Genomic DNA, 71,458 nt, shown 5'->3' on the forward strand with positions numbered 1-71,458 from the left:
TGAGAAAGGTTGAAAAAGAGTTGTGAAAAATATTTTTTATCCTTTTGGTAGGGAAGTCATTTTCCTCCAAATAAATTCATAAGAAAAGTAACAATCAACAACATAACAAGTATTATCCCACATCGTGGGGTTTGGGGAGGGTAGTGTGTACGCAGACCTTGCCCCTACCTTTGTGAAGGTAGAGAGGCCGTTTCCAATAGACCTTCGGCTCAGGAAAACATAAGCACCACATTAATTAAAAGATAGACAAGGAGGGATAACACCAAAAAGCCATGTAAAAGTAGCATAGAAATAACATGATAATAAGATGATCAAAATGAAAGAAAACAACGAGTAGTCAAAGAAACCTACTACCAACAGAATGCGAGCGTGCGTACTAATACTACCGGTATGAACAATCCAGGCCACCTACCCTAATACCCTAATCCTTGACCTCCACATGTTCCTATCAAGGGTCATGTCCTCAGTTAGTTGAAGCTACGCCATGTCTTGCTTAATCACCTCTCCCCACTTCTTCTTCGGCCTACCTCTACCTTTGTCAACATCTCATACCTCCTCACCGGGCATATGTGCTCCTCCTCCTCCCATGTCCAAAACACCTAAGTCTCGTTTCCCGCATCTTATCCTCAATAGGGGCTGCACCCACATTGTCGTGAATAACCTCATTCCTAATCCTATCTAACCTGGTATGCCCACACATCTATTTTAACATCCATCTCTGTTACCTTTATCTTTTGGATATGGGCGATCTTCACATGCCAACACGCAGCTCCATACAATATAATCGGTCTGACCATCATTCTCTAGAAATTTATAAGAAAAATATTTTTTAAAATATTTAATCCAACAAAATATGAAAGTTTAAAAAGATATTTTTCATTAGACCAACTCACTCTTACATAACACTGTTTCCATAATCTCAATAGAGTAGGAAAAAGAAGAACAGAAAAGAAAAGAGCACATATCACACATGGGGCCATGGTAACGCCGCATTTTAGCGGGAAGCAGCTCAATATATTACACTCTCGCCATGGGCGCCATTTCATTTTGCAAATACAAATCCGTGACATTTCAAAAACCTTGGCGATCTGATAACACACACTCTCTCCCCCAAAATCTCACCGTAATCAGGACATGCGAACTCGATTTCTCTGCACAGATTACTTCAATTCCACTCCAATTTCAGCTCGCGATTTCCTCCGCCTCCCCCTTTCGCCTCTCCTCACTGATCCGAACACCTCCAAATTCGAAGACCTTAATTTTTCTGACGGAGTTTCTACTCTCAGTATCGATGTCGAAATCGAGAAATTTCCGATCGAGGCAGCTCTCTCCAGCTTCTTCGCCGATGTCCTTCCGCACAACATCGATATTGAACTCTCCGAGTTCGCAGATCCTCAACCTTTCGCTAGTTGCAGTTCCGAGGTGCAAACAAGCGAAACTACGAACTCAGAGGTAAGTGCTGAGCATAATTCGAACTCGTTTAGGGTTTAAATATTACTACATACGTTACAATTTATGTGACGTGTTTGACTCGGAGTTTAAGAAGAAGAAAAAAAAGAAAAGAAAACTCTGAAACTTGTGGTATAAAATGAGTCATAAATATTTGTGTGGCTATAAATTATCTCATTAAAGGTAAAATGAGCATTTTAAAGTAAAAACTGCTACTAAATATAAGAAGATGTCATTCTGTTTGGCACTGACTAAAAAGAAAAGAATGTCACATAAATGGAGGAGTACTATTCGTTACTTCATCATGAAATTTCCACCTATCTGATACATCTGGTAATGGTTCCCGTGTAACATTTTAATTGGAAGTGTTGTGTGAATTAAAATGCATGCTTATGTTAATTGATGATCTCTCCAATTTGCATCGAGTTATCTGTCAATATAAGCTTCCCTTGAGATTTGTTCAAGGATTTGTCACTTCCAAAGGGAGCTTCAGTGCACTGGACTTGTCACTTTTAGTTTGACAAAAATTCTACAAGATACTGCATATTAGCACATTTTGATGTGATTATATTAAATTTTAAAAGATGTTTCTTCTTCATTTATTGTAATTTAGAAAATTTCTAATGGAGAGTTTATGGTGCAGATGTGATGATAATAAGAGAATTATTTTCGTGTTGCGTGTTTTGGAACTAAGATTCCCCATTTGGAACTCATATTCATCAGTACAACCTTCCAATTTTGTTAAACATACAACCAAAGATTAAGGTATCCTATTAAATCTTTAGAGATTTGAGATTCCTGGTAGACTTTCTAGTGATGGCTCCATGTGCTTCACTGATACAGTAATACCTGAGTTTGTATTGTGATACTGGTAACTATTTGCTATTTATAAGGTAGTGTTATGTTAAAGTCTAATACATAAAAAAGTACATGTGCTGCACATGTCTTTAAGAATATTAATGAGGCTTAGGCAACGAAAAGAAATTTAATCTCAAGTGAGAAAGAATACAAGTTGGTTTCAAGAAACAACTCCAGTCTTCACCTTATCTCAACATTACGTCTGGCTTAGGCTGCTCATTTTCTTTTTTGTTGCAGGGGACTATTGTTTCCTACAGCAAGGGGAAGGAAAATCTTGAAATGGTCCAACTTGAAATTCGGGTGCTGGATACATCCTGGCTTCCATTGGTAAACCATCATGGCAATCAAGCAGATACGATTTATATACTACTAGCTAAATTCTTATGTGGAATTTCTGGATTTATTTGTTTTCCTGTTGTCAGCTTGAAGACATCCCTTATTTTGGAAAGGAGAATATGTCGATTCCCTCTCATTCGGATGGTGAAGATAAGCTGGTAATATTTTGATGAATTACATATCTCTTTAGGCATTCAAGTTTCTATGACCGCAGTGAAGTGCTTTGGTTTATCTTGCTACCTTTTACAATGACAGTGAACTACCTAGGATAGGAATTCTATGACCGCAGTGAAGTGTGTTTGGTTTGTCTTGCCACCTTTTACGATGACAGTGCATTACCTAAGATAGGAATTACCAACTCCCTCCTTCTGTTAAGAAGAAGCCTTTTGTCAAAAATGAAAAATGGGTCGTTCATATTGATAGAAGAAGCTTAGCGATTTTCGATATGATATAACTTTGTAGTTACATGTCTTCTATATGTTTGTGCAGCTGGGGACTATGATTCTGAAGACAATGTCCTCTAGCACTTTTCCTCAATCATCATTTGTGAAACTGGATTACTATCTTTCTTCTTTTGTATTTTCTGATGCTCTTAACTTGACTACTGAAATCTAAGAATCACCTAATAAGGTTCTTAAATACAATTTGCTGGGATATTGTCCCAAACCGAGCTTACACAGTTATGCGACCGAGACCTTTCACTTCTCAATCTGCGCCGTCCTTCAGTTTCAAACATCTTTTCTTTATATATTGAGCTAAAGTATAGTGATGCTCAAAGACACAGTGACCTCTTATGAAGTAATGAAGTTTGTTCATTGTAGAGGACATGAAGAAATTGTACTCCATGCCATCATGGTAATTTACTTCTCTGAGACTGCGTAGACAGAAGGGAAAGACCTAACCAAATAAAGCGCTACTTTCACTTTTTAAGTGCTCCACTTACTGGTTTGGCACATCATTGTTCACTTTTTGCAGGATATGCCCGGTCTTGAAGTTTGGCTGCCAGATTCCCCTGAGATCCTGCAATCAATTTGTTCAGTGGATGACATCTCTTCTGTGGCTTTACTGGAGAAAAGTGCTGATTTGATGGAAGATGGTGCTTTCTGTCAGGGGCAATATCATTCTAGTACATCTGTCTTTCCTCATCTTGAAGTGGATGAGGCAGGTTTGGTTATTGTCAGTGACAAATCTGTAAAGGAGAAAGTTGCAAGTATTGAAAATATTGAGCTTCACTGTGAGACGCCAGGAAGTGAAGGAATGGGTAGAAGCAATGAACTTTTGGGTTCCATAAAGTTTGACACAATGCAATACCTATCAGATGGTAGTTTCGCAATGGGCTGTTGTGAAGTTGAGGTTCCGTGCTTGAATTTCTCTGCGGAGATGGATTTGATAAGTATTATTGAACTTGAGAAAAACTTGGTGATCCATGAAAGCATAGAAAATGATGGTCTAATATGGGTAGCAAGCCCAATCATTTTTGATGAATTGCAGTTCTTTGATTCAGACCTTTTTTCTTTTCATGAATTCCAGTCTGAAGCAAAAGTAGATATTGATAAAGATACATGTGACCTGATGTTGAGAGAAGCCGAGAATTTCAGGAACTTTGACGAATTGCTTGTTTCCCATGAGCTCATCCCTGTGGATAATTCTTTCAGATCATTGCCTGTGCCACCAGTTCCTGAGAATGGAAATATAAAGTCACTGTACTTGTGTATTAAGGAAATCCTAGCTGAGTTGGAGCTGCAGTCTCCCTCCATGTCCGATGGGTTATACTTAGATTGGCCTTTTCTGGAAGAAGAGAAATGCGAGTATCGAGAAGACTGCTTCAATTTGTTGAGGGATATAGATGCTAACGACATTGCCTTTTGCTTGAACTTCAGTGACAATGAGATGCTTGTATCGGACTATTTTTTCTCAAGTGATAGTCCACAAGAACCAAACAGAGCGGAGAGCAAGGAAATGCTGAGTATACCTTCTAATGGCAATCCTATATCTCCCATCCCTTATAACATAGAAGTGTCAACTAAGTTGCTGAATGATGGGAAGTTCCCAACTGAAGGAGTATCATCCCAATGTATTGCTAGAAAAGCATCTTCATTTGGTGACTCCAGGTCAAAGTTTAATGATCTTGATTTTTTCTTAAATCGAAAGGAGTATAGTAGAGGCAAAGATTATAAACCAGCTGACAGTTCAATTGATACTAGTGCCACGGACCAGATCAGTTTCCTCTCTTCTTCTGCTACCACATTATTGCAACCTCAATGGAATATCAAGGTGCATCAAATATTGTTATCTACTGATATTCTACTTCTAATTGATTATCTTAAGAAAATCTTTCTAGCTATCTTTGAAAGACAGAGAGAGTTAGTTGAGATTCAGGATCCATCTCAAGCTGTGGACGATGATGCTATTCTTCGCCTTCCAAAGAAAAAGCTCATCAATTTAATTAAAAAAAGAGGCATGTGCAGGTCATCTTTGTTCCAGGATGGTGAGAAAACCATGTCATTAGTCACATTGTCTGCAATCAAACAGATGGTTTGGTACCTGTGCTACTATGATCTGCATTCAACCTATCTATACATAGAAAAGTTATCCAGGAGCTTGCAGGGATTGGAATCTAAACTTGATTTCATCTACAACATCGTAAAAGATGTGCATCAAAAGGGTGAAAACGATATACATAAGTTCCATCCATCGCTATCCGTTATCAAGGATATACTGGAGACATTTAAGAGCAAGGATAGTTCAAAGATATTAATTGTGGCTGAGCCAGTGTTCTGGTGGTCATTGAAAAAACTCTTGACGTCCATGAATATTGCATTTTTTCAACAACAGAATGGACAGAAGGATGATTTTTACAAATTAGAAGATGCCAGCATGCAAATGATTCACGAATCAGATTGCTGTTTAGTAACCCATGAGTAAGTGGTAGTTCCTACAGAAAGTATGCTGGGATTGGGATATTAGCCTGCTTAATAGTATGGTTGATCAAACTTACAGTTTCCGATTTCTTGTCTGTATCCTTGTATTTAGATGTAGTCTTTGCTATTCTTTCCAATTCATTGTTCAGGACAAAACACTAGCATTTTGACAGCTGGCCTGCTTAGTCTTCAGTGATTCAAATAGCAGAAGATATCTGTTTTTGATCAGGCTGGAAAATAGTTAATTTTTGACCTTTTGAGACTCCAGCTTGATGTTTTGCTAGTCTATTGTAATTGCTGTTCCATTCCTGATAAAGATTCAGGTTTTAGTTGTGTGATCTGTACAAACTTCACTGACGTTAAGGTGCCTCTAGGAGAAAAGTATTCTAAACTTAAAGATAGCTAGTCATTTTTAGCTGCAAAACTACTGATTATAAGAACTAAGATATTAATTTTGTCTGAGGAGAAAGGCAGAGGTAGGCCGAATAAGTATTGGGGGTGAGGTGATTAGGCAGGACATGGCACATCTTTAGCTCAACGAGGACATGGCCCTTGATAGGCGGATGTGGAGGGCGAAGATTAGGGTAGAAGGCTAGTAGGTAGTTGCACGTTTTCCCTTTCCTTCCGGTAGTAGTAGCGTTTTTTAGTATTTCCATATGCTTAAAATTCTATTACTACATGATATTGCTTGTGTTTTGATTGTTCTACTTCCTTGTTGTTGTACTGCTTCCCTGACTTTTACATTATTGTATTTCTTCTCTGTACTGTTGTGATTTGCATGCTTGCTTGGAGCCGAGGGTCTACTGGAAACAACCTCTCTACCTGCACAAGGTAGGGGTAAGGCTGCGTACACACTACCCTCTCCAGACCCCTATTTGTGGGATTTTGTTGTGGTTTGTTGTTGATAGATTGGCTGTGTGAACGGTATTAATCATTCACTCAATAACCTATAGATGTCATATTAATGGTCTTATCCTTCTCTGGCATATGCATTTCTGATTTTTGCCATTAATATGTATTTATGCAGCAAAAGGGTGTCAAAGTAGTTCCAAATTTGATTAGTTAGTGATAGATAGTAATTCCATATTGGAAAAAGAAAAATATCTACAGAAGTCTGGGAAAATTTGAATGAATTTACTTTTCTTGAATTTGAATGGGTCCTTAAGAATCATATTTTTTTCTAGATAAATTGCCCTGGAATGCTGAGGTATTACCACCAAAACAGAATGTTGATGTTACATTCAAATCCTTGAGTTTGAAATGTTGTGATCCTTATTGAATCCATGGCCTTGGTTGATGAATTTTAATTTCTTTTTCCTATTATCTCTTTTCTATCAGATCCTTGCTCTCTACCATGCTTGAATGAAGCTACTTATTTGCTTTAGTTTTAACTTAAAATCTACAGTTTACCATTTAGTAAGTATCATGGCAGACAACGTATGGTTTGGGTACATTGAGGCAGTTCAAATTTTATTTGTTCTTAATATTGTTTACCACAATGCTGTTCACAAGTTCCCTTAATTTAGATTGAGATTTAACGAAATGAACTGATATTCCCACTTTTTTTCTCCAGGCATCTGTTTGCCTCATTTCCATTTGAGAAATTTGAGATTATCTTGGAATATGGAGGTTCACAAGAATCATCTAAAGTATCTTCCATCTTGCCAAAGTCAGATAGAGTTCCTCCCCTTCATTTCCTTAAGGTGGAGCTGGAGGACCCCAGTGTTGCAAAAGCTCTTTGTGATGGTGTTGACATGCCCAACATTAATGAAGCTAGTGTGGCAAGTCTCTTTCCTTCACTCGACTACGATCTATTCACTATCAGTTTGACAAGTAGCACATAGTTCTGTGTTTCCTTTCCGGGAACGCATGACACCACATTGTCCTTGTAAACGGAATGAAAAGTTTAAATATTGTCAAATTTTTAAAATTTTAATTGTTTTGCTGTTTTGTTTGAGTCACAACATATAGTTCAATTTGCATTAAAGTGTTAACTTCTATGGTATTTTTACTCCAAGAGACGTGATGGTTGTTAATTTTCTGAGTTAGAATATGGTCCGTAATTAATCTTATACTTATGAGTTTGTACTTTTGACTACTTAGGTTTGATCCCTTCCTCATTCTTTTGGTACTCTGTCTGCCTTTTCTTGCTTGGCTGAAATTTTCAACATGGCCAAGTTGATTCCCTGTTTGACCTCCCCTTGTGGTGGATTAATCTCACTGTGGCCTGATATATTTCCGTTTTTGCATGGTAGTGAGGTTTTCTCCATCCAAGTCATATTTTGTGGCTGGTAAATTATGAACAGTTGGGGGATGAGCTTATCATTTCTGATAAAAGCACCAGATTTTTTACAAAAAGAGAATCATTTAGTGTTGAATACTTTATGCTGTCGATCAGACTAGAAATATTTAATTCAAATCTTCAAGAACGGATTCCTATAGTTCATTCCGAGGGGCTTCTAAATTTGGATCTTCAGCTGACATACTCTTTTTCTAGGAAGGAGGTCCTCACTTTTGCTCTACTCTCAATGAGATGGACGTTACCTTTGAAGAACTGCTAAATTACCTTCCAGTGGAAAAGAACTTGAAGGGTGGGAGCATGGAGGCATTACTGGGAAATGAAGCTTGCTCTACTGCAGCTGAAGATGCAGTATTCAGTTCAAAATCTAAGCAAAATTGCAGAAGCATAGATGGCTGTCCTGAGACTATCGTTATAGTTAACACACACAATTTTGACACGGAAATGGTAATTTCAAGGAGAAGTACATACCAAAAGATTCTTGCATTTGAGAAGAAAGGAGTTCAGGTCATAGAGCGTGATTTACGTCAGCCTGTCGATATTATAGTTAGTGCATCAGCTTGCCTTGCTTGGTATGACTGCAAAAACATTGCAAAGAAAGCTACTGCCTCCGACGAGGCTTTCTCTTGCTTGCCTCAGTGTGTCGAGAATCTTGCAGCAAATATTTTGACGTCACTCAGTTTTGCTTTCAGTGGCTGCACTCTGGTAATTAGCTTGTTTTTGTTTTTTCTTGTTTTCAAACTGTTCCACCCAGATAGTTTTCTGCTGGATCTAAGGTATGCAATACAATTATTTCCGCAAGAGAACCCCAGCCCCCCCCCCCCCACACACACACACACAAAAAAAAAACGGACTTAGTCAGTTTCTGAATATTTTCCACCCTGTAAGATAGGAAATATACAGGCTAACAGCTGAAAACCCAAGTGTTTGATATCAGAAAAGGAACGTTCATAAATTATGATGGAGATTGTTCTGTCAAATTAGTTCCCTATGAGGTAAGTGTGGATTCATGAATATGAGACAGGGAAACATCAAGTCGTTTTCTCCTATTAGAAAAACCGTGTCCTTAATATATTTGGAGAACTATGCAGACCAGTTATATGAGATGATTTGATGCTTGAGATGTTTTTTCTTTTTCAACTTTCTCATTTTATTTGGGAAAAGAAAATATTCATGCTTTTATAAGTTCATTCTATGTGTATTTCCAGGGTCTTAAAATGTTTGCACTTCCACTTAGAGAAAAGTCTAGATAACATTTTTATGCCCTGCGCTGTGTTCATTTAATTGCAGTTGCAGCAATTGTTAGATCATGACTAAAATGTTAATAATGAGAGACGGACATAGTTGACAATACTAATTTGAAAAGTGGAAGGCTATTCCTAAATTTTTTAACATTCCACTTACACACACTTCACTGAGTTACATTCCCTGATTGCTTGTAGTGTCTTACTGTCATTGTCCTTCCACCATTGCTACTTGTTACAATATGCCGAGTACCAGAGAGTCCGATTCCAGCTACTGTCATTACTGATCTTTACTTTGCTTTGTCTTGACACCCTCAACCATCATTTCATAATAGTGCTCTTCTATCTCTAGCTTACCTTTAACTCCTTCTAAGTTCAAATATTGAATATTCTTCAAGATGGTCATTTGGTAATACTCAGTAGAATTGATAGCAAGTAAATATGCAATTACTGGAAGCAACATCATTGAAGGAGTAAGAAAAGTTATGACAATCTGATGATATAGAGAAGACATCGGGGTATCAATTTGGTATTAAAATTTGCAAGAGTTATGTTTCTATGCGTAAGTCTTTCTTCTGGTGGACCTATTTCAGAACTTCCTGGAGATTGAAAATCTATCATGAACTTATTAGCTAAAAGAGGAATTCAAAAGTTACTTCTCAGACTTGTCTTGTTTCTTTACGCTTCCAATCTCACAATTGTTCCTCGTTCCTTAGCTCCAGTTGGTCACAGTTGCATTGCAGATGTAATGCCAATGATCAACTTGAGATAAGCCTTCTTTTTGGCCTCGGTGAACATGTTGATAATTGACTACTATCACCATGTGCACGTAATATCTCCCAACTTCAAGTTACCTTGTTTACATTATGATATAAGCACAAGAGGATGATCTTAATTACATGGTTATTCTTGAATATGCTAGATCACCTGAATGAAGTAACTGTGACTGGAAATGGAAATAAGAGGACTTATTTCTCATAGTTTAGAATGGACCAAGATAGTCTAGCACGAGCACAGCTTACGCATAATGTTTTGTTGATAATATTTAGTATTTCTTGGCCATTCTTTAGGTCTTTGAGGGAGAAAGCGACTTTATAGCAGGAATAATGGAGTCATCTGATGAGCTCTATGCTGCTGCTGCTAGCTTGGGCATGGATATACGGATCTTTTATTCATATTCTTCTGAGATGACTGATGAGATCATATTATCGTGCATTGAACTTTCATTGAGGACAAGCAGAGGACTTTTTCCTAAGATGCATGAGACACAAACGCTGGCAGAATCATTCCTTTCTGCATTTCCTTCAATCAATCCACTCTCAGCTCATGCAATATTGTCTTCAGCGGGCTTGCTTGTTGAGTTTCTGGAATGGACACATGAACGCAGAATTCATGCAGTCCAGAAATATCAGGTTCCTGATGAAAGCATCACATTACTGAGTGCTTTGAGCAGATTTGGGGAGCGGGAGGATTCTAAATCGGGAATGACAGATTGCTCCTCTTCAGTTTCTTCTGCTCCAGGCTCTGAAAGTCTTCATTTTAAAAGCAATTCTGTGGGGACGAAAAGAAAAACCACCTGGAATACTGAAAATCTTAATATGCCTACAAATGAGTTGTTTGATTTTGATCCACCACTAACATTTTCTAAAGACAGACCGAATCATCCCAGAGCATCTGGCCTGTGCGATTCTCGGATTTCAGAAGATATCGACTTTTTTGATGAATTTGGGAATTCTAGCTTATCATTTGACACAGAATTGTGTGTTCAAAGACAATCATTAGACACCTATGGGACAGAAGATCTTTTTAAGGTAACTGAGCTCTGCGATTATCAGATGAGAAAAGATCCACAGATGGGAAATGAGTTAAATAAACTTGAGGCTCCACAATGTTTGCGTCCAAGAGAGAGAGTTTACGTGCGTATGATGAACAAATTGGATAGAAAAAATAACTATTCAGGAAATTTTAAAGAGGATATCACAGATGAGGTTATTGATATTGACGATACTCCTGCAACTAGAAAAGCTTTTCGTAATGCAAAATACAAGTCCTTTTCTACCCTGGAGCATGCAATGGAAAGGTCCAAAACAGGGGTTCCTAAAGCTGCTAAAAAACTCTTTTTTGGAGCAAGTGGTCTCCAAGAATTCCCAACCACTGTGGATATTGACTCTAGCCCAGATGCCTGCACTTCTGTGAGAAACCACGGGCAAGGATCAGGGCAAGGAATGGGACAACATTTAAATGCAGGTTTCTATCATAAGAAGAGTCAAATTAAGCACAAGAAAGGTGTCACAGAAGAGGGTGTATCTGAGAAAGTAAATTGTTTGAGTGACCTGACAGTGCAAGACAATAATACAGCTTGTTATGGCGAGACACCACTCTCAAGCGCACGTCAATCCACTCGATTGCAGCAAGGTTCACCCTGGACAATTGAATTTCTGAACAAAATGAGGGAAAAGAGTCGGTCACGTCAGCAGTTTCTCCCACGTGACCTATCAGCCCCTTGGCATGGATACCCCGGCAAATCATCAGAAGTCACAAATAGAAAGAGTCCATCTACTATTGAATTTTACAAGTATCAAGGAAACAGTTGCCAAGAGGCAGGGACCAGGAGAAAGAGGCCTATGAAATGCATACAGCTACCAGCATCCACTACTGAGAAGGCTTCAGATCGTTTCATTCCAACGTGGACACCCATTGATAAGAGGGCAAAACGGGTATGCCTGCTGAAATGATATTTTGGTTTTTAACTGAATTTAAACTGTTTTTCTTTTCAAATAATTTGATATATCCTCATTGGATAATTCTTCACAGTTTGACTAACTGCAGGTGCTATCATTTGCAACAAATGGAAATGGAGGGCAAACTAACCTGGTATGGAGTGATAAGAACTCTCATACATTGGGTAGACCATATTAACTCTCTTTTATGAGGTATATTGGGCCAATACAACTGAGCTCAAGTAAGTGTCAGCTCATAGCGTTTTTTTAAACCTTACATTCCCGGGACATTAAATATTATCAAATTACATGATCTTTTACAACTCATATTGCATAATTCTGCAATTGCTGGTGTCGGAAAAATGTCGTTCACCATGTACCGAACATCTTATTTTTAATATAGTGATATACTTCTATGATGTAAACATGTTATGACTAGAGAAGCTAATGTCGATACTTGTAAACGGAGTACTGAAAGCTAAAGAATATACTGATAATGTTATAAAAGGGGGCACACAAGGCTTCTGACTTTCATCTGAGACTTTTTGGTTTATCTAAGGTAAAGTTGCGCCGATGATATTTAAGGAAGCCTGCACTTAAAACAAACAAAAAATGACCTTATTATGAATAATTTCCCCCTTCTTTGCCTTTTATTTTTGTGTGGGTGGGTGGGTTACCACGCTTGCATGGATTCTGTGCAGCCTGATCTGCATAAATTGACCAGCTGTGTGGGTAGTATCTGAAAAAAAGCACCATGCATGATCATGGTAAAGGACTACATACAAGTTTGAATGACTAGCTTGTAGAGTCATACTAGTTCTTCCTTGTCTATCCCAAAATGATCTCTTTTATGTACTGAAAAGTTGACATACTTTAAAATTTATTCACATTTCTATGATGTGAATAATTTGTGAACATTACCAACTGATCTATAGATATTATGTAAAATCTTACAAAAGGAAGGGAAACCTGGATATACTGCTTGCAAGTAATCTAGTAAGTAGACAAATTGTGTTAGACAAAAATGGATAGAAGATAATGATAACAACAGATTCTAACAGGTGCATGACCCTCGTTACCACGACAAGATTGCTTGTCTATGACATGGAAGTTGATAATTTGAGGAATGGAAGCAACTTATAATTGCCAGGGAATCCGCATATTCAGACCTTATTCATGGCTGCTTCATTATCTTCTACAGAGGGTTGCTTTTGTGCAAATCTAATGATTCAATCATTTATTTACCAGTGGACAAACTGCTACCTCTTTCCATTTTTCAAATTGCGCAACGCCATGACAAGTTGTTGCCTTTCACCTTCTACTTCTGCAAATTTGAGACTTATTTCTGAATATCTCTCTTCCATTTCCTTCAATTCATGCTCCATGTGGTTGTTTTTCTCTTTCAATAAAGCTACTTCACTTAGTAATTCTGGATCAAGTATATTTTGAGTATGGCCATTGATCGTTTCTGACGCTCTCCCTGGATCAACTTCTCCACTGCAGAAGGAGCATAAAATTAAGATTCGTGTCTGCTTTATCCTTCCACAGAACTGCATTTCTTGTTGATAAATTTATATGAATAGATGCATAGCAATGGTTCAGTAGTCCTATTAGTTTACCTTGTTATATTTGCAATTTTTCTGGGTCCATTCTGCACAAATGTTTCTTCTGTAAAGGCATCCTGTTGGTGGTGAATGTTCTCCCTAATACAATTTCTTCCTCCAGCAACAATAATGTCCGGAGTTGCCTCCTCAGGTGGTTCATCCTCCTGTATGTCAAGACCAGCAGTTCCTTTAGAATTGTAGTGATGTTTCGTGAAGACTTCTGTGAATCTTTTTCTAAGCAGAGTTAAAAACTTGAATGAGAATACAAGATTCTAAGGTGTAGGAAAACTGACACAAAATGTCAACAAGTTGGTTTTCAGTGGAAGCGACTCATTTTATGTCTGTGCATATGTACTTAAAATCTAGGTCAATGGTTTAATATATACTCTCTTTGTTCCATATAATTTGACAATTTGTCTTGCATGAAGATGATAGTTGTAGAAGAAAATATTAAAGTACTAGGAGTTGTGAAGTATGTGCTGAAGCTCCAGGAACCGTGACGTCATACTGGAAAACGAACCTGTTCCATGAATTTGGATTCTTGGAGCATGCAGAACTTGTATAGATTGTCATTATTTATAGAAGCATCAAATACCGAGTGTCTAAAAAGGAAATATATTATAGAAAATGGGATTAAATTTCCCATCAACCTGATGAATGCTTAATTGCTTATACTTACCTTGAAAAGAACCTGTTTGTGAATGACATCACTATTATTCTTTATAATATTCTCTGAATTTAATTCACTTGTAGGCATTCAATATTATTTTTGAAGAAAGGGATAGACCTAAAACATTAAGTGGACCAGTTTCTTCTCTTCTCAAGGCTTGAATATTGAAATGAGTAATATCATACGTTTTAGGTGTGTAACTTATTTCTAATGCAAAGTACCTGTTCCTTCTCTTGGCGGTGTCCCTGTAATTTGAACACCAACTTCATCAAGTTCTCATTTTCCAACTTTAGTTGATCTGTACTGCATCTCATTTCGTCATTCTGAAGTTGTAGCTTCTCTACTTCTGATTGTAAGGTCTCTTCTATGTTCTTCTTTTGATCCACTTCAGTCCTCAGGGGAATTAATTCCTCCAGGAACATTTCTGCGTCCCTCCTCACTGAAGCTAGCTCTCTCTCCAATTCCTTTTCCTTGGTCAACTTTTGTTCTATCTCCATTTCAGCAGTTGATTTTTCCATTTGTGGCGCATCATATCTGACTTCTCCTCTACGCTCCATTTCTTTGCAGTGCTCTGACCCCGCTATTTTTGGTCTTCCAACCTCCATTGATGAAGCTTTCAGCTCAAGAACTTCTCTTTCATAATGATCTTTTGCTGATTTAAGTTCTTCTTCGGATTTCTGCAGCAATTCCTCTAAAATTTTGTTCTTCTCACGCAGAATATTTGCTTCTATCACCGCATCACTGGCCAGTTTTTCTCTCTCATCAATCTTCAATGTCATTTCATCTGATAGCCTTTTTAATTCTTCTTGAAGCTTCTGAGCTGCCTTAGCATTACTCCACCTTGCCCTTCTCAATGCTTCCTCTGCTTTTATGGCCCTCTGTTCCTGCTTAACTTTGGCTTGGGTGACTTCTTCCAGATGTTCTTCAAATTCCTGTGCCTGCGTTTCCAGTTCTTTCTCCAGCGTTGAAACATTTGTTTCAAGTTCGTTTATCGTATCCAATGATTTTGAGTACTGTAATGTTTGTCTTTTCATTTCTTCCTCTAGCCGCTCCACCTGGAGTTTAAAGTGCTTAACAGCGGCTAAAGATTCTGAGTGTTCTTGTTGAGTTTTCACCTTTTGCTGCTCACATTGCTCTAGGTTATGATTAATATCGTCATTTTCCTCTTTTAACAATTGACAATGGCTTTCAAGCTGATCCATCTGTGCTTTCAGCTCTTCGTTGTCTTTCTTGTAGACCTCTATTTCATTCTGTAGTTTTTCAATGGTCTGCTTCATTGCTTGAGATACATCGGCAATTTTAAGCTCCTTAGCTTTTCTATCTTCATTCTGACCAATCTTGAGATGGTTTGCCTCTGCAACAGCCTCTAGCAAATCCTTACTGGACCTAACTTTTTCGGAAAGATACAAAATGTCCTTATCTTTCTGGTCCAACATTTTGTTGAGGTCTCTTACTGTAAGAATCAGTTCAGAATTTGAGTCTTCTGTCTTTTGCAGCTTCTGCATCAATTTGTTATTTAAGTTCTTCTCATTCTGAAGTTTATGCCTAATTTCTTCCAATAGAGCTGTCAAACTTTTGTCGTCCAATTCTATATTATCTGAAACTACTGCATCCACCTTATCTGTGCATCTCAGGCTAAGTTTCTCACATTCGGTTTTAAGGACATCTCTCTCCTCTTTTAGGTTGGCAATTTTTCTTGACTGTTCCTGTGCCTTTTTGGTCTCTTTCACAGTTTGCTTTCTGAGTGTCTGTAGTTCTATTTCTGACAGTTCTGCCTGCCTCTCAAGCATTATGATCTTATTTTTCATTGACTCAAAACTGTTACTTGAAGATTCTTGGGCGGTGTCTCTCAGAAGGTCCTCCTCTGATTTGTATGTAGTATCAATTAGACTCCCATCTAAATCAGATCCAAGCGAGCAATCTGTGGACGACCTCTGATGCAGATGTCTTTCGAGGGGATTAGCTGCATTTTGGGGTGTGAACCGTTTCACAAGACTGTTTTTTGGTTGAGGATCCCGTGGGACACTATTTTTCTTGTAATAATGAGATGTTTCATTCAAATCCTCACCCTGGGGAAGATGAAACAAAAAGTTCAGTTGCAATTTGCAGCTATGAGATATAAATAGCTTCTATGAAGCCTGGACATTTTAAAAGTGTCAGTCTATCAGTCTAGGACAACATGGGCAAGATGTATTTGGAGCCCAGGGAATACTTGCCACATGACTCTATCTGAATTGCTGTATTTGATTGCTTTTGTCATCTGGACTTTAGCTTCTCTCAAATGTTTCATGAAATTTTCTATTTGGGAAAATGTAAAAGTTCAATTAAATATAAGTATAGGAGACTTAAAAAGGATTCTAGCTGATGAAAACATACAAGGCAAGAGAATAACATAGAAATTTATCCTTGAAGTAAGATAATACAGGTGTAACAATAATGATATTGTTGATAGAGATTTAAAATGTTACTATATTTGTTGTATAAGTTTTTCCAAGTGTTTATAATGGCTTTGGCAAACACCTATCGCATAAGGCTTTATTCAGATTCTTTTACATGTATGTGAAAACCTTAAACCCGTCCTCTTTCTTGTAAGTCGGATGTTCAATCCACAAGTGAACTATAGAATAGTCACACATGTTGGAGGACGTAAGGGATGTAAAATGTTTCACAGCAGTTTGTATAAAGGTGTCCAATTGGATTTGTATTGCCTCTAGATCAATTTATAAAGAGCAAAAGTTAAGAATTATGTCAGAGATTGTGTCACTGTTATTTGAGAAATGAATCTGTACGTCGATAGCCATGCCAAAAGGTTTTAATCCAAATAATTATTGTTCTTCCAAACTCTAAGGGCTTGATTTAATCATTCATTTTATATAGAGAAGCTGAATTCCCAAACTTCTCTGTTCCATGTTTGTCTTCTTCCCAGTCCTTCACTAAAGTATTTAAGAAGTAATTGTTTCAAACTCTTTTCATTTTCCTCCCCACTCCAAACTATTTGAGTATGCCTTTCCTCCAGACTCAAATTTTAAGCTGGACTAGTTAAGTCAAAATGGGGGATACCTTAGTAATACTGCAGGCAGTAAAATGAAATGCATGTTAGTGTCCCACATCAGCTATGGGTGGTTGTTTGATCTTTTTATATGGTTTTGGGCAATCCTCACCTCTTGATCTAGCTTTTAGAGTTGAGTTAGGCCCAAAGTCCATTTCTTTATCATGGTATCAAAGATAGGTTCACCGTATTGTTTCACCTGATGTTGGGCCCCCATCTTATTTTTTCACGCTAGCCCTAGGCGTGAGGGCGGGTGTTAGTGTCTCGCATCGGCTATGGGTGGGTGTTTGGTCTCTTTATATGGTCTTGGACATTCCTCACCTCTTGAGCTAGCTTTTGGGGTTGAGTTAGGCTCAAGGTCCTTTGTTTATCGATGCAAAAGTATATAAATGTGAGATCTTACTTCAGTAGATGTACACTGTCCATTTCCATAATGACCATCGCTTCCTAGTTCTGTTTCAAAACTCTGATCTAGAGATTCTGTCCTTGAAATTTCACTATTTTCACTGCACCTGTTTTTGGTTAAAACTCAACTTTAGTACTCAAACTTGTAGATAATTGAAGCCGGGGTGATAACATGTTTATTGTGGTGTGAAATGCTTAATCACCTGGTCCCCTGAGCTCCTTGCATATTCTGTACTGCGACCTGTTTCATATGTATATCTTTAGAACAGCATAGTTTAATGTAAAGGCTTTTGTTTGCTTTGTTAGCAAACATTATGACAAAGTTCCCATTCTAAGACAATCTATTTTCTGTTTCCTTTCCCATTTGAGGTGCAGAGTTTGCATGTCTCTGTGTGTGCGTGTTAGGGAGAGGAGATAGAGGACATACATGTAAAATTGCGCCAGTCTCCAATGGCATCAGGGGTAGAGATACTACTAAGGTTTCAGTTGCCTCTACCAAATCTGCAAAATCAAGTCCAACTTCTCCCAGGAAACCTGATTTTGATGATCCCTGAGATAACATCATGTCTACGAGTAGTGAGCAAATATTCAAACAGAAAATGGTCAGAGTGCACATGGAGATTGCAATTCTGTAACTTACAGATGCCACAGCAAAGTAGTAAATATTTTGTTTAATTTGTCCTGTTTTTGGATCCCTGACTAATTTCACCGTCTCGTAGATGGGATTCTCCCATGAACAGGTTCCTTCGACAATTGCTGCTTTTCCTAGTCTCACTGTTGGCTTTCCGGCATCTGCTGGAACTAGTGAAATCATTAGTTTTTTGGCTTTTAGCTGAGGCACCTGAAATCATCATAATGTGTGAGATTCGTAAGCTCAGTGGGATCAAATTCCAAAAGTATAGCTTAGATTGAATCAAGCTTGTAGAGACTGCAATCACCCTGAATATGCTGTATTGGTTACTAGATGCAGTTAACAGCATTTGAGAAGAAACTGACCCTTATGAAATGGAAGGGGAAAAGAAAACAACTTTCCACCATCCTGTTATCATACCTGTGTTACTTGAAACTGCATTCTGAATACAGCTTTGATTTTCTCCTTTTTCCATTTCGATGATTTGAACATGATTGTTAAATCAAGAAATGAATCTGCTTGACCTTTCTTTGGAATTTGAGAAAAGTTGACTGCTTCACTTTACTCTGTATTTGGCATTTTTTGGTTTCAGACTTCAGAGTAGAGATAAAGCTGTCCTCCAGGCTCTAGTTGAAGGTTGCAGATGCTTTGCTTGGTATAAAAGTTGAAAGAAGAAAGAAGAAAGAAGAAAGAAGAAAGAAGAAAAGAAAATGAATATAATAAAATATGCAATGTGAGTATCAGATAACAACAGCTAAATGTGTCGTACTATTTTTAGTACATAATGGAAGGAATACCTTTATTTTAGTTGAAGTAAAGAGATCATGAGTAAGTGCCCTGCTATGACACAGCAATTCTTTTATGGCACAAGCTTGTCTTCCTTTTCTTTATGTGGGACTCACTGATCCGAATCCAGACTGTCATTTGAGTAGAATAATTTTTTTTCCATGAAAGGTCAAACTGTTTTCTGTCTCCACCTTCAGTATTAAGAAGTTAGCTAACTTTTTAACCAAGTAATTCAAAGTTTTAGTTGTAAAGAGACTTGGACTTGGACTTATAGAAGTTGAGATCTTTACTCAATAATGACTTCCGCTTTTTAGTAGACATTTGCCTTTGTTATGCTGTCATTAGTAAGTTGAGAATTGAGATACCGAGCTTTGTTTCTGAAATGGAAGGTATTTTTCATTCTATTTTAATCTTTCTCTTGTTTAAGCTGCAAAGTTCAGATCTGCAACAATTGATAGTTTATTGTTATTGGGTTTCTTTCTGACACTTACAGTCTGATTTGAGTTACAGATGACCAGAAAAAAGTGTAGGTTTGGTAAAATATGATGCTACCACTGAACTGATTTGGGTTTTTCCAGATGTGCCCCCAAGACCCAACAGAGACGTTGTTAAGACTATAACACTGTTGACTTCTTAGTCTATACCATTCTTGTGTAATTTTGCATATTACAACGGTACTCTTTTTGTTGGTTCTTCCATTGTGATCTGTAAATGCGGGTTTTCACGTGATGTAACATGGCATCCCTACCTCCACCATACCTGTCTTTCTTTCCCCAACTGCAACAAGAGAAATCATCTTTTTTTTTTCTCCACAATGGTGAAAACCAGGCTAAAATTTTAGAATTTGATTTATATTCTCAATAATGTAAAGAATTTTCGTTTGTTCATTGTAAATTTGATTTAAATTGCTGATTGCTTCTTTGATTGATTGATTCTTAAAGATAAGCATTCAGACAGTAGTATAGGCAATGATATATATCAATTTTCTGCTAGTTTGATTGCACGAGTCCTTGTATATCACAAGTGACCTAAGAAAAAGAATCCTAAATCAAAATGTTTAAAGAGTCGTGTGATGGGTGAAGATCCAGCACAATACGTAGAGCACTTTTATTCTGCCGTGGAAGCTCCATATCCAGGAAGAAGGAAGATGGCGGACACTGTCATGTGTTATCTATTTTCTACTTCCAATTATCCATTTACACGTTTATTCTACACAATTAATTAGCTGCTAAAAAATGTGTGGATGTTGGTAGATGTAAACGTTGCCAATTAAATGGCAAGCTTTAATTGCGGAATGATGGATATTAATGTCCAGCACGTGCTGAGACAGTCCCTACACAGCTATTCATGTGAGTTGCATTATTAATTGAACTCACCGAGAAAACCGATCATTTGGGTCCTGTTTTTTCCATATGAAAATAGCACATCTTGGCCTTTTCGTTATTCTCCCCACTTCGTCTGTCTTTTCAGAATTTGAAAGGAAAATACATGAGTTAAGCAAGACTTTGCCTTGTTAATCAACCATCTTTTGCTCGACCTCAATCAATATTCATGGTAGTTTGACTCCGCGCAATATTTAACAAAAATAAATAAATTTAAAACTCATAATCTTAAACAAGTCATAATACTTGTATAGTTATTATTAGATATTTGAAACTTGCGTCTTAAATGTTCCACGTGGCTATGAAATTTCTAAAGGTAAAATGAGTAAATACAAAGTTAAATTGCTTCAAAAAAATAAAAATGTGTCATTTTTATAAGACTGACTAATATGAAAAATTTATCACATACATGAAACATGAGAACTGAGTGAGTAATAATTTAAATTGCAACTGTCATTTTAAGTTAAGTTAATTTTTCACTTAAAAATTTACAAGCATTCTTGAGAAAATAAGCGAGTGACTGCAACTTTAGTTGAGATGATTTTAATACCAATCAATTACTAGCTTCAATTCTAAATTATTCGACGTTAACTACGTGAATCCTTTATATACGTTCATCGTATATGCTAAAATGATAAATATATCATTTATTCTGTTATAAAGAATGTAAGAACTGTATGTTACCTCACATTGATAAAGAGAACTAGTAAATATGCCGCGCTTTCCGCGGTTATGGAATGAAATCAGGATATGATCAAATAGTTAATATCATTAGTTTTGCTAAGCAAAATCATGCCTTGCTAATCAATTAAGTGTGTTACTAAATGAAATGGAGAAGAACAATTTTTCCTCTTGACTTCGCTTGATCAATGATTAAATATGTACTCTAAAAAAGGGTATTATCACTTTTAGCCCGCGACAAAAACTATTTACATTCGGTAACCGAAAAAGTGTATAAAAATTTGTATATAACATACAATATATATATATATATAAAAAGTTTATACATTTTTTCGGCTATTATTTTTACAACGGCTATATAGTGTCATTTTCTCAAAAATAAATAAATAAAAAAAATACAAGTTATAGGGTCATGGCCTTGAGATAAGTCAATAAAATTGCAATAGGAACATCTTGAAGATGCAATGTGAACTTGAAATCCATGACACACCGTTTATACTAAATTTAAAATGTATATCTTCCATAACATTGGAAGCTACTTAATTGAGTTTCTTTCGGTAAAGAAGATACAATACATAGAATCTTACATTATGATGTTAAATTTGAAGCACCAACTAAAACAGATCACAAAATGAAAGTCATTTTAGATGATCCAAAATTATTCATGATAAGAATTGAAGGCCTAAAAATAAAGTTATTTATGGCACTCTTGAACAACAAAAGAGGTAAAACATCTATCAAAAAATAGAAGGCATACCATACATATAGTTCATGAGAAAGGAGTTGGATAACTTTTAGTGTTCAACAACCTCAAAACTCCATCCCGCTCCCAGAAATAAAGCTGTGGCAGAAACTTTATGAGAGGATAGCAATATTTTGTCCAATGTTTTAATAAACGAATAGAGAATAATGATAGAAAATGAACATAACCTGCTTTGACAACTTAAACTTTGTTGCTTGACTCGATCTTGAAAATCAAGAAAAACTTGTAAATTGGAGCCGACTTCACCGTACCATTCCAATGAACTAGCATCCTTATGTGAGTTACACTAAAATTAGATCATGTATGAAGGTTAGATCCTAACATAAAAAAAATGTACTAACATAAAAAAATGTACTAAAATAAAAAGTAAATGCAAATTTGACCTAGCCTGGAGCAACACCACCGGAAAAAACAAAGCCTAATTCTCGTCCTATATATATATATATATATATATATATATATATATATATATGGTGTATTCTATTCTGAAAATAATATTATATGTACAAAATAAAAGTTATATTTAGTCTTACAAAAATAGGAGGAAAAGGAAATAAAAGCTACAATATAATTGACCAAATAGCACCATTTCATGCATAGCTTCCTTAAAAACTATCTATTTATGCCACTCAACATCAGTGCTCATCCACCTTTTTACAAACTGTAAGACCTCATTTAAAAAAACTATAAGAACTACATCTTTACAGACATATACCATGCCCTCCTTAATGGATTTATCTTTTAGATGACCATCATCATCCATTAAGAACAGGATTGAAACCATCAAACTGCTAACAAATATCCTAGCTTTATATATATATATATATATATTATTTGCACGGGACAAAGCATGTACAAGCTTCACTTTATAATATAAATTTGGGTAACACTAAAATTCAGTGGAAACTGAATTGCATTATTCTCTGAAAAATGCAGCTATTTAATCAAGTTGCAAGAAGTCCTTGAAAGCAGATTACCGGAACAAAATAAAATAGTACTTTAGTAGATTAGAACTTCTATTTCCAAGAGGAGAGTAGTTGCCAAGTTAATATCTTCTTGTGGAGGAAGAAACATTCACAACCCTTAGAGATTTAGATAATTGGAAGATTGGAATAAATGTTCAATCATCCTCTTCACACCATAATAGTTTGTTTGCACCCACTACTCTGCTAACTCATATGTCTGAGAGAATATGTTATTCCAATTGAGTTGAGATCATCCTTATTTGAGCAAATAAATGCTAAATTAATTAGTAATAAATTAGCAGGATGAATCTCAGTTGAACTTAATAATCTCCAGATCAAACGGAGCGAAGCTCTTATACGATGAGAGGTTAATTTACAAGCAAAAATAGGACTTAATATGCAATGATTGGCAAGATGTGCAATATCATAATAGTGTAATAAATATAAGGAATAACAAGGAATATAGCATAAAAAGAATAATCACCCAATGATTATATGATTGGGTATTTCCCTTCTTTGCCGATATGGAATGAAAAGTAGTTGATATCTCTATGGGACTTTAAGATTATAGTTAAATGATGGACAATATGTATATTGATGAAATGAATGAGACAATTTTGTCGTATCTTCTTTCTTTCCAATTTTATAACCTCTTTTAATTCTCAAAAAGGGCAGGCTCCTCCTTGTTTACTATCCCCTCCTATTTATAAGGGATATTCCCCAAAAAATCCTAAAAAATACAACACAAAGAATATTCCAAAAGTATATTCTTTCTGTATCTTTCGGAGTTGACACTACCGACCCTACTTTACTTCGGCTGCTCGTCTCTGGCCGTCATCCTTTGCCACAACGCCGTCAGTCGTCATATTGTAACGACTCCGCTCTCTGGCCTCGCTTACCCGTCGTTGTGGTGGTCAAATTTGGACCAATACAGTTAGTCCCTCCGCTTGTTGAGGTCGTGGCCTTAAACGTCCTCGATGAGCGGATATCACTTGTTCCCGTTGCTGAATTTGGTTGTTGTCATGCTGGTTTGGCCAAAGTTGAGAGGTTGACACGTCGATATAGTTATCAGGATGTGACGTCACTCCCACGTGCGTCATCATTATGCACCTTCTCGAGACAATGTCTGATTTGCATGTCGTTTTGGTTTTAGCACCACTGACGGTTTTTCGCTTCGATTCCCGCGCCATCCAACCCTATAAATAGGTGAAGGTTTTGTTTCTTCAGAAACTTTTAGCCACTTCTTTGTGTGTCCATTTCCAACACTGATCATCTTCATCAATTCTTCAGCTTAGTTTTCGTAGTTTCACTTCTCTTTTTTTGTTTAACCACCGTTCCTCATTTTAAGTTTCACCAACACACCTTCTATTACCACGATGCCCTGAACACATGAAGAGGTTTCCGACGCCACTCCGTTATCCATGACCCCTCCTTCCGGTGGAGAAGATATAGCGGCTGAGGAGGGGGGGATAGTTTTCCCACCGTAGAGGAGATACTACCAAGAAATCCTATGTCCAAGCATGATTTCCACAAGAAACCTGCCCCTTCTCTTGTTCCGGTGGTCTTCAAAACTGGGCTGGCTCATATAAATAAACTCCGGTCTTCGTACAATATTTCCCCTCATGTCGAGATGGTTTCAGTTGAGAGGGACCTCGTGGAGGTCCATAGACCGAGATATTGTGCTTTCTACGTGTACCCTTTTGTGATTGGTCACACTCTCCCTCTTCTTCCATTGGTGGAGGAATTTTGTCGGTTCTATGAGGTCTGTCCGACACAACTATCTCCGTATATGTATAAAATCTTTCTAGTTTTGACGAAGTATGCGGAGTTAGCTGGGTGTAAAGTTAGCCTTCATCACCTTTTATATTTATTTTCCCCGAGTTTTCATAGGGGCACCATGATACACCTGCGGCATCGCGGGACCAAGGGGTTGGTGATCGGAATGGATGACCGAGCGAGCTGCAAATTCGTGTACGAGTACCTCTTCATCAAAACTGAGTACCTGGTGTCGGGCCCTGCTGGATTTCCAGAACGATGGAATCACAACCATAGGTGTTGGCGCTACTTATTTACTTTCATTCTTTCTCATTTATATTTACTTGTGACTTTTCTGTACAGCTAAGAGACGTGCACCTCTTCCTATCATCGATATCGAGGATTGGGTAGCTCGCATACTACCTTATGCGGCGGAGACTCGAGATTGGCCTGTCTTCCTCAAACGCTTTGGGCTGAAAGTTTCATCTAGTAAGTATTTCCTTTGCTTTGGCCTTTGACTGTTTGCTGTCGTTTGCTGACACGACCTCTTTGTGGTGATAGGTCGTAGGGCTTCTAAGAAGAAGGCCCTAGTCCCGGGATTTCGCTAGGTTGTTGCATTGGCGGGGGTGCAATTTGTCTTAGCTGAGTTTGTCCGAAAAGGTCGTCCTCAGACTGTACCGGTCACAGACTCTCTCTATGACATCATCATACAGGATGAGATCTCCTCTAGACCCATCTACCACCCCATGGACAAGCCCTCAAATGGGTATGAGTCACCGTCGAGGAAAATGAGGAGGGTTGAGCTTGGGAAGGTCGTCGCCACTGAAATTAGAAAGAACAGAATTGGTGCTTCGAAAGCGGCGTCTTTTCCTGGATCAGGCATAGGTCCCGTTCTTATGGCGGATGCTATTTTGGCGGGAAGGTTCCCTAGGGCCGAAGGAATATATCAAGGCGCGGGGGGTCGGTACCATCCGCCAAGGGTGGTGCGTCCTCTGCTGTCGGAGGAGGTGGAGTTGTACATGCCGATGGTGATGATTTAGGTTCGAACATCGATCCCAAAGATGTACTAGCTTACTTGGAGCGACATACCCGCGTGGAGGTGATGACGGAGGGTCCTGATCGACACATAGTCATCCCTGTAAATACAACTTGTTGGCGAACTGCGAGCAGGCAACATCAGAGTTTGCCTCTTTGTGAGCTACTTCTGAGAACGCGGTGCTTAGGGCGATGAGTGACGTGAAGCTGTTGCGGAGCATTTCCGGCATGTATTTGCGAGTAAGTGCTTTCCTCTTTTCTTTTCGTTTTTGGATTTATTTTGCATACCTATTCCAAACCTTGTTTCGAATTTGCTTTGCATGCTAGACCCTCATCATGGAGATTGAGCGCGATCGGAGGGATAAGCGGAAGACGACCATTTTTGGGAAAATGGCCTCCAAATACAAGGAGTACCACATGAAGCATCATGCATTGGCCGACCTCTTTACTCAGGATAGCAATTTTTAGCTTTTCCGTGATGGGCTCAAGCAGAAGGAGGAAAAATTGGTACAAAAGGTCGAAAATCCGAAAGAACGGGACGAGGACCTGATGAAGGCCATTGCCTGATGCAGTGAACTTGAGGTGGATCTTAAGGCCAAGGAAGATAAGCTTGAAATGAGCAAGGGGGTGATGGCTGAGAATGCCGACCTTCAAGCGCGAATGCCACCTTAACTTCTGAGCTTGACAGGAAGGCGACAGAGGCTGCCGACCTAAGGGGTAAACTGAGTGTGAAGACTGATGAATTGGCTCGTGCTGAAAGATAGGGTGACTGCCATCTCTGAGGTAGCGTCTTTGGAAGACGCCCTTTACATTTGTAGGTCTGAATAGGACAATGAGGTGGAGACATCCGCGCTCAAGGTAGCGCGATCTGAGGAACGTATCTAAGATCTGGAGGCGAAATTGTCCGTGTTAAATGAACAAGTTATTGCTTTGAAGGCGGAGGGTGCGTGACGGAAATCCCAACCCTCTACATCTCATGCTTTGGCTGATCCCGTCGTGCCACGGGACTTATATGAGATGTGGGTTCATGTCGAAACTTAACTTGACGTATACAAGTCCCTTCGTGCCGGTGGGAAGGTGTCTGAGGCTGAACATCAGGATGTACATATCAAAGCACGTGCAACTCGTGAGGCATATGGTTACGACCCCAGCACACCTGGCGGGGACGATATTGATTATGATGATACGTATAAGCTCGCCTCTGATTCCTGGTATAATGAGGAGTATGCCACGGGGGATGATGTAGAGTAGGACTTTATTGTATTCATTTTTGCTTTGCTATTTTTGTGAGGGCATCCTTGAGCCCTTTGTAAAACACTTTTGTAATATATCAGTCGTAATGGAACAATTACTTTTTGTTGCGTGCCTCTGAGTTGTTATTTTTGTTTGTTTGGGGAGCAGGCCTCGAGCTTTCTGGTCTCGTGTGACGTTTTGTTAAAGTTATAAAGTGATTCAAGCAACATCGGATGTCGAGTAAACTGTGCGACGTCGAGTATTAAATGATTTGAAAGAGGTTGAATTCTCCTTTTTTGGCGATGGCCCTAGGCCGTAGGGGTGTTATTTTGAGCTATTCGAAATGTTAACCCATCGTGATTCAAATGAGGTCGAACCCTTTTTCTTTGGCGATGGCCCTTGGTCGTAGGGGTGTTATTTCGAGCTGGTCGAAATGTTAACCCGTTGTGGTTCGAACGAGGTTGAATTCCTCTTTTTGGCGATGGCCCTTGGCCGTAGGGGTGTTATTTCGAGCTAGTCAAAATGTTAATCTGTTGTGGTTCGAACGAGGTCGAACTCCTCTTTTTGGCGATGGCCCTTGGCCGTAGAGGTATTATTTAGAGCTAGTCAAAATGTTAACCCGTTGTGGTTCGAATGAGGTCGAACTTTTCTTTTTGGCGATGGCCCTTGTCTGTAGGGGTATTATTTCGAGCTGGTCGAAATATTAACCCATTGTGGTTCGAACAAGGTTGAACTTCTCTTTTTGCCGATGGCCCTTGGCCGTAGGGGTGCTATTTCGAGCTGGTCAAAATGTTAACCCGATGTGGTTCGAACGAGGTTGAACTCCTCTTTTTGGCTATGGCCCTTGGCCGTATGAGTGTTATTTCAAGCCGGTCGAAATGTTAACCTATTGTGGTTCGAACGAGGTCGAACTCCTCTTTTTGGTGATGGCCCTTGGCCGTAGGGGTGATATTTCGAGCTGGTCGAAATATTAACCCGTTGTGGTTCGAACGAGGTCGAACTCTTCTTTTTGAACGGAGATCGATGGAGAGTGAAATGATTGAGTAAAATGTTGCTTTATTTCATTTATTAGAGTATTGTACATGTCAGTTTCATACACACTGGAGAAGTTTCCTTGTATCTAGTCCTTTCATTGTTTGTCCTGGAGATATCATCGACATGCTGGGTGATGAATTATACTTTTAATGTTGATAAGTCCCCTTCGTCGCCTCATTAAAAACCAATTGGGACAAAACCCGGGTGAGGGAAAAAGAGTACGACTCGGGAGACGTCCTTTTTCAGAAGTGTAAGTATTTGAGGTGGGCGACATTCCAGTTATTCTGTAGCAGTTTTTCCTCCATTGTTTCTAGTTGGAATGCCCATTTTCTTGTCGCCGCTGTAATTTATATAGCCCGTCCCAGTTGGTTCCCAATTTTCCTTATTTTGGGTCTTTGGTCGCTTGTGTTTTGGCCTTGAGGAAGTAGTCCCCGACTTTGAGCGGACGTATTTTGGCCTTTTTGTTGTAGTACCTTTCTGTTTGTTATTTTTGGGCTACCATCCTTACATGAGCCATATCTCCCCGTTCTTCTACTTTGTCGAGGTCCTGCATTCTGTTCTCGTTATTGTTTGGTCCACTTGCATTGGAGTATCTTAGGCTAGGTTCTCCTAATTCAACGGGTATAATGGCATCAGTCCCGTAGACTAATGAATATGGCATTTTGCCTGTGCTGGTTTTTGGAGCGGTGCGGTAGGCTCATAATACCTCCGGTAGCAGTTCTAGACACAACCCTTTAGCGTCCCCGAGCTTCTTCTTTAGTATATTCAATATTGTTTTGTTAGAGGATTTTGCTTGACCACTGCTAGCTGGATGATATGACGTGGAGAGTATTTGCTTGATGCACCATTTGTCGAAGAACTTGGTCGTCTTTTTTCCGATGAACTGAGGTCCATTATCGTAGCTGATTTCTTTGGGGATGACGAAGCGACATATGATGTTTTTACATATGAAGGTGATGACTTCCTGTTCGTGTATTTGGGCAAATGCACCTGCTTCCACCCATTTGGAAAAGTAGTCAGTTAAAACTATAATGAAGCGTGTCTTACCTCGACCTGTCGGGAGGGGTCTGACGATGTCCATTCCCCACTTGATGAACAGCCATGGTGAAGTGACAGAGTGCAGGAGTTTGCCCGCTTGGTGTATCATTTGTGCATACTTTTGGCATTGCTCACACTTCTTGACGTAATCCACTGCTTCCCTTTTCATAATGGGCTAGTAGTATCCTGTCTGAATGAGGCATCTGATGAGGGCCCGATTGCCTGTATGGGAGCCACAGTGACCTTCGTGAACTTTTTCGAGCACACGCCTTGTTTAATTTGGTCCTAGACATTTAGCCAAAGGGCCACCAAATGTCCTTTTGTAAAGATCATTGTTTATAAGGGTGTACCTGGCTGCCTGTATTAGAAACTTTTTGGCTTCCATTTTGTCTTGCAGGAGTGTTCCTTCCTGCAAATATGTCGTGATACGGTTGTGCCAATCCCAAGTTAAATTTATAGAATGTACCTCTACTTGGTCTATTGACAAGTGGAGGAGGGTGACCACGTTCTCCTTGGTGCTATTTTTGGTCGCTGCTGCTAGTTTGGCAAGGCCATCTGCTTCGATGTTTTGCACTCGTGGTATCTAATAGAGTCGACATTCATTGAATTCTAGAAGTAGCTTATAGATTTCTGTACGGTATTTATGTAGCCTTTGTTCCTTGATTTGGAAAGTCCCAGTAACTTGGTTGACAACGAGTTGTGAGTCGCACCTGAGGACGACTCGTCGTGCACCATATTTGAGGGCTCATTTAAATCCTGCAATTACGACCTCATACTCGGCCTTATTGTTAGTCATATCGGGGCACCGTATGGACTGACGAATTACTTCGCCTGTTGGGACTTCGAGTACGAGTCCTAGTCCAGATCCCGATGCATTAGATGCGGCATCGGTGTAAAGGACCCAGAGGTCGGGTTGCCCAGGGGAGGTGTGAAGCGTTTCCTGCTCGACCTTGGGCAATATTTCGGCACTGAAGTCGGTGACGAAGTTAGCGAGTACCTGCGACTTTATCGCTGTTCGCGGTTGATAGGTGATATCATGCTCGCTTAATTCTATGGCCCATTTGGCCAATCTTCCCGGAAACTCGGGTTTATGTAAGATGCTTCTGAGGGGAAAAGTCATCACCACTGATATGGGGTAACATTGGAAATATGGTCTAAGCTTTCGTGAAGCTATGACCAATACTAGAGCCAGTTTCTCGAGGTAGGGATACCTCGTTTCGACGTCAATCAAGGTTTTGCTAATATAATAAATTGGGGATTGCGTACCTTTATTTTCTCGGACCAGAACTGCGCTCACCGCTACCTCTGAGACGGCCAGGTAGATTAGGAGGCATTCGCTGGGACCGCTTTAACGAGTAGTGGCAGTGAGGACAAGTACGCTTTTAGTTTTCTCAGGGACTCGATGCAATCTGAATTCCACTGGAGCCCGTTGTCTTTCCTCAACACGTTAAAGAATTTGTGGCATCTGTCGGACGACCGCAAGATAAATCTCGACAGGGCGACTATCCGGCCCATCAGTTTTTGTACCTATTTTTTTCTGGTTAGTATTTCGGGTATTCCTTCGATGGCTTTGATCTGGTCTGGATTGATCACGATGCCTCTTTATGATACCTAGAAATCGAGGAATTTTCCTGAGGTTATACTGAAGGCGCATTTTTCGGTATTTAGCTTCATTCCATACCGCCTTAATATGCTGAAGGCCTCTATAAGGTGGTCAATATGGTCCTCTTTCCTTTTGGATTTGACCAACATGTCGTCGATGTAAACCTCCATTGTCTTGCCGAGTTGGTCTTTAAAAATTTTAGTGACCAACCTTTGGTATGTTTCTCCCGTATTCTTTAATCCGAACGGCATGACTCTGTAGTAGTATGTTCCCTGGTGGGTGATAAAAGTGATTTTTTCCTGGTCTTCCTACTCCATGAGGATTTGGTTGTAATCTGAGTTCACATCCAAAAAGCTTAGCAGTTCGTGCCCTGTTGTTGCATCGATGAGTTGGTCGATATGGGGTAGTGGAAATGAGTCTTTCGGGCAGGCCTTTTTTTAGGTCTGTGAAATCAACGCACATCCGCCATTTCCCATTTTTCCTTTTTACCATGACCACATTCGTGACCCAATGGGGATATTTTGATTCTCAGAGAAAACCATTGACGAGTAGCTTATCGACTTTAATGCTGGCCGCTTCATTTATTGTAGTATTAAACTTTCTCCTCATCTATCGTACCGGCGGATATAGTCGGTCGACGTTCAGTCTATGCATAGCTATGTCTTTCGGAATGCCTGACATATCTAAATGGGAGAAGGCAAACAGGTCGACATTGTTAGTTAAGAATTTATGAAATATACCTGGTTATGAAATTGTGTCCGATATAGGCCTTTTTATGCTATCGTTGCTATATAGTTGGACGGGGTTGAGATCTTCTATGGTCGACTCGGCGGCCTCTACGACGTCAGGATCTTTGATAATGTCTATTTGTGCATCGGGTTTGGTTCCCAATGTTATTAATTGCTATGCATCCGCGTTTGCTCCCTTTAGTTGTTAGGTGTGTGCGCAATCCTGGGCAATACGATAACATTCTTGTGCGGTGCGTTGTTCGCCCCGTATTCTGAATATTCCCTATGGAGTAGGGAACTTAATTACTTGATATAGACTTGACAGGATGGCTCACATGGCATGTATCCATGGTCGCCCTATGATGGCGTTGTAGGTTGTGTCTTGGTCCGTGATGTGAAACATTGTTTCTAGGGTGACTCCTCCGGCTAGAACGGGTAGCACTATTCTCCAGAAGTTCTCTCGACTACATTATTAAAAGCCGTTAGTGTTATGCAATGCGATATTATTTTATCTTCGAGCCTCATCTGTATGAGGACCCGAGGATGGATAATACACGTGCCAGTTCCGTCATCCACCATTATTCTTTTCACATCAGTATCCGCAACACGTAAAGTAATAACTAGAGCATCGTAGTGAGTGTGAGCACGTGATTTTTGCCCTATATGAATTACTCCCATAAATTCAAAACAAAATAATTTCTTTCAGTGTTTGCAATTTTGTGGATTTTCATGGCATTTTATGTTAAATGTTTACATTTGTCTGTGCATATTTATTTTATTTAATTAATAAAAAATACAAAAATAAGTTGCATTTGAATTTAGGATTTAATTCTACATTTTAGGATTAATTAAAAAATTAGTTGTTTTATAAAAAATGGGAAAATCACAAAAAAATAGCTTATTTTGCACTTTTTAATTTTAATTTCGAATTTTGGTAATTTTTTCCTTGAATTTAGTTTTTAATTAATTGGGGTAAATATTATTTCGAGTAATTAGTTTAATTTGGTGAAATATTTAGTTTAAAGAGTACTTTAAGATTTAATTTAATTTGAAAAGAGAAAAAAAGAGTAGAAAAAGAATTGATTAAAAGAAATGGGAGGAGTCAATTAAAAGTGGGCTGTAATTTGGACCATTTTTTAATCAAAATCCGCCCAGAACACTCCCCAGCCTAGGCCCAAACCTGGTTTCCACCCGATCCGTCTCCACACCCTACTAAACGATGTCGTTTCACCTTTTGATCTGGACCGTTGATCTCAGTTGATCAAACGGACCAGAACTGACTTCATCATGATATATAAATGTCGGAATCCCCCCTCTTACCCCCTCGTCATCTCACTTACCCTCATCTCTCCAGAAATACCCCCGAAACCCTAATTCGCCGCCCTAACTCCCACCGCCTCAGCCCAGCGGCGCCACCTCTGTTCACCACCAAAATTACACCCTGGAACCTCCACGACCCCCTCCTCCCAAATCCCAAGTCAGTTTCCCTCGAATGTTGCCCGATCTTCTTGAATATTAGATCAGAAATTGAAACCTAAAATCCCAAGATTTCCGAATCAAGATTTCATTGAAGATTTTAGGTCCCTTTTGAATTTATTCGTGTGTTTTTGATAAAGAACACACGATTAATCTCAAACTGAGCCGAAAATCTGAAAACTTGAAGATTCGTCACCATTCTTTACTGGTTCGAGTTGTTTTTATGTATTTTGTTCTTCTTTACCTTTCGTTATTTAACTTATGTTTCTTTGTTCTCTTCTTACCTTCTTCTACTCTTTCTTTTTGTTTTCTGATTTTGATTTCTCATTTTTTTTATTTTTTTTATTTTTTCACACTGTCTGTATCTGCATGTTAAATTCAAGTTATGGTTGATTATCAGTTGGGTCTTGTCTTCAAGTACGTATAGTTTGAATTTTCATTCTTGTTTTGGGCTCAATTTTGTTCCGAGTCATTAGGTTTCTGAATTTGAACGTTTGGGTTTTTTGGGTTTTTCTTCATATTAATTGGGTTCATAAGGATTAAATAGCCCAAGAAGGATCTGAATTGGGTCTAGTTCAAACCCATTCACTTGGGTCATTTGGACCCGGGTTTTGCTAGGCTGTGAGGGTAAATAATCAGGGTTCGAGGGGTAGATTAGGAAAGGGAATATTTCTGTAACAGAAAAGGAAGCTTCTAGGAAGCTGGGGTGGGGGATAATTTGAAAATCTGATTTTTAGACTAAGGTTTCCTAAGCAAAAATGAGAATTTCAAAAGGGGTAAGGTGCAAAAACTGAATACTTGGAGGCTGCCCTAATGCCTTGCCTTTAAAGGCACCTTTGCTTGGCATTGAAGGCAGATTTTTTGGAGGAGAAAAATTCAGAAAAAGAACGGCTAAAAATTTTCACTGTTCTATTGAACTTTTATTTTTCTTTGATATTTGAAGTTTTCAAGTTCCGAAATACTTTCTGATTCATCTGGGATTTAGAATGGATTGAATTTGGGTTTGTAAAAGCTTGATTTTAAGGTTGTGGGGTACTGTTCGATTGAAATTGGGTTCTAGTTTGTTGTGCCTGTTGGTTCAAAGTTGATTTTGCTGGTTATTTTACTGTTGCTGAGGTTCTGATCTATTACTGCTTTGCAACTGACTCCACACTTCTTGGTTTCCCTTTTTAATCTTCAGGTACTTCCCGGATCCCATTAGCCTATGATTTGCCCATCAGAGCTGTGTAAACCCTTGGATTTGCATATAAATGATAATGAGTTTTGGAACAGAGCATGCGTTCTTTAGAAATCAGTCATGTGTGCTGTTGATGCGTCAAACTTGTTATTCAAATCCTCTTTTGTACAAATCTTAGCTTGTCATTCTGAATCCTAATGTTGTTTAAGTTTCCTATGCATCTAATATGTACAAGGTATGGACCCTGTTAGTCAGGTGTAGAGGCAGTTTATTCAGCCCGAATGGCTTCTTTGATTACTGAAATCACAAGGATTTTACTGCTGCTGTAGATGCATATTTGGTATGCACTTTTAGTGTTTTGTTAGAAACATAGGTTGAATTTTAGTTGTAGTAGTGGAATTCTTATTATTCTTGAACCATAGAAATTATTAAGGACTAATTGTAGGTTATATGGTAGCATAGTGTTGATTTTCAAGTGTTGATGAGACTTACTATCATGTTTGATCACATAAGGGAAAGCAGGTTCTAATAATTGTCTAATCTGGAAATGTTAGTTTTAAATTTTGGGTTTGATGTTGGTTGGTATGTTATTATTTCAAATGTTGGTATGAAATTGGCATTGGTTCATGTTAGGCCATAGATTTGAGCAATTCGAACGATGGAATCGTGGGCATTACTTACTCGTTGTGGGTTTGAGTTTTGGATTTTCATGCTTCACTAAGACTTGGGCTCATTAAGGCCCAAGCTTGAAGGATTTATGTTTGATTTACTTTATCGGTAATCAGATGGGTTCACGTAGATACCTCTGGAATTTTCAGTCGTTGCTTATGTGCCGTGGGGACTCGATCTCGAGTCCTGCGTTTGCTGATCTTAGTCTCTAAAAGAAACGGGTTCATCTCAGGCTCAAGCCTTAGAGGCACTTGTAAATGGGTTATGCACTTCATGTCATTTGAGCATGTTCAGTGTCGTTGAATCCATTTTTCTTCCTTGTTTAGTCAGTGTTGCTGAAGCAGTTTTTTTTAATAATTTGGTTATTTAATGCAGCACCTGTCCGCTATGAAGTAGATTCGAATTCTTAAGTTTTAAAAGGTAATTAGAACTCCTTTAAGCGCCCTTTCACCGACTAGGCTCCTAAAGTGGGTTGGAGATGTGCCATTTAGCCAAGCACATAATTCATGGCCCTCCAAAGAATAATTCAAACATCTATCGAAATTAGAAATTGAAGCGTGTCATTTAGCGAATTTCCATGGCCCTCACAAAGTTAACAACACATTTTAGGCATGTTATTTAATAATGTACCTTCTTAAATTCGGGTGCTCATTTATGTGACCCAAATCCAAATCTCAACGTTAGATAAAATGTGTTGTGGACTGCGGGTGCATTTATGTGACGTGGTTTGAAACATATTTTAAATGACGTTACAATCTTCCTTTAATTAACTAAATAAAAGCGGTTAAAAAGATAAAATTTGCACATAGGTTCACGATTGTTTAAAAATCAGATAATTAAGCCAGTAATAACAGTTGAGCGACCGTGTTAAAACCACGGAACTCGGGAATGCCTAACACCTTCTCCCGAGTTAACAGAATTCCTTATCCGGATTTCTGGTTCGCGGACTGTAATACAGAGTCAATCTTTTCCTCGATTTAGGATTTGAACCGGTTACCTAGGACACCATAAATCTCCCAAGTGGCGACTCTGGATCTTTTAACAAAAAATTCCGTTTCGATTGTCCTTTAATTGGAAAAACTCCCTTTATTTATACCCTTCCGGGGTGTGGTAAAAAGGAGGTGTGGCAGCTCTAGCTACTCTGCTGGGGATCGAACCCAGAATCTCTGGTTCAGGGTTCAAGAATTTGAGCTTAGAATAATTGTTATTGTTTTGGCTTTATTTATTATTTAATTTTATCACATGTTTGGGCCTAATGTGCTAATTGTTGCTTTTACCGCTTTGATATTATCTGAACTGTATATATAAACTACTACGAAATCCCTCTCTTTTCTCTCTTGAGGAGTGCACGCTGGTCGTGACTTCTTTCTGTTAGTGTCATATCCCAAATAGAACGAGGCTCGGACAAGTTGCAAAGCCGGATGATCTTTTGGTTACCGGTACGCAGCCCCCCTAGCTCGAGTTGTCCTCTCGGGTAAGCCAGGTCTAGAACAAATAAACCCAGGGTTTTAAACCTAGTATAAAAATACCTCATGCCGAATCCCTAGTAAGAACGTTTGTTTGCATCATGTGCATTTTGACTTTGGAGACTCAACACAGGGGTTGGATCTGTCTAGGATAGGTGCACCCGAAATAAAAAGACCATCCTGATACATCTTACTGCTACTTGTGCATTTATTTGCTTCGGATTTGCATGCTGACCGGCTTTTGAATAAAAGGAGAGAGTTTGGAAAAGAAATAGCAATTTAGAGGGTTAAGAGAGTTAATCACCCGTTTTAAGAAAAATCAGTGTCCAAATAGCACCGAAACTCGGCCGAATTTTTGAAAAAAAAAGAAAGGAGAAAAACGAATTGAAAAATGAAAAAAAGAAGAAGAAAGTTTGGTTTTCAAAAATAGTCTGTTTTATTTGCCCGAACTAAGCCAGTTTGATTCCCACCGGATGTGGGATACGTAGGCAACCCCCATCGCGTCCAACTTTCTTTTTGCAAAAATAGCCCAAGAGAACAAAAAATTTACTTTTATTTGAAAATAATTAGGGTGGTGCCATTCTCGTCAAAAATAGCCGAATGTCCCTAAAAGGGCGCCGAAAGGCTGCTTTTGCAAGAACAACTACCTGTGGTCATTTTTTTCAAGGTTTTCACCGGTTAGCTCATACAGCCTTAAAATCTTCGTCTCCGAGGTGATGAAAGGCCGTATTTGCAAAATCGAATTTTATTTTTAAATGAAGAAAAAAGAAAAAAAAGAGAGTGCCAATTTTGTCTTTGAGTCAAATGAGTCTTGATTTTTTGCTTAATCACCCTAATAAATGTGCAGAATGAGCACGAGTCCAAATTTGCCGATAACAGTCATGAACAAGATCCCTTTGGAGTTGCATATACGGTGGGAGGATCTGGGAAAATCGGAGCAAGATAAAGTCAATCTACATTTGGGATGTCTCACCGGGTTGTTGAAAATCAGACCTAGAGGAGATATCATAAAGGCTTTGGTTACGTTTTGGGACCCGGCCCATAACGTATTTCACTTCTCCGATTTTGAACTCACTCCAACTTTGGAAGAGATAGCAGGTTATATGGGAAGTACTGAAGGGCTGAGACATAAGTATATGTTCGCTCCAAGAGCCGTTAACTCTCACAAATTCATGGATTTGTTAAAGATAAGCAAGGGAGTCCCGTACGCCGAGTTTGAGGGAGGTTTTTCCACTCTACTCTTTATATATCAAAGGTACGGGCATGTAGGAGGGTTCAACGATCCGGAAAGTGGGGTTTGTAGCAAAGGAAACCGAAAAAAATGGGATGAGCATAGGCGTTTCGCCTTCATGGTAGCTTTCCTCGGCCTTGTGGTGTTTTCCCAAAACGACGGGAATATCGATTTGTGGGTGGCTGGAGTCATCAAGGTCCTGATTACCAATGCCAAGAGCATTCTTGCCCCTATGATAGTGTCTGAGATATACCGAGCTCTCATAGCATGTAAAGCTATAGATTTCTTCGAGGGATGCAATTTGTTATTACAGATGTGGATGATTAAGCACCTGTGTCATCGCCCTCAGTATATGAGTTATGGATCTACAAAGAAAAGTTGCATTGAAGAGTTTGACACAAGGATTTCAGGGTTCAAGCTGCTAGAGGGGTTTGGAGATTGGGTATCCCGCCTTCGTTCCATTACTGCAGGATAAATAGAATGGACATTGGTTGGCTTCCTGTTGAAGAAATTGTGTATATGCCTGCCACTGGTCCTTACTTCCTCCTAATGGGTCTGCAAGGTATTCAGCCCTACGCTCCTTACCCAGTGATGAGACAGTTGGGAAGGTGTTAGGTGATGCACCCAGATGAAGATCTTAGCGTTTATGCGGTCGAGGTTAGTTCCGATGGCCAATTTCATGAAGAAACAGTTCGTTCTATTTGGAATGAATGCTAGTATTTGATGGTGAACACTCGAGTGCGTGACCTATCTAGAGGCGAAGTCTCACCCGCCTATCTTGCTTGGTATAGAAAGAAGAACACTGTAAGGGCCGAACCAGAAAGACCAGCCAAAAAGCCTTACATTCAGGAATTTGTTGAGGCGTTGCAAGAACAGTGGGCTTGGTTGGCTAAGGAGAATGAGTACAGGGCCACAATAGGAAAATTGGAATAGCAAGTCAGAGAGCTTCAATTCGAGAGTGGCTTTCAAATCGCGGTGGACGAAGGAGAAAAGAAAAGGCTAGCCGAAGAAAATGAGGCCCTTCGAGCCCAAATTCAGAAAATGAAAATAGCAGCAGAAAACCCCGTCCGAAGTGCCAAAGATGAAAATCTCATCAATAACCTGAGGCAGAAAGTGAATGACTACAGTTTTGATTTGAACAAAGTAGAAAGTGAACTAGCCAGGGCTCGAAAGCAATTGGCTAAACATGCAGATGAATGAGCGCACCTGGTTAAGCAGTTGAAAGAAAAGTACAACAATGAGGTCGCAGGATTAAAGAAAAGGGTCATCGCCACAGAAAACAAAATGATCAAACAGGCGAGAGACTTCAAGGTTGAAAGAGAACATTACTATACAACATTGGCACAATTAGAAATAGATTTGCAACAACTTCAGGAGCAGAATCATGTGGCCGAGCAAACTTTGGAAGCTAAGGCCCAGCATATCGGGCGTTTGTTACAAGAAAAAGGTGTCATAAGAGAGAGAATTAGAAACATCTCCGATTACATTGTTATGAAGTGCCAAGTCTGTGAGGATATGACTCGCACTACCTTCTTCGCGACAGTAATGACATTTGTTAAACAGATAATGAGCGACTTGGACCGACTTCAAAGTGATCTTACATATAGGCCCGCGGCGAGAGCGAATGATGTCCCGCAGGCACCAGGAGCACTAATGTATTCATGATTTCCTTTTCCGTTAGAGTTTGTCAGTTCTGTTGAGTTTGTATTTTCTTTTGCTGGAGTCTGTCAATTGTGTTCAAGTCTGTATTTTCTTTTGTTGAAGTATGATAGTTTATTTTTGGAGTCTGTATTTCGTCTCTTCATCCGCGTCTGTTAGTCTCTCTTGGAGTCTGTTAGTTTGGAGTCTTTATAATCAAAGCATTTGCTTTTATGAAAATTGAAAATCCCATTTTTTTTATTATTTACTTTCACACTTATCTCCCAGAACTATGCTCGGTCTGATTCATGCGGGGTCATGATACATAGGCAATCTCCATATGATTCGACCATAACCAAAAGAAAAACAAAAAAAGAAAGAAAAGAGAAAAAGAAGAAAAATGAAAAGAGAGAGTAAAAACAAGAGAGGAAAAGAAAAGAAAAAGAGAAAAAATAAGAGAAAAGAAACAATGGCAAAACAAGAGGGAAATGAAAAAAGAAGAGCAACGACCAGAATGAAAAGAAAGAGAAAAAGAAGGAAAGTTGTAAGTGGAAAAGCCGGGATGACGCAAACAGCCGATCAAATGCATGATAGAAACGGTTAATTGCTTAGGTGCATTCATTCCCCAAATGTGCGGTTACCAATTTGTTAAAGCCCTAACCACTAACAAGGTTGTTGTTGATGTATTGAGTTCAGGCAGGTGGTTAGTTGATCGGCATTCTGGCAACTCACTCATACAATACCCGATCAAAAGACAAGTTGAACATGACCAACCAAGAATTGGAGGCAAGTATTGTTGACCCGTCAAAAGAGGTGAAAGAACTGGATGTTAATGCAATGAAGGAAGAGATGTATAAGTTAAAGGAGCAGATGGCTGAAATGTACCAAGCCTGGGCAAAGGGGCATCCACCACTGGTTTATCCCGTCAACCCTGCTTATATCCCACCATCGGCCCAACCTCAGGAGCCTCCCACTGTGAACTCATCTCCAGCCTTTCCCCTCTACCAACAGTGCTATGGTACCACTTCCCAATTTTCTCAAGCTCCACCACCCAAACAAGTCCCATACCCTCCTCCACCAATCACTCCTATTTTTGTGGCACCTCTACCCGCTGCATTGCACCGATCGTTCAGTGAACCTCTATTCTAGACTCACGACAACCAGTATTATCCCCCTGAACCCACCTCCAAAACCTCGGAACCATGTTCTTACACCCCTCATCTTGATCTCCCGATAGAGACCGAGAAGCCACCCAAAAATCCCGAGCATGAAGAGATGATCAGAAAGGTCAAAAGCTTAGAACAATCGTTCAGAGATATGATGGGGTTGGGAGGTCAAGTAAGTGTGGCCTATATAGATTTATGTCTGTTCCCAGATGTTCAGTTACCAACAGGGTTCAAAATGCCCAAGTTTGATCTGTATGACGGGCATGGTGACCTAGTAGCACACTTAAGAGGATTCTGTAGCAAGATGAGAGGAGCAGGCGGAAGAGATGAATTGTTGATGGCATATTTCAGCCAAAGTTTGAGTGGATCGGCATTAGAATGGTATACCAGACAAGATCACAACAGGTGGTACACATGGGACGATTTGGCCCAAGCCTTCGCCTACCATTTTCAGTATAATCTTGAAATTATCCTAGACCGTCTGTCATTGACAAAAATTGAGAAGAAGAAGCCCGGTGAGAGTTTCAGGGAGTATGGGTTCCGTTGGAGAGAGCAAGCAGCGAGGATTGACCTTCCGATGAAAGAAAGTGAGATGGTTGATTATTTCTTGCAGGCTTTGGAGCCCACTTATTTTGGTCACTTGGTGTCAGCAGTGGGCAAGTCCTTCAATGAGGTTGTAAAAATGGGAGGCATGGTTGAGGAGGGACTCAAGTCCAACAAAATCATGAGTTATTCAGCAATCAAAGTGACCACCCAGGCCATTCAAAATGGTACTAGGGGTGTACTCGGGAAGAAGAAGAAAGAGGATATTGCTACAATTGAGTCGGGAGCTTGGGTCGGGTCCAGGGGCCTCCCGCATTACTACAACCAGCCTCGACCTTATCCCCAAACGTACCCCCACATTCCATATAGCCCACCACAACACTATTACCCACTGCCAGATCCCCATTTTCCGTCCATCACGGACAAACCTATACCCAACCTCCTGCTCATGCACAATGGCGTACGCCAACTCCATAAAGTCCATACCTAACTCCACAAAATTCCCATCCACCCCCAATAGCATACAGAAATCCCCCTGGAACAGGTTTTCGGTCAAATCAAGCCTTTAAGAATGAGAGGTTGTAGAAGCAGAAGACTTTCACTCCATTGTGAGAATCATATACCAATCTATCCACAAATTGAGATAGTTGGGTATGTTGAATCCGATTGAGGCTAAACTGCCAAATCCCCTTCCCAGAAATCTTGACCGCTCGGTGAGTTGTGAGTATTGTTCAGGGGCCCCGGGTCATGATACAGAGAAATGCTGGAAATTGAAAACAGCTATTCAAGAGCTCATTGATACTAATCGGATTGAGGTACAAGCTCCGGAGGCACCCAATATCAATCAGAATCCCTTGCCAGCCCATCATGAGACAAATATGATTGAGATAGTGCATAAGGGAGGGTAGCCCAAGAAGCCTTCGCAAACAGTCATGATGATTCGGGCTAGTAAAGCCAAGCCGTTTGAAAAGTCAACAAGTGAGAAGTCTGTGATCAAGTTGAATGGGGCAAATAATGAACCATCTGTGGAGTTCAAGAAGGGGTCCTCAAGTGACGTTGCAGGAAAACATAAAAGAGCAAAAGTGGTTGTGCCAGGAGTGATGAACAAGCCTGTGGTAATTGTGAAGGGCGCCCGCACAGATCCTGTCATTATCAAACCGGTAAATCAATTACCGATAGTCAACAGCAAGGCAGTCCCATGGAATTATGAACGAGTGACAGTGACTTACAAGGGGAAAGAGGTTAAAGAAGAAGTGTGTGAGACCCGTGGTTTGACTCGATAGAGGAGATGCTTTGCCCCCGAAGAGTTGAGAAAAGCTAAGACCTCAAAATATAATCTAGTGTTGGTAAAGAAAGTTGTGACCGAGGAAGAAGCAGAAGAATTTCTAAGAAAGATGAAAGTACAGGACTATTCCATTGTGGAGCAGTTAAGGAAGACACCGGCTCAGATCTCGATCTTATCATTATTGATCCATTCAGACGAGCACCATCGGGCTTTGATGAAGATCTTGAACGAAGCCCACGTTCCTGACAAAATCTCACTAAACCACTTGGAAAAAATAGCTAACAAGATATTTGAGGTAAACAGAGTCACTTTTTCTGATGATGAGTTGCCCGTGGAGGGATCTGAGCATAATAGATCCCTCTATATGACGGTGAAATGTGAATATTCCGTGGATACTCGGGTAATGGTTGACAACGGTTCCAGTGCAAATATTTGCCCTCTTTCCACTCTGAACAAGTTGAAGGTGGATGATGAAAGAATTCACAAGAACAGTATCTGCGTTCGGAGATTCGACGGTGGAGGGAAAGATTCAGTCAGGGACATAGTGCTCGAGCTTACAATAGGGCCAGTTGAATTTACTATGGAATTCCAGGTGCTCGATGTGGCCGTTTCTTACAATATGTTGTTAGGTTGACCCTGGATTTATGCTGCCAAAGTGGTCCCGTCCACTCTGCATCAAATGGTTAAGTTTGAATGGGATAGACAGGAAATTGTTATGCATGGCGAAGATAATTTGTGTGTTCCCAGTGATTCCATTGTTCCGCTTATAGAGTTTGAAGAGGACAAGGGGCCATGGGTTTATCAGGTTTTTGACACGGTATTGGTAGAGAAAATTCCTGAAGGGAAGTGCGTGCTGACTCCAAGGGTAGCTGCTGCATTAGTCATGGTAGCCGTTGAAATGTTGAAAAACGGTTTTGTACTGGGAAAGGGTTTGGGTGCATCTCTGCAAGGTATCGTACAGCCGGTTTCTCTTCCTAAAAACTTGGATACATTTGGTCTGGGGTTCAAGCCCACAGTCGCAGACGTGAGAAGAGCCAGAAAAATGAAACAGAGAGCATGGGCCCTTCTAAAGCCAGTCTCGCGTCTTTCCCGATCATTTGTCAGGCCTGGTACCAGGTAGCGCCCAGTGACGACAGTTCCCAGTTTGGTGGTTGATGTGTATGGAGATTTGATGGAAAGGTTCGAGAGGATATTCGCCGATGTGAACGTGTTGGAAGCTGGAGAGGGTTCTAGCAAGTCGGATGTGCAATTTGCTGGGCCCAGTGCAAAGATTAACAATTAGGAAACTACTCCTCTCCCCACCAAGAGGAAGTTTTGGTAGTTTGCTTTGATTTTTTTTCAATTTATCTGGATTATTCCAGAGTTATAATTCAGATTCTATGTTCCGTCCGTTTGGATGTATAAACCCCGTTAACTTTAATTTCAATGAAATGCAATTTTTCTTTTCTTCGCTTCCTGATAGTTTTATTTTTGTTTTCCTTTCTTCCTTGTACAGTTCTTTTTATGCTGGCTTCACTGATATGACATGCATGCAGAATCTCCGGCCCAGTCTTAAAAGCTAATCTAATTCTGAAATAGTAATTCAATAAATAGAGTGTGATGGTGAATCGGAATATGACGAGGATGAAGTCTTTGAAGAGATTAGTAAAGAATTAAGTCATTTTGAAGAAAAACCCAAGCCTAACCTAAGTGATACAAAAGCAATCAATTTAGGAGACCAAGATAATGTCCGGGAAACTAAAATAAGTGTCCATCTTGAACCACAACTCAGAGAGGAGATAATTAAAACACTGTTCGAGTATAAAGATGTTTTTGCATGGTCCTATGATGACATGCCAGGTCTAAGCACTGGCTTGGTGGTTCACAAATTGCCCACTGATCTGGCATTTCCCCCTGTCAAGCAGAATCTGAGGAAATTTAAAACTGATATGAGTGTGAAAATTAAGGAAGAGGCCACCAAACAGTTTGAGGTCAAGGTCATTCGGGTCACTCGGTATCCCACTTGGTTAGCCAATGTAGTGCCTGTGCCGAAGAAGGATGGCAAGACCAGGGTGTGTGTTGATTATCGAGACCTCAACAAGGCGAGTCCCAAGGATAACTTCCCACTGCTGAACATCCATATATTGATCAATAATTGTGCCAAACATGAGATTGGTTCTTTTGGGGATTGTTATGCGGGCTACCACCAGATCTTAATGGATAAAGAAGATGCAGAAAAGAAATCATTCATTACGCCATGGGGAACGTACTTCTATCGGGTCATGCCATTTGGTTTGAAAAATGCTGGGGCAACCTACATGAGGGCAATGACGACCATATTCCACGACATGATACATAGGGAGATCGAGGTTTATGTGGATGATGTGATTGTAAAGTCTAGAAAGCAGTCTGACCATGTCAGAGATCTGAGAAAGTTCTTCCAAAGGCTTTGCAGGTACAATATCAAGCTCAATCCTGCAAAATACACGTTCGGTGTTCTGTCTGAAAAGTTGTTGGTATTCATAGTTAGCCGACAAGGTATTGAATTAGACCCGTCAAAAATCAAAGCCATCTAGGAATTGCCACCCCAAAGAACAAAACTGAGGTGATGAGTCTGTTGGGAAGATTGAATTACATCAGCTAGTTTATTGCTCAGCTCACGACAACTTATGAGCCTATCTTCAAACTGTTAAAGAAAGATGTTGCAGTCAAGTGGACAGATGAATGTCAGGAAGCATTTGATAAGATAAAAGGGGTACTTGTCAAACCCACCTGTGTTGGTCCCGCCAGAACCAGGGAGACTTTTGATTCTGTATTTGACGGTCCTGGACAGTTCATTTGGTTGTGTGTTGGGCCAGCATGACATTACCGGCAGGAAGGAGCATGCCATCTATTATCTCAGCAAGAAGTTTACATCTTACGAGGTTAAGTACACTCATCTTGAGAGGATGTGTTGCGCCCTCACTTGGGTGGCACAAAAATTGAAGCATTATTTGTCATCTTACACCACTTACCTCATCTCTCGTTTGGATCCGTTAAAGTATATCTTTCAGAAGCCTATGCCCATAGGGAGGCTCGCAAAGTGGCAAATCTTTCTCATAGAATTTGACATCGTCTATGTGACTAGAACTGCAATGAAAGCACAAGCATTGGCCGACCATTTGGCTAAGAATCCTGTAGATGAAGAATATGAGCCTTTGAAGACTTACTTCCCTGATGAAGAGGTAATGCACATTGATGAATGGAAATAGATTGAAAAGCCAGGATGGAAACTTTTCTTTGATGGGACTGCAAACATGAAAGCCGTTGGGATAGGAGCGGTACTTATTTCTGAAATAAGGCATCATTACCCTGTTATTCTGAGCAATATGATGATGACTGTTGTGAGCACGTGATTTTTGCCTCATACGAATTACTCCAAAATAATTCCCAAAATTAGGTTTTGGCCTTGATTATTTGTTATTTTTAGGAATTATTGCGTGATTTTTCTGATTGTTTGCATATATTTGTGGGCATGTTTAATTTTATTAATGCATTAAAAATACAAAAATATAGCATTGGCATTTAAGATTTGATTTTATATTTTTTGGAATTAATTAATAATTAGGATATCAGAAAACTTTGAAATGGTATCTCGTTTACTCACTTAGGCAGAATAACTGGGATTAGTTCAATAATTTGGTTGAATGAGTATAATTATCCACTGATTAGTATAATTTTATGCAAGTGGTTACTAATTGAGAATCTCCTAATAGTGGTAGGGTAGTATTTGCATTATCAAATTAACTAAAAGCACTAATTGAGTGGACAATTAAGTGGATGATTAAAGAAATGAAATGTTGAATTGGTAGTGGAAAATGCACTAATTGAACGCCCATTTAAGGGAGCTGAAAATCAGATTCAAGGGGGCGAAGAGAGCGGTATACACTCGATATACACTGGATATACAGGGGCAGAATTCATTTTAGAGAGAGTAAAAAAGATAGAACCAAATTTTCTGAAATATTGAGAGCGGAAGAACACCAAAGAGAGTTCAAAGCTAGAAAGAGAAAACAAAGAGAGATTTCCGGACTATTTATCTTCTCCATTTTTACTGTTTTTCTTCGTGTTGCTGGGATTTCTGGATTGAGGTACATGTCCTGAAACTCGATGTTTGAAAATATCCAGTTTAAAATGAATGAAGTGGAGGCCTATTGTTGATTTACTGCTTTCATTATACTGTAATAACCGTACTGATGGACTGTTAATTATAAGTTTGTGCATTTGAACAGTTAAGTGTGTGTTAGATATTTAGAAATGCATATGAGTTTAGTTGAGTATTCGTTGTAATAATTCCATGCTGGACTAACAGAATAGTTTCTATTAGTTTAGTTAATTTCTGGTTTTCCTAGATCTGTATAAATGGTATTTTCAAGCTGTGATTAATTAGGCTGTAGACTGTTAAAGTAGTGTGATACTTCTTCTGATCATAGGAGCTTTATATTTAGTAGTGATGATGTGAGTTAATCTATAATTCTGAGTTTGAGTGGTTGTGTGTGGGTTCGAAATCAGAAAGTTAAAAGTAGATATGAGATATGTAATTCGTAAGGTTAATTTAGGCAATCCATTTTCGTCCAGCATCCTTAATTCTCGAGTTTCAATTCTCATATGTGGTCATGTTAGTGTTTAATCAAAGTTCATGAGTCCGCATTTTAATAAAAATGAGTCATAGTAGGGAATTTGAAATTTGAACTAGTATGCACCATGTTTGAAATTGTGATCATAGGCAGTTTACGTGGGTCATGAAATCTAAAATCAATTGCTTTCTAACTCATGTTTAATGTTGCATCGAATTTATTTTACTGGCTAGTTAATTTTAGTAGTAGATTCATCAGATTTGTGTTCTTAATTAAATTGAAATTCCATTTAGTGTAAAAGACAGGGCTTAACAGGCTAGTCCCTAAACATTTGGGCCTCAGGATAATTGACCAAGGCCCAGGCCAGTTTTGGCCCCTTTCTCATTTAGGCCTGGGCCAAGGTCTGTTTTGGCTGATTTTATGGTGTATATCTGGTTTTAAATTCCCTCTGCTGGGCTCACATCGGAGCCCAATGGTCGAATGTTGGTGCAAAATATTACTTAGTTTGCATTAGTCCAGTAACAAATTAATTAGGGCCTTTCTTTTATTTTAGAGACAAATTAAGTAGAAAACTATAGATTGCTCTAGGTTTGCACTTTAAAATAATAAAACGGGATGAGCCTCGCTAAACAAAACACATAAATTGCGGGCCCTCGATAATTGTATATATTAAAATACTTAGATTTTGGGACGGGCCGTTTTAGCGAATTTCACGGCCTTCCCAAAAATAATAACGCGTTAGTCTCTTTAGGCGCGTATTTTAATAACATTACCTCCCTAAACTCCGGTGTGCATTTATGTGACCCAAATCCAAATCCCAACGATGTTAAAGTATGTCCAAAAACCAAGGGTGCATTTATGTGAAGTGGTTCAAGACTTGTTTTAATGACGTTGTAATTTTCTTTAAAAATGAATAAAAACGGTTAAGGTTAAAATTTGCACATAGGTTCATAATTGCTAAAATCAGATAATTTAAGCCAAATATAACAGTTGAGCGACCGTGCTAGAACTACGGAACTCGGGAATGCCTAAAACCTTCTCCCGGGTTAACAGAATTCCTTATTCAGATTTCTGGTTCGCGGACTGTAATACAGAGTCAATCTTTTCCTCGATTCGGGATTCAACCGGTGACTTGGGACACCATATATCTCCCAAGTGGTGACTCTAAATCTTTAAATAAACGAATCCCGTTTCGATTGTCCTTTAATTGGAAAACTCTCTTATGCCTTTGCGGGTGTGGGTAAAAAAGGAGGTGTGACAGCTCTGGCGACTCTGCTAGGGAACGAACCCAGAATCCCTGGTTCAGGGTTCAAGAATTTGAGCTTAGAATAATTGTTATATTTGGCTTTTTTAATTCACATGTTTGTGCTTAATGTGCGAAATTTTGCTTTTTACCGCTTTGATATTATCTGAACTGTATATATAAACTGTTACGAAACCCCTCTTCTTTCTGAGTCTTCTGAATTTATGGTGCACACGTGCGCGTGACCCACATTTATGTTAGAAGTCATACCAAATAGAACGAAGTTGGGTCAAGTAACTAGGCCGGGTAGACTTTTGTGCTCCCGGTACGTTGCCCCCACTTCGGCTCGAGCTGTCTGCTTGGGTAAGCCAAGTCTAGAACAATAAACCTAGGTTTTAAACCTAGTATAACAAAGCCTCATGCAGGATCCCTAGTAGGAACGCTTGTTTGCATCACGTGCATTTGACTTTGGGGACTCAACACATGGGTTGGGTCCTTCTAGGACAGGTGCACCCAAAATAACAGACCATCTTGATGCATCCTATGTGCTACATATTGCATTTATTCAATGGTAAAAGGGTCATTTGGCGGACCAATGATAGTTGAGAGCAAATGAAAAATGAAAAAAAAGAAAGAAAAGAGAGAGTGAAGTGTGGGGATAAAGCGAGTTGGGCCCAATTATGTTGTTAAAAAAAAGAACTTGAAATTTCAGGAAAAAAAAAGATTTTGCACTTTTTCATCATTTTCCGAAAATCAGAAAATCAAAAAAAAAGAGAAAAAGAAAATCCAAAAAGATTTTGCATGTTTCATCATTTTTCAAGAAAAAGCAAAAAATAAATATGTTATCTCTAAATTAGTTGTTTTTTATTTATCGCCCGTATCCAATCTGCCCGAACTACGCAAACCTGATTCTCGTCTTTCGGGGCGTGATACGTAGTCAACCCACATAGGGTCCGGTCTTCCTAGTAAATCTTAGGTTCTTGGCTTCGCGGGGTCATAGCCAAATTTTGCACTTCTAGCCACCTTTTGGCCAAATAAGTTATTTTGCAAAAGTAGCCTCAATCATGTCAACCATGTGTCTAGTAAGGAATGTTTTTATCTCACATAGTGTTGGTTTAAGTTTTCTTATACATGTGTGGATTTATTTACCGGAGTTTAAGCATGACAGACACCCCGTGACCATCCAGTCAGGATCGCTCAGTCGGGAGTTGCTTAAGGAGATTTGTTTTATTTTTATGTCCTGAGGTTGTTCTTCATTTTATGTCGTCTTTTACTTTCTACTTTTGTACAGTAATGTCAAGTCCTTTGTTATTGTTATATTCTGCTTTATATTTTCCTTTATTTAGAATACTAATTCTAGAAATGGAAAAAATTTGGAGGTTGTTTTTCCTTTAGGCAATTAATATCTAGGACTTAAAATGAATATATTTTATGTTCCCTTTAGTATATTAAGACCAAAAATTCAAAAAAAAAGAGAATTTTCTTTAGTACCCCTTTAAAAGTTTTCTTTTAAGATATTAAATCCAAAAATCCAAAAAGATTTTATGTTGAGGTTTTTCTTTGGGAAATTGATGAAAAATGACTTGAAAAAAAATTCTTTTATTTTAGGACATTGTACATATAAGAAAAAGAAAACAACAATACTTTTTCTTTGGTTTATTTTCAGAGTTTCTTCCTTAGGTAATCAAAAATTCAAATTCAAAAACAGTTTTTTTTATCTTTTTCATTTCTTGTTTCGAAGTGTTTTCTTCAAGATATCAAGTGAAAATTCAAAATATTTTTCTTTGGTCTAGCCTTTAGATTTCCTTCTTAAAAAAGAAAAAAAATCAAAAAAATATTTTTTCTCTTGTAGGGATTTTCCTTAATAATTTCCCATAGAGTATTTGTTTCAAAAAAAAAAAGGGGGAAAAATATGTGCTCATTAAGCTTGAGTTTAGAATAGGTTATAGAGCATTCAGTCTAGAAAATTCAAAAAAAAAAGATTTGCTTCTTTTATTTATCTTTTCTCATCGGATTAGTCACTAAGGTAAAAAGGGAAAAAAGAAGAAGAAAATGAAAAAGGAAATGTTGGTTTGTTACTTCGTTCCCGATCTTTCAGAACTACGCAAAGATCTGATTCATGCGGCGTCATGATACGTAGGCAACCTACATAGGGTTCGATCGACTCATTCTTTTATTATTATCATTATTATTAAGAAATGAAATAAAAAGAAAAAAACAAACAAAAGAGAAGAAGAAAAAAAGATGAAATCATGGGATGAGAGGGAGGAAAAAAGCGATAATCAGAAAGAGAAAAAGAGGAAATGAGCGAGCTAAGAAGTGCGAGAAAAGAAAAGAAAAGAAAAGAAAAGAGAAGGTTCAAATGGACAAATTGGGATGATGCCAAGGGACTTTATGACCCTCGAAGTCATTCTAGAATCATTAATTGTTGCTAGGTGCATTGCACACAATGTGATATTTTTGCTATTAAATGCCCTAACGCTAACGTGATAACTTCATTTTGTTATATTCACAAAAGAAGGGTGGTTAGTTTGTGGTTCTTAAGGTAACTCATCCATTCAACACAAGGCCAAAGGGCAAGGTAGCCATGACTAGCAAAAACTTGGACAATTGAGTTGTTGACCCGTCAAGGGAGTTTGTGGAGTCGGAGTCTGAATTGAAAGAGGAGTTCCAAAGGGTGAAACAGCAGATGACAGAAATGTATCAGTCTTGGATCAGAGGGCATCCTCCACCTTTATTCCCCATTAACTACACTGAAAACCCTGCAACTATCCCATCACTATCACAAGTCCAGGTTCCCACTGCTGTTGATATCTCTCCACAACCTTTTCACACTCCACCCCTCAAAAGCACATCATATCCCGCCCATTTGACCACTCATGCTCTTGTAGTTCCTCCCCCAGCTACTTTTCCTCGATCCTCTAACGAGGTTGTGTTCAAAGTCCCTGATGCCCAACACTATGCACCAGAACCAACTTTCAAAGTCTCAGATTCATACTCTCTCGCTCCTCATTTTGAGCCTCCCGGTGAAACTGAAAAGCTTGCTAAGACAGTGGAGCAAGATGAGATATCCAGGAAGGTGAAAATCTTAGAGCAGTCTTTAAGAAACATGCAATGGATAGAGAGCTAGATGAGCGTGGCTTACAAAGACTTACTGCCTGATGGGTTTAAGATGCCAAAGTTCGACTTATATGACGGGTATGGAGATCCCATGGCCCAATTGAGAGGCTACTGCAGTAAGATGAGAGGCGTCGGTGGGAAAGACAAATTATTGATGGCGTACTTCAGTCAAAGTCTGGGTGGGGCAGCTCTGGAGTGGTACACCCGCCAAGATGCTGGCAGGTGGTACACGTGGGATGATATGGCTCAGGCCTTTGCCAGGCACTTTTAGTACAATATAGAAATTGTCCCAGATCGCATGTACCTCTCCAAGATACAAAAGAAGCCTAATGAAAGCTTTAGGGAATACGAGCTCAAATGGAGAGAGCAAGCTGCCAGAGTCCATCCTCCCATGGAAGAAAAAGAGATGGTCGAGTACTTTCTTCAAGCTCAAGAACCAACTTACTTTGGGCATTTGATCACGGCTGTGGGTAGGTCTTTTAATGATGTGGTAAAAATGGGAGAAATGGTAGAAGATGGGCTGAATTCTAGCAAGATCATGAGTTATTCTGCTTTAAAAGCCACAACACAAGCAATTCAGAACGACACATGAAGCTCGCTGGGTCAGAAGGAACATGATGATGTTGCCATGGTCGTTTCAGAGTCATGACATAGACCAAAGGGTATGCCTCACCAATATACCCAGCCTCAACTCCAACCCCAAACCTATCCCTCAGCTCCACATAATGCACCTCAGTATTATCCTCCGAATAATGTCTGGTCATCTTCCCAACCACCAGGTCACTCCCTATAGCGAGCGCCAGCACCGCATAATGCATTCTTGCCTTCACAACATTTTCGAGCACCCAACAACCCAAGAAAACAGGGGCAGGGAAGGGAACAAAGGTAAAGAAATAGTTTCACGCCAATTGGGGAGTCCTACACAAACTTATTTGAAAAGTTAAAGCATTCTGGCCTGATTGAGCCGCTCAACGGCTATACTCCAGACCCATATGCAAAAGGCTTTGATCCTACTGTACGATGCATGTACCACTCTAATGTCCAAGGGCATAGCATTGAAGATTGTCGTTCCTTGAAAAGGGAAATAGAAAGAATGATTCAAGAAGGGGTAATTGTGATCAATGACAGTGACAGGGAGCATGCGAACCCTCTTGGGAACTTGTTGACTGAAGTTGATGATATTGAAGTTGGTAATGGTCTTGGAAATATTGATGAGGAACTCAGTGGCTAAGATGTCGTGCTTGGTAATTGGAAAGACGCTCCATTTCTTGGTCAGCTGGAGAGGAGTTTTGGTGGTTTATTTTGTTGTCATTTCTGTTGTCCGGGTTATTTTCAGGGTTGTAATCCGGATATTATCTTGTGACTCAAACCTTTCTATCCTTTTATTTTGCCTAGTTTGTTTAGTCGTAGTAGCTCGTTTAGTGTTGTCTAGGTTTGTTCCAAGGTTGTTACCCCAGTTTAGTCTGTTTGTTCTGTTGTTCAAACCCTTTCACCATCTGTCTAATTGCAATTTTCTGTTTTCTGTTATTTCTAGTCATTTTTGTTTAGTTCTCTTTTCCTTTTATAGTTCTTTTCCTGTTAACTCTAGTGACATGACATGCACGCGGAATTCTCAACCTGGTCTTAAAAAGTTAATTTAGTCATGAAGCAATAAAACAATTTTGAAGATGATAGGGACATTTGAGGGAAATAAGTAAAGGCATTTTGAGATTATTTCAAGCCCGAATTGCGATACTGGGGCAGATAAAACATAAAAAATACTGTTGAAACGCATTCTGTCGCATCAGGTTGAAGCTAAGGCAAGTTTTCCCCAAATTGATAGGGGCCATTCGTGATAATGAGAGTGAGGGTGTTGTCCAGTGGTGCTTTTAGTTAACAGATGTAGAAGGCGAATGTGTAGATATAGTTGTCAAGTCTGGTACAATCAAAAGATGTTACAAATGTTTTCCTTGGTTTGTTTAATTGTGTAGTTTGCACTTGGCATGTTTTGGAGATTGGAATGAAGAAGACATTTTGTTCTGCTATTTAAACACTTTATCCTTCATTACCCTTTTGAGCCTTACTTATTTTTATTTCATACCCCTCTTTTGGAATCAGTAGCAAAGTTCAGAAACAAGCGCGAAAGATAAGTAAGGAAAAAAAAAGAGAAAAGAAAAAGAATAAAAAGAGAGAGAGGAAAAGAGAATGAGAAATGAAAAAAAGAAGAAAAAGAGAAGAAAAAGAAAAGAAAAAACAACAAAACAACAAAAAGAGAAAAGGAAGAAAGAAAAGAAAAGAAGAGAAAGAAGAAGAAAAGAAAAGAAAATTGCAACAACAAGGCAATTCATATGTCATGAACTACGTTCGACCTAATTTCTTTTAAGGATACGTAGGTAGCCTCACGATTCGGTCCCATCAAAATAAAAATCCAAAAGTCCCCAAGCAAAGAAACTGGGGCAGAAGTTGTGTTTGCTGTAAGAAATCTGATTCCAAAAGTTGTAATTTTAAACCCATGTCGAACTGTTTTGAGCCTTTGATACCCTTTATTTCTAACCCTATCCAAAAGCCCACATTACGGTCCAAAGAAAGACCTTCCGATCAGTCTTCGAGAGATGCCAAGTCGAGCAAATAGAGGTGATTCATATCAGGATAACACTCTGGTCCAAGCAGAAAAAGTAATGAAAATGATAGTTTTATTGGTGAAAACCTTCACGGGCACCTTGAGGCGACGAAAGTTTAAAGAAAGAATCAAATGAGAGAGGCTTGATGGTGAAAACCCTTTGGGCACTACAAGTCGAGTAAGGATTGTAAATCTGATTGGATAATCGGAGGATTGAAGCCCAATTTCACGACTTAGAGGGTACAACAATAGTTAAATATCAGACTTGCTTGACAGAATAGGCCACAGGTGCATGTCATGGCCATTAGAGTTGGTATCCAATCTGATAGGTTTCTCCTTTGTAGTTTTCTTGTTAGGAATCATCTCTTTCCCGTGTCCTTTACTCTGTTTCTTTTGTCGTATTTACTTCCCTTTTCTGAGTGTATTTGGTCAAAACAAGTGAGAAATGACTTCAAAAATTGCCACCAACTTTCCAAGTGCACAAAATAGATCTGGCTAGCACATCAAAGCGTCATAAGTCAGGAAAGAACAACAAGCGCACTGAGCTAGTAACGATCAACATGCTTTGGGATCCTTGTGAAATACAAAGCTTTGGTACATATCAATCCCTGGACAATGCAACAAATGGAGGGTGTTAGGTGAACGAATCAAAGGTATATTTTGTGGTAAGATTCACAAAAGTGGTTAACCAGTGGCAAGCGAGGTCTTCCAAGCGGAAATCAAAGTTATAATGGCAAGTGAGGGAGCAATAGACCTCAAGGCCAAGGCCAGTGGTTTAAGTCAAGGAAGAACAACATACACACTGAGTTGGTAACAATCAATATGCGTTGGGATCCATGTGAAATACAAGGGACAGAAAAGGTGGTAAACCAGTGACAAGCAAGATCTTCCATGCAGAAATCAAAGCTATCATGGCAAGTGATGGAGCAATAGACCTCAAGACCAAGGCTAGTGATTTAAATCAGGAAAGAACAACACATTGAAGTTGGTAATAATCAATATACCGTGGGGATCATGTGAAACACAAAGGTTTGGTAGATGTCGGTTCATGAGCATTGCAACAGATAGAGGGTATTGGGTCTGAACGGAGAAGAGGTATTTTCTGTGATATGGGTGACAGAGAAATTGGTTAGTCAATAAGCAAGCAACGTCTTTCAAGGTGAAATCAAAGTTATAATGGCAAGTGAAGGAGCAATCGTCGCAAAGTCAAGGACACAGACCAACCACCATATTTAAACTCACAAATTTTCTTTGTCTGAAACAGGGACAGAAGCTGTGTTCATATCAAAGCTGGGAAGCTTGAAATTTTCAGGTGTAATGCCCCAATTCTGCTTACGCAAAGGCTATTGAGAAGATCACACATGACCCGTAGGAGATGCACTTCCTAGTCTGGGTTTTCAAATTATATTTTGTTGTAGGAGACGCACTTCCTAAACTGATATTTTACCCTTTAGGAGACGCACTTCCTAAATTGATAGTTCATCCGTAGGAGACGCACTTTCTAGTTTGAGTCATTGATTTTTCACCCATAGGAGATGCACTTCCTAGTATGGGTAGTTCAGGTTATATTTTTGTTTTAGGAGACGCACTTCCTAAATTGAGATTTCACCCCTAGGAGATGCACTTCCTAGTCTGGGTAGTTCAGGTTATATTTTTGTTTTAGGAGACGCACTTCCTAAATTGAGATTTCACCCCCTAGGAGACGCACTTCCTAGTTTGGGTAGTTCAGGTTGTATTGTTGTTTTAGGAGACACACTTCCTAAATTGAGATTTTCTCCTTGGAGACGCACTTCCTAGTTTGGTTCATTGAAGTTCATTCGTGGGAGACACACTTCCTAATTTGAGTCATTGAAGTGTCACCCCTAGGAGACGCACTTCCTAGTCTGGGTTTTTCAGGTTATATTTTTGTTTTAGGAGATGCACTTCCTACATTGAGCTTTCCCCTAGGAGACGCAATTCCTGGTTCCACGCACTAAAGTTATACCCTTAGGAGACGCACTTCCTAGTCTGGGTTTTTTTAGGATACACTTTTAGGAGACGCACTTCCTAGTTTGGATCGTATGAGTTTTAGTCACTGAAGATCTCACCCCTAGGAGACACACTTCCTAGTCTCGGTCATTTAAATTTATTCCTAGGAGACACACTTCCTAGTTTAAGTCATTAATGTTACACCCCTAGGAGACACACTTCCTAGTCTTGGTATTTCAAGTTATATTTTGATTTACAATATTGCTAACAACTCACAAATCTTCCTAGTGCAAACTGGGGAAAGAAAATTTTCTTTGTTTTGTCTATTTTGTTGTAATCAGGCACCCACCTAGAGAACAAGGGGAGACAACTCAAGTTTCTAGGGAAAGCAGTTTCGAAGGAAGGCAGTTCAAGTTTCAGGGGAAATGGTTCAAGGTGCAAGGGAAAATAGTGTCAAGTAACAAGAGAAGACGGTTCGAGTTCAACAGCCAGGCGTCCACCTGAAGAAAAGGAAAAACATCTCAAGAATACCATTCAGGTCAGCCACAAAGGAACTTATGAGGAAGATACAAGTCAACAGGGCAACATCAGTCACAAGATCAAGTTTGGAAATAAACCTTTGTAAAGCATAGATTATAGCTTAGTCTAGCTTCTTCATTTTTGTCATGGTGTGACAAGGAGGTCAGTAGGCAGTATCAGCAGCAGCAACAGCAGTAACAGTAAAACCGTAGCTTCATGGTAGTCCCAGCTACCAAATTTCTCGAACTACATTGACCTGATTCATTTATAGCCAAGGATATGTAGGAAACCTTTGAAGCAGAGGTTCGGTCAAATCTTTCAAAAAATGCTTCCCACAGAGTGTTCAAACAGGCAAAAATCGCTCGTATCTGCTCACTTTATCTTTGCACGAAAACTCTTCGTGTTTCCGGACAAAGATGGGCAACTGTGAGCACGTGATTTTTTCCTCATACGAATTACTCCAAAATAATTCCCAAAATTAGGTTTTGGCCTTGATTATTTGTTATTTTTAGGAATTATTGCGTGATTTTTCTGATTGTTCGCATATATTTGTGGGCATGTTTAATTTTATTAATGCATTAAAAATACAAAAATATAGCATTGGCATTTAAGATTTGATTTTATATTTTTTGGAATTAATTAATAATTAGGATATCAGAAAACTTTGAAATGGTATCTCGTTTAATCACTTAGGCAGAATAACTAGGATTAGTTCAATAATTTGGTTGAATGTGTATAATAATCCACTGATTAGTATAATTTTATGCAAGTGGTTACTAATTGAGAAGCTCCTAATAGTGGTAGGGTAGTATTTGCATTATCAAATTAACTAAAAGCACTAATTGAGTGGACAATTAAGTGGATGATTAAAGAAATGAAAAGTTGAATTGGTAGTGGAAAATGCACTAATTGAATGCCCATTTAAGGGAGCTGAAAATCAGATTCAAAGGGGCGGAGAGAGCGGTATACACTTAATATACACTCTGGATACACTGGATATACAGGGGCATAATTCATTTTGGAGAGAGTAAAAATGATAGAACCAAATTTTCTGAAATATTGAGAGCGGAAGAACACCAAAGAGAGTTCAAAGCTAGAAAGAGAAAACAAAGAGAGATTTCCGGACTATTTTTCTTCTCCATTTTTACTGGTTTTCTTCGTGTTGCTGGGATTTCTGGATTGAGGTACATGTCCTGAAACTCGATGTTTGAAAATATCCAGTTGAAAATGAATGAAGTGGAGGCCTATTGTTGATTTACTACTTTCATTATACTGTAATAACCGTACTGATGGACTGTTAATTATAAGTTTGTGCATTTGAACAGTTAAGTGTGTGTTAGATATTTAGAAATGCATATGAGTTTAGTTGAGTATTCGTTGTAATAATTCCATGCTGGACTAACAGAATAGTTTCTATTAGTTTAGTTAATTTCTGATTTTCCTAGATCTGTATAAATGGTATTTTCAAGTTGTGATTAATTAGGCTGTAGACTGTTAAAGTAGTGTGATACTTCTTCTGATCATATGAGCTTTATATTTAGTAGTGATGATGTGAGTTAATCTATAATTCTGAGTTTGAGTGGTTGTGTGTGGGTTCGAAATCAGAAAGTTAAAAGTAGATATGAGATATGTAATTCGTAAGGTTAATTTAGGCAATCCATTTTCGTCCAGCATCCTTAATTCTCGAGTTTCAATTCTCATATGTGGTCATGTTAGTGTTTAATCAAAGTTCATGAGTCCGCATTTTAATAAAAATGAGTCATAGTAGGGAATTTGAAATTTGAACTAGTATGCACCATGTTTGAAATTGTGATCATAAGCAGTTTACGTGGGTCATGAAATCTGAAATCAATTGCTTTCCAACTCATGTTTAATGTTGCATCGAATTTATTTTACTGGCTAGTTAATTTTAGTAGTAGATTCATCAGATTTGTGTTCTTAATTAAATTGAAATTCCATTTAGTGTAAAAGACAGGGCTTAACAGGGTAGTCCCTAAACGTTTGGGCCTCAGGATAATTGACCAAGGCCCAGGCCAGTTTTGGCCCCTTTCTCATTTAGGCCTGGGCCAAGGTCTGTTTTGGCTGATTTTATGGTGTATATCTGGTTTTAAATTCCCTCTGCTGGGCTCACATCGGAGCCCAATGGTCGGATGTTGGTGCAAAATATTACTTAGTTTGCATCAGTCCAGTAACAAATTAATTAGGGCCTTTCTTTTATTTTAAAGACAAATTAAATAGATTGCTCTAGGTTTGCACTTTAAAATAATAAAACGGGATGAGCCTCGCTAAACAAAACACATAAATTGCAGGGCCCTCGATAATTGTATATATTAAAATACTTAGATTTTGGGACGGGCCGTTTTAGCGAATTTCACGGCCTTCCCAAAAATAATAACGCGTTAGTCTCTTTAGGCGCGTATTTTAATAACATTACCTCCCTAAACTCCGGTGTGCATTTATGTGACCCAAATCCAAATCCCAACGATGTTAAAGTATGTCCAAAAACCATGGGTACATTTATGTGAAGTGGTTCAAGACTTGTTTTAATGACGTTGCAATTTTCTTTAAAAATGAATAAAAGCGGTTAAGGTTAAAATTTGCACATAAGTTCATAATTGCTAAAATCAGATAATTTAAGCCAAATATAATAGTTGAGCGACCGTGCTAGAACTACGGAACTCGGGAATGCCTAATACCTTCTCCCGGGTTAACAGAATTCCTTAGTCAGATTTCTGGTTCGCGGACTGTAATACATAGTCAATCTTTTCCTCGATTCGGGATTCAACCGGTGACTTGGGACACCATAAATCTCCCAAGTTGCGACTCTAAATCTTTAAAAAAAAGAATCCCGTTTCGATTGTCCTTTAATTGGAAAAACTCCCTTATGCCCTTGCGGGTGTGGGTAAAAAAGGAGGCGTGACACTAACAAAAGGGAAAGAATGAAAAGAGAAAGAGAAAAGAGAAAATCACAACAACAAAGTAATTCCTGTGTCATGAACTACGTTCGACCTGATTCCTTTTAAGGATACATAGGCAGCCTCACGGTTCGGTCCCATCAAAATAAAATCCAAAAGTCCCCAAACAAGAAATTGGGGCAAAAGTTGTGGTTGTTATAAGAAATCTGATTCCGAAAGTTGTAATTTTGAACCCATGTGAATTATTTTTGAGCCTTTGATATCCTTTATTTTTTAACCCCATCCAAAAGCCACATTACGGTCCAAAGAAAGACCTTCCGATCCGTCTTCGAGAAATGCCAAGACAAGCAGGTAGAGGTGGTTCATATCAGGTGCAACACTCTGATCCAAATAGGAAAAAGAAATAAAATGAGAGAGTCTTATTGGTGAAAACCCTCACGGGCACCATAAGGCGACGAGAGCTGAGAGAAATAAAAAATGAGAGAGTCTTATTGGTGAAAACCCTCACGGGAACTGTAAGACAAAAGTGAGTTGAGAGATGAACGAATGAGAGAGGTCTGCTGGTGGAAACCTTCCAAGGCACCGCAGGATGAACAAGGTCAGGATTTGGGTGAAGAAGTCAAGTTATGGAAATTCCGGGGCAACAATGTATGGAAACTAAAAGTTGATTGGTTGGACAGATTGGGTCGATTAATCTGAAATGCATGTCATGATCATTGGTACCAGCTGCTCCACTCAGATAAGTGTCTTTTCTTTTTCTTCTTCAGATAGTCTTCCAGTTTTGGATTTTCTTATCCTTAACTCTAAAAGTCATTGCATTTCATTTTTTTTGGGTTTATTTCTCTAAGATGTTCCCAATGTCAGTTCTATTTAAGAAAATAAGAAGGAATTTCAAAGCTCACTACCAGCTTCAAGATTGCAAAGCACAGTGCGGCCAGAGCATACCAAAGATAGCATGATGTAAAAGGGGATAAAATGCCAGCAAGAGTTCTGTTGGCAAAATGATTTGGTAATTTCATAGAAGATGCAGAGGTTCAGTTAAAGGGGTCATAGATGTGAAACAACGGTTCGGGGATAGAACACTCGGGTCATTCAAGTTATGGGTTTTTGAAAGTCAGAAAGTCAAGCGGTTCAGGGCCAGTTCGGGGAAGCCAGTCAAAACAAAACAATGCAGCAGAGAGACCTCCAGCAAGAATGCCATCAACTAACCACTACATTTTAAAACTGACAAAATTTTCTTTGATTAAAACAGGGACAGGAAATTTCGTTTGTTTCGGAGAAACCCTCCGTGGAGAAAGGCAGTCACCAAACAAGTTTGATTTTTTAATTTTCAGGACCCTCCTGGAAAATGAGATCTAGTTTAAAGTTCAGAAATAGCATAATCTAGCATAAATGTACCCCAAAGAGTATAAGTTAGCTTAAAATTTGCATGTTCGAGATATGATTTAATTAGGAGTTTTCAGGACCCTCCTGAATAAGGGAACTTAGCTTTAAGATTTCGGTTAGATAACAACATGTAGCTTAAACTCTGTTGTAGGGTAGTATAATTCAGCCATGAAAGTTGTCACCCTTGAGATAAAATTTGACCTTTGATTTTCAGGACCCTCCTGGATAATGGGGAGTGGTTTAAAGATCCTTTTAGATAACAAGATTTAGCAGAAGTCACACCTTTAGAAAATATAACGTAGATTTAAAGTTGTCGTTTAGTTAAGAGTTGTCAGGACCCCCTGAATAATGGGACCTAACTTTCAAATTCTCAGTAATACTTGATGATACGATTTAGTTTTACCCTCACATCTGTGCCCAGATATCCAAACTGGGGCAGAAAATTTTCTTTGTTTTGTCTATATTGTTGAAGTTAGGGGCCCACCTGGAGAGCAGGGAATACATTCAAGTCAGTAGTCAGGAGCCCGCCTGGAGAGCAGGGAATACTTTTCAAGTCAGTAGTCAGGAGACCGCCTGGAGAGCAGGGAATACCTTCAAGTTTAGCAGTCAGGAGCCCACCTGGAGAGTAGGAAATACATTTCAAGTTCAGCAGTCAGGAGCCCGCCTGAAGAGCAGGGAATACGTCTCAAGTCAGCAATCAGAAGCCCACCTGGAGAACAAGGGAGTATAACTCAAGCTTTAGATTTCAAGTTCTTATTGATATTTGGTAATGTGATCCGTGCCCAGCCACCAAACTGGGGCAGAAGATTGTCTTTGTTGTGTCTATTTCGTTGAAGTCAAGAGCCCGCCTGGAGAGCAGGGAATACATTTCAAGTCAGTAGTTAGGAGCCTGCCTGGAGAGCAGGGAATACATTCAAGTTTAGCAGTTAGGAGTCCGCTTGGAGAGCAGGGAATACATTTCAAGTCAGTAGTCAGGAGCCTGCCTGGAGAGCAGGGAATACATTCAAGTTTAGCAGTCAGGAGCCCGCCTGGAGAGCAGAGAATACATTTCAAGTAACAATCAGGAGCCCTCCTGGAGAACAAGGGAGTACAATTCAAGTTTTAGCTTTCAAAATTCTAATTGATATTTGTCAGGAGCCCGCCTGAAGAGCAGGGAATAACTTCAAGTTTAGCAGTCAGGAGCCCGCCTGGAGAGCAGGGAATACTTTCAAGTTCAGCAATCAGGAGCCCGCCTGGAGAGCAGGGAGTACATTTCAAGTTTAGCAGTCAGGCATCCAACTGGAGAAAGGAAAAGCATCTCAGGTTACAATTCGAGTTCAGCAATCAGGCGTCCACCTATAGAAAAGGAAGACATCTCAGATTACAAGTCAAGGCGGCAATAAAAGAATTTCATCGGGAGAATACAAGTCAACAAATCAACAAGAACCACAAGAGCAAGTTGGAAGACGTAGATAGGATTTTGTAATGCATAGATTATAATCTAGTCTAGCTTCTTTTATTTTATCATGGTGTAATAAGGGGTTCAGTAAGCAGCAGCAGCAACAACAGTGAAATCACATCTTCATGGTAGTCCCAGCTACCAAAACTTTCTGAACTACACTAACCTGATTCCTTTATAGCCAAGGATATGTAGGCAACCTCGGAAGCAGGGTGCGGTCAAATCTTTCAAAAATGCTTCACACGGAGTATTCAAACGGGCAAAAATCGCTCGTGTCCGCTCACTTTATCTTTGCACAAAAACTCTTCGTGTTTCCAGGCAAAGAGGGGCAGCTGTGAGCACGTGATTTTTGCCCTATATGAATTACTCCCATAAATTCAAAACAAAATAATTTCTTTCAGTGTTTGCAATTTCGTGGATTTTCGTGGCATTTTATGTTAAATGTTTGCATTTGTCTGTGCATATTTATTTTATTTAATTAATGAAAAATACAAAAATATTTTGCATTTGCATTTATGATTTAATTCTACATTTAAGGATTAGTTAACAAATTAGTTATTTTATAAGAAATGGGAAAATCACAAAAAAATAGTTTATTTTGCACTTTTTAATTTTAATTTCGAATTTTGGTAATTTTTTCCTTGAATTTGGTTTTTAATTAATTGGGGTAAATATTATTTCGAGTAATTAGTTTAATTTGGTGAAATATTTAGTTTAAAGAGTAATTTAGGATTTAATTTAATTTGAAAAGAGAAAAAAAGAGTAGAAAAAGAATTGATTAAAAGAAATGGGAGGAGTCAATTAAAAGGGGGGTGTAATTTGGACCACGTTTTAATCAAAATCCGCCCAGAACACTCCCCAGACCAGGCCCAAACCTGGTTTCCACCCGGTCCGTCTCCACACTCTACTAAACGATATCGTTTCGCCTTTTGATCTGGACCGTTGATCTCAGTTGATCAAACGGTCTAGAACTGACTTCATCATGATATATAAATGTTGGACCCCCCCTCTTACCCCCTCGTCGTCTCACTCACCCTCATCTCTCCAGAAACACCCCCGAAACCCTAATCCGCCACCCTAACTCCCACTGCCTCATCCCGGCGGCGCCACCTCTGTTCACCACCAAAATTACACCCTGGAACCTCCACGACCCCCTCTTCCCAAATCCCGGGTCAGTTTCCCTCGAATGTTGCCCGATCTTCTCAAATATTAGATCAGAATATGAAACCTAAAATCCCAAAATTTCCGAATCAAGATTTCATTGAAGATTTTAGGTCCCTTTTGACTTTATTCGTGTGTTTTTGATAAAGAACACACGATTAATCTCAAACTGAGCCGAAAATTTGAAGATTTGAAGATTCATCACCATTCTTTACTGGTCCGAGTTGTTTTTAGGTATTTTGTTCTTCTTTACCTTTCGTTATTTAACTTATGTTTCTTTGTTCTCTTCTTACCTTCTTCTACTCTTTCTTTTAGTTTTCTGATTTTGATTTCTCATTTTTTATTTTATTTATTTTTCACACTGTCTGTATCTGCATGTTAGATTCAAGTTGTGGTTGATTATCAGTTGGGTCTTGTCTTCAAGTACGTATAGTTTGAATTTTCATTCTTGTTTTGGCCTCAATTTTGTTCCGAGTCATTAGGTTTCTAAATTTGAATGTTTGGATTTTTGGGTTTTTCTTCATATTAATTGGGTTCCTAAGGATTAAATAGCCCAAGAAGGATCTGAATTGGGTCTAGTTCAGACCCATTCACTTGGGTCAATTGGACCCGGGTTCTGCTAGGCTGGGAGGGTAAATAATCAGGGTTCGAGGGGTAGATTAGGAAATTGGGGAAGAGAATATTTGTGTAACAGAAAAGGAAGCTTCTAGGAAGCTGGGGTGGGGGCTAATTTGAAAATCTGATTTTTAGACTAAGGTTTCCTAAGCAAAAATGAGAATTTCAAAAGGGGTAAGGTGCAAAAACTGAATACTTGGAGGCTGCCCTAATGCCTTGCCTTTAAAGGCACCTTTGCTTGACATTGAAGGCAGATTTTTTGGAGGAGAAAAATTCAGAAAAAGACCGGCTAAAATTTTTTCACTGTTCTATTGAACTTTTCTTTTTCTTTGATGTCTGAAGTTTTCAAGTTCCGAAATACTTTTTGATTTATCTGGAGTTTAGAATGGATTGGATTTGGGTTTGTAAAAGCTTGATTTTAAGGTTGTGGGGTACTGTTCGATTGAAATTGGGTTCTAGTTTTTTGTGCCTGTTGGTTCAAAGTTGATTTTGCTGGTTATTTTACTGTTGCTGAGGTTCTGATCTATTGCTGCTTTGCAACTGACTCCACACTTCCTGGTTTCCCTTTTTAATCTTCAGGTACTTCCCGGATCCCATTAACCTATGATTTACCTATCAGAGCTGTGTAAAACCTTGGATTTGCATATAAATGATAATGAGTTTTGGAACAGAGCATGCATTCTTTAGAAATCAGTCATGTGTGATGTTGATGTGTCAAACTTGTTATTCAAATCCTCTTTTGTACAAATCGTAGCTTGTCATTCTGAATCCTAATGTTGTTTAAGTTTCCTATGCATCTAATATGAACAAGGTATGGACCCTGTTAGTCAGGTGTAGAGGCAGTTTATTCAGCCCGAATGGCTTCTTTGATTACTGAAATCACAAGGATTTTACTGCTGCTGTAGATGCATATTTGGTATGCACTTTTAGTGTTTTGTTAGAAACATAGGTTGAATTTTAGTTGTAGTAGTGGAATTCTTATTATTCTTGAACCATAGAAATTATTAAGGACTAATTGTAGGTTATATGGTAGCATAGTGTTGATTTTCAAGTGTTGATGAGACTTACTATCATGTTTGATCACATAAGGGAAAGCAGGTTCTAATAATTGTCTAATCTGGAAATGTTAGTTTTAAATTTTGGGTTTGATGTTGGTTGGTATGTTATTATTAAAAATGTTGATATGAAATCGGCATTGGTCCATGTTAGGTCACAGATTTGAGCAATACGAATGATGGAATCGTGGGCATTACTTACTCGTTGTAGGTTTGAGTTTTGGATTTTCATGCTTCACTAAGACTTGGGCTCATTAAGGCCCAAGCTTGAAGGATTGATGTTTGATTTACTTTATCGGTAATCAGATGGGTTCACGTAGATACCTCTGGAATTTTCAGTCGTTGCTTATATGCCGTGGGGACTCGATCTCGAGTCCTGCCCTTGCTGATCTCAGTCTCTAAAAGAAACGGGTTCATCTCAGGCTCAAGCCTTAGAGGCACTTGTAAATGGGTTATACACTTCATGTCATTTGAGCCTGTTTAGTGTCGTTGAATCCATTTTTCTTCCTTGTTTAGTCAGTGTAGTTGAAGCAGTTTTTTTTAATAATTTGGTTATTTAACACAGCACCTGTCCGCTACGAAGTAGATTCGAATTCTTAAGTTTTAAAAGGTAATTAGAACTCCTTTAAGTGCCCTTTCACCGACTAGGCTCCTAAAGTGGGTTTGAGATGTGCCATTTAGCCAAGCACATAATTCATGGCCCTCCAAAGAATAATTCAAATATCTATCGAAATTAGAAATTGAAGCGTGTTATTTAGCGAATTTACATGGCCCTCGCAAAGTTAACAACACATAGTCACTTTTAGGCGTGTTATTTAATAATGTACCTTCTTAAATTCGGGTGCACACTTATGTGACCCAAATCCAAATCTCAACGTTAGATAAAACGTGTTGCGGACTGCGGGTGCATTTATGTGACGTGGTTTGAAACATATTTTAAATGACGTTACAATCTTCCTTTAATTAACTAAATAAAAGTGGTTAAAAAGATAAAATTTGCACGTAGGTTCATGATTATTTAAAAATAAGATAATTAAGCTAGTAATAACAGTTAAGCGACTGTGCTAAAACCACGAAACTCGGGAATGCCTAACACCTTCTCCCGAGTTAACAGAATTCCTTATCCGGATTTCTGGTTTGCGGACTGTAATATAGAGTCAATCTTTTCCTCGATTCGGAATTTGAACCAGTGACTTGGAACACCATAAATCTCCCAAGTGGCAACACTGAATCTTTTAATAATAAATTCCGTTTTGATTGTCCTTTAATGGGAAAAACTCCCTTTATTTATACCCTTCCGGGGTGTGGTAAAAAGAAGCTGTGACAGTGAGGAAAAACAAACTGTCAGTATCTGACTTATTGAAGACGATACTATCTTCGAGGTCATCATACCGTTCATGAGTGATTAGTCGTTTGAGTTTGTGTGTAGTGGTGAATTTCACATTGTTGATTGTTGTCCTGTCAATTCCACCGATGATCATTTGTATGGTACGAGTGGGAGAGGGTGGTTTTGGAGGTCCCTAGGGTTGCTCGCGTCCACGGGCAAAATTGGCTCGCCCTCGATCACTCATCAGTTCTCTCAGGTGTCCCTGATTTAGCATTCTCACCACCTCCTGCCGCAGACCTATGCAGTCCTCGATTTTATGACCCCGCTCCTGGTGAAATTCGCAGAGGTCATTTGATTTTCGAGTACTTGGATCGGACTTCATCTTTGTGATGACCCAAAAGGTCATCACTCATTTTGAAAGTAAATTCTGTGTTCCGAGGCCTTGAAAACCTCTTTTTGTTTCACCTCAATTTGCCTGCGTAGTTCGGGTGCAATTTCGGAAAGATTTTATCTGAAATCTAAGTAAAATAAGGAAATTGGTCTTTAAAATTGGTTAAAGTTGGCTTTGGTTAACATTCTTGGTAAACGGACCCGGACCCGTGGTTGGACAGTCCTGTAGGGTCTGTGGAAAAATATAGGACTTGGGCGTATGCCCGAAACTGAATTTCGAGATCCCAAGCCCGAGAAATGAATTTTTGAACGAAATTGTTTGACTAAAAATATAAGAGTTTATGGAAATTTAAAGATGTTTGAATTTGATGGTATCGGGCCCGTATTTTGGTTCCGGATCCTGGTACAGGTTTGTAATGGTATTTAAGTTGTATATGTGGAATTTGGTAAGAATCGGGGTTCGTTTGGTATAAATCGGACCTTTAGTTGAGAAAATGAGAATTTTAATGTTCTTGAGTAATTTCATGAATTTGAGGCTTAATTCGTAGTTGTTGATGTTATTTTGATGATTTGATCGCACGATCAAGTCTGTATGATGTTTTTAGACTTGCGTGCATGTTGGTTTGGAGCCTTGAGAGCTGGTGTGAGTTTTGGATAAGCCGCAGAGTGTTTTGGACTTAAGGAAATTTGCTGGTGTGATTGGAGGTCTGCGGGCTTCGCATTTCTGAAGTCAGGCTCACAAATGCAAGCCCGCAATTGTGAAGAATTATCGCAATTGCGAAGATGGGATGGGCAGGGAGACCTTCGCATTTGCGAAGCTCAATGTCGCAAAAGCGACTTCAGCAGTGATCGCAATTGCGAACGGTAGTTTGCATTTGCGAAGTAAACAGGGCAGGCCTACCTTCGTATTTCCGAAGCATGGGATGCATTTGCGAGTTCGCAATTTCGAACCTGACATCGCAAATGCGATAACTGCACCTGTGTAAATTATAACTTAGATGGATTTTTCTTCATTTTTTCAACTCTTTCAAACCCTAAGCTCTTTTGAGCGATTTTCCAAAGAAGGGTTCTTCTCCAAATCATTAGTAAGTCATTTATAACTCATTTCTTTCAATCTAATCCATCTTTTTACATGATTTCATTTCAAAATCAAGGGTTTTTCAGGGGAAATTGAGTGATTTTTGGTAGAACTTAGGGTTTTAAAATTTTGGGGATTTGGACCTCGATTTGAGGTCTGATTTCAAAACAAATCATATATATGAGTTTGTGGGTGAATGGGTGATCGGGTTTTGGTTAAAACTTCGGGTTTTGACCAAGCGGGCCCGGGGTCAATTTTTGACTTTTGGGGAAATCATTAGAAAATATATTTTCATGCATTAGAATTGGTTCATTTAGCATTTATTGATATTGTTAAGTAAATTGTGACTAGAAACAAGCGAATTGGAAGTGAAATCGAGAGGTAAAGCAGTAGTTGAGGCTTGATTGTTTTCGTGGCATCGAGGTAAGTGTTTGGTCTAACCTTAGCTTGAGGGAATAGGAGTTGTGGTCTTATTTGCTGTGTGTTAAGTGTTGAGTACGACGTATAGGTGTGGTGACGAGTATCTATATGTTGGTGTCAAGCATGGCCGTGAGTCTTATACTATGATTGTTGTGACTCCGTTATGTATTGTCCATGCTTAATATAACGATTATAAATGTTGAACAAGGCTTATGAAAGTATTCTTGATAATTGACCATTGTTGTACATTGGCTCAAGTTGAGACTTAGGTTGTGAAGTGATTGTGGAAACGAGATGAGATATATTGTTGATTCCCTTGCCGGGATGTTATTGTTTTTGATGTTGTTTCCCTTGTCGGGATGTTATTGCTTATGATATTGTCTTCTCTTGCCGAGATACTGTTGTTATACTATTATTCCCTTGCCTGGATTATTTTGTGATTAGCTTTGATTTGTATGTTGGGATCGGGTTACACGCCACAACAATATTATATGGGATCAGGTTGCACACCACAACAAGGAGTAATAAGGGAGGATAGGTGCGGTCGAGTTTCACGTTGCAACATCATTATATGATTGTGATCGGGTTGTACGTCGCAACAATATTATATGATTGGGATCGGGTTGCACGCCGTAACAAGAAAGAATAAAAATGAACATTGATTTGTTACTTTTTTCCTTATTCTTGCTGATATGAAATTATGGTGTTCTTTATGCTTCTCTACGGGAATTCTGTTAGTATCTGATATTCCCCGCATCTTGTTCCCCCTTCCCATCTTTAACTGTTAGTTTCTGTTATCATTATTTGTCGTATATGATTTAACTGCACAAGTTTATTTGGTAGTCTTGTCCTAGCCTCGTCACTACTTCGCCGAGGTTAGGCTCAACACTTACCAGTACATGGGGTCGGTTGTGCTGATACTACACTCTGCACTGTGTGCAGATCCCGGTACTGGAGCATTTGGACCATAGTGAGGTTGCTACCTTCTGTCCAGCGGAGACCCGAGGTAGTCTTGCAGACGTCCGCAGGCCTTGGCGTCCCCTTCTATCCTGTTTCTTTCTGTTCTTACATATTTCAGAGATAAACATGTATTTTCTTTGTTCATACCTTATTTGTAGTAATCCTAGATGGCCCGTGAGATTGTGACACCAGTTCTGGGTGAATTATTATTATGTATTCATATTCTTATTAAGTTAAATTATTAGATTTTGTCTTCCATATTTCTTTTTATTATTATTATTCCGCTGTTGATCATATGTTAACTTGTAAATGTTAAAAGTTAAGGAAAAATGGTAATAAATTTTGTAACACTCCGCTTGCCTAGCTTTCATGAGTAGGCGCCATCATGACTCCCGAGGGTGGGAAATCCGGGTCGTGACAAGTTGGTATCAGAGCTCTAGGTTGCTTAGGTATCACAATTCACGGACAAGCTTAGTATAGTATGAGGGGATCGGTATTGAGACGTCTGTGTTTATCCCCCAAAGGCTATAGAGTTTTGGAAAAGCTTCAAATCTATTCTTTCCTATCGTGCGACTTGATTTCTCAATGCTAATTGAAATTCCACTCTGTTCTTTCGCAGATGGTGAGAATACGTACCGCTTCATCCACTGACCAACAGCCCGAGCCCCTAGTAGCAGCTGCTGCAAGGGGAAGAGGCCGAGGCCATGCTAGGGCCCGAGGCAAAGGCAGAGCTCAGCCTAGAGCTTGAGCAGCAGCACCAGCGGCGGAGCCTCAGGTTGAGTTTGATGATGAGGTTCCAGCCCAGTTAATTCCAGCAGGACCAGCTCAGGTCCTAGAGGGGTTCATTGCCACCCCGGTACTTCAAAATGCTCTGGTCCTTCTAGTAGGCCTTATGGAGAGCATCACTCAGGCAGGCATATTTCCTGTAACACCAGCTGTCTCTCATGCTGGAGGAGGAGCCCATACTCCTGCTAAGCTCACTCTGGAGTAGATGGCTCCCTAATTTCAGACTCCAACAGCTTAGCTAGTCAGGGTAGTTCAACCGGGTATTGTGGCACAGAACGGTGAGGGGCCAGCGATGTCTGCTGATGCCTTGTGGAGGTTGGACAGGTTCACCAAGCTTTTTACTACCACTTTTGGTGGAACATCTTTTGAGGATCCCCAGAATTATTTGGACAGCTGTCATGAGGTTCTACGGAACATAGGAATAGTGAAGACCAATGGGTCGACTTTGCTGCCTTTCGTTTGTCTGGATACGCCAAGACTTGGTGGAGAGATTATTGTTTGGCTAGACCAGCTGGGTCACCGGCTTTGACTTGAGATCAGTTCTCTCAACTATTTCTAGAGAAGTTTCATCCTGTCACTCAGAGGGAGAACTATCGGAGGCAATTTGAGCATCTCCAGTAGGGTTTTATGACCGTCACTTAGTACAAGACTAGATTCATTGACTTAGCCCGTCATGCTTGTGGACATGTGATTTTTGACCCTCCTAGAGATTTCACCCATTTTAGCATAAAATATTTTGTTTAGGCTTAATATTGATATTTTAACTAGTTTTGACCCTTTTACTTTATTTTATCACAAAATGAAAATTACAAAAATATTTCTTCTTTTTAGTTGCTTTTAGTTTATATACCTTTCGTAAAACTAAAAAAAATACAAAAGTAGTACCTTATTTTTATTTTAATATGATATTTGAAAATACCAAAAAATAGGTTTGTTTTAACGGTTTGTCTTATTTTGATAGTTATTTTAAATAAGTAGGATTAATTAGTCAATGAGGTCGTATTTTAGTGTCGTTTACAGAGAAAGAATAAAATTTGGGCTCAAACAACCCATTTTAGGCCTAATTTTCGAACCTAGCCTACAATTCCCAAGCTCATAATTCCTAGGCCCATAACCCCTAACCTAAAAAACCCTACAAAACAAACTATACCTAAGCTAGCGAAGGAGATCAGCCATTTTTTGTGATGGAGAACAAACAAAACCCTTGAAATCGATCTTCTTCAACCTAGAGTATAGGGCAACACTTAACTTAGCCATTTTTCTGATTTTGGACAATAGACAAGAGCTTCAGCTCTTCTTCTTCATGAAGATTGAACAAAACCAGAACCTTGAAGACTTCTAGGAGAGATATCAACGACAGAACACTAAAGAGGACCCCCAGACTTGGACCCCTAACGCCTAAGGACAAAACCAGCCGTTGAACGACAGAACCCCACCCCCTAAAGATCATCTTCTTCGTCACCCCTCTCCTATCGATTCCTCATCTTCTTCAGATAAGAAATAGCCAGCTTCCATGGTTTCTTAACAGAGAACACACAAACACAGCCTTCCCTCGTCCAAACAATACCCCCTTTTTCTTCTTCTCTTCACACCCCATCAGCTTCTTCTTCTTTAACAGAGGTGAACTCGCCGAAAACGCCGTAACACACACACACAAATGCACAAATAGTAGAGAGGACATGGAGTTGACAACCTCAAACCACCCCAAATAGTCCATTTCCATGACTGTTTCGGTGCCAAGTATTGACGTTTTGAGTTTGTCGAGGTCCAGGGCGCCGAGGTTTCTGTTCCCAAACGTTTTCAGATTCAAGAGTTGTTGCTTTCAAGGTGCACATCACAAATCTGTATTGTACTTTGATTTGCAAGAAAACGTTGCTTATTTTGTCTAAATTCGTTTAGCGTGATTGGCTGAATCTGCTTCCATCTTGTTTTAAACATAAGCAGAATGTTTAGTTTGATTTAGTTAATTCCTAAAACATGGGCATTATCTTGTTTGAATTAAATGAGTACTTTGATATATGTTGTGTTTGGAGATGACATTT

The 71,458-nt window shown here is 39.1% G+C and overlaps 3 protein-coding genes across 6 annotated transcripts; 2 read left to right on the forward strand and 1 right to left on the reverse strand.

Annotated features, from left to right (window-relative positions):
• Positions 1 to 955: 955 nt before the first annotated feature.
• On the forward strand, positions 956 to 7,543 carry LOC107781840 (protein SHORTAGE IN CHIASMATA 1). 2 transcript variants are annotated; one of them, XM_016602635.2, is made up of 6 exons: positions 956 to 1,452; positions 2,093 to 2,214; positions 2,545 to 2,634; positions 2,730 to 2,801; positions 3,619 to 5,564; positions 7,138 to 7,543. In XM_016602635.2, the coding sequence occupies exons 3-6, from the start codon at positions 2,587 to 2,589 to the stop codon at positions 7,406 to 7,408; spliced, it is 2,337 nt and encodes a 778-aa protein (XP_016458121.2). In that variant the 5' UTR covers positions 956 to 1,452; positions 2,093 to 2,214; positions 2,545 to 2,586; the 3' UTR covers positions 7,409 to 7,543. The 2 variants fall into 2 exon arrangements, with proteins under 2 accessions (XP_016458121.2, XP_016458120.2); XM_016602634.2 differs by lacking the exon at positions 2,093 to 2,214.
• Positions 7,544 to 7,970: 427 nt separating this feature from the next.
• Positions 7,971 to 19,376, forward strand: LOC142181795 (protein SHORTAGE IN CHIASMATA 1-like). 2 transcript variants are annotated; one of them, XM_075255341.1, is made up of 4 exons: positions 7,971 to 8,568; positions 10,178 to 11,824; positions 11,937 to 12,069; positions 18,779 to 19,376. In XM_075255341.1, exons 1-3 carry the CDS (start codon positions 8,098 to 8,100, stop codon positions 12,024 to 12,026), a joined length of 2,208 nt encoding a protein of 735 aa, XP_075111442.1. In that variant the 5' UTR covers positions 7,971 to 8,097; the 3' UTR covers positions 12,027 to 12,069; positions 18,779 to 19,376. The 2 variants fall into 2 exon arrangements, with proteins under 2 accessions (XP_075111442.1, XP_075111443.1); XM_075255342.1 differs by lacking the exon at positions 18,779 to 19,376 and having other exon boundaries at positions 11,922 to 12,054.
• Positions 12,657 to 19,116, reverse strand: LOC107781841 (uncharacterized). 2 transcript variants are annotated; one of them, XM_016602636.2, is made up of 9 exons: positions 18,984 to 19,116; positions 18,607 to 18,832; positions 18,196 to 18,396; positions 17,983 to 18,105; positions 17,759 to 17,796; positions 17,554 to 17,662; positions 14,323 to 16,170; positions 13,447 to 13,595; positions 12,657 to 13,324 (listed from the first exon to the last, which is right to left on the reverse strand). In XM_016602636.2, exons 2-9 carry the CDS (start codon positions 18,676 to 18,678, stop codon positions 13,087 to 13,089), a joined length of 2,778 nt encoding a protein of 925 aa, XP_016458122.1. In that variant the 5' UTR covers positions 18,679 to 18,832; positions 18,984 to 19,116; the 3' UTR covers positions 12,657 to 13,086. The 2 variants fall into 2 exon arrangements, with proteins under 2 accessions (XP_016458122.1, XP_016458123.1); XM_016602637.2 differs by lacking the exons at positions 17,554 to 17,662; positions 17,759 to 17,796; positions 18,984 to 19,116 and having other exon boundaries at positions 18,607 to 18,785.
• Positions 19,377 to 71,458: the final 52,082 nt, after the last annotated feature.

Source organism: Nicotiana tabacum, chromosome 6 (genome assembly GCF_000715075.1).
Source record: "Nicotiana tabacum cultivar K326 chromosome 6, ASM71507v2, whole genome shotgun sequence".
NCBI lineage: Eukaryota > Viridiplantae > Streptophyta > Magnoliopsida > Solanales > Solanaceae > Nicotiana > Nicotiana tabacum.

Excerpts from the sequence above, each read along its gene's own strand:
- LOC107781840 (XM_016602634.2), top strand. The coding sequence starts at position 1,135 with ATGCGAACTCGATTTCTCTGCACAGATTACTTCAATTCCACTCCAATT. Across the intron at positions 1,453-2,544 it reads GCGAAACTACGAACTCAGAG|GGGACTATTGTTTCCTACAG; the intron begins GTAAGTGCTGAG and ends TTTTTGTTGCAG. Across the intron at positions 2,635-2,729 it reads ATACATCCTGGCTTCCATTG|CTTGAAGACATCCCTTATTT; the intron begins GTAAACCATCAT and ends TCCTGTTGTCAG.
- LOC142181795 (XM_075255341.1), top strand. The coding sequence starts at position 8,098 with ATGGACGTTACCTTTGAAGAACTGCTAAATTACCTTCCAGTGGAAAAG. Across the intron at positions 8,569-10,177 it reads CTTTCAGTGGCTGCACTCTG|GTCTTTGAGGGAGAAAGCGA; the intron begins GTAATTAGCTTG and ends GCCATTCTTTAG. Across the intron at positions 11,825-11,936 it reads TTGATAAGAGGGCAAAACGG|GTGCTATCATTTGCAACAAA; the intron begins GTATGCCTGCTG and ends GACTAACTGCAG.
- LOC107781841 (XM_016602636.2), bottom strand. The coding sequence starts at position 18,678 with ATGTTCAAATCATCGAAATGGAAAAAGGAGAAAATCAAAGCTGTATTC. Across the intron at positions 17,797-17,982 it reads AGACTGGCGCAATTTTACAT|GTCGCAGTACAGAATATGCA; the intron begins GTATGTCCTCTA and ends CATATGAAACAG. Across the intron at positions 13,596-14,322 it reads ACCGCCAAGAGAAGGAACAG|GAGGATGAACCACCTGAGGA; the intron begins GTACTTTGCATT and ends CTTGACATACAG.